The sequence below is a fragment of the Coffea arabica genome, chromosome 6c (assembly GCF_036785885.1).
Source record: "Coffea arabica cultivar ET-39 chromosome 6c, Coffea Arabica ET-39 HiFi, whole genome shotgun sequence".
NCBI lineage: Eukaryota > Viridiplantae > Streptophyta > Magnoliopsida > Gentianales > Rubiaceae > Coffea > Coffea arabica.
Window position 1 is genome coordinate 61,048,403 of NC_092320.1, and position 72,089 is coordinate 61,120,491.

The 72,089-nt window shown below is 37.2% G+C and overlaps 3 protein-coding genes, 1 long non-coding RNA gene and 1 other non-coding gene across 5 annotated transcripts in view; 2 read left to right on the forward strand and 3 right to left on the reverse strand.

The window, feature by feature from the left end:
- The first annotated feature begins 4,599 nt into the window (after positions 1-4,599).
- Positions 4,600-5,547, forward strand: LOC113693414 (uncharacterized). Its single transcript, XM_027211961.1, has 2 exons — positions 4,600-4,731; positions 4,966-5,547. Exons 1-2 carry the CDS (start codon positions 4,600-4,602, stop codon positions 5,545-5,547), a joined length of 714 nt encoding a protein of 237 aa, XP_027067762.1.
- Positions 5,548-14,482: 8,935 nt separating this feature from the next.
- LOC113694403 (U1 spliceosomal RNA) lies at positions 14,483-14,643 on the reverse strand. The gene has a single exon (XR_003449355.1). It is a non-coding gene; the product is annotated as a U1 spliceosomal RNA (small nuclear RNA).
- Positions 14,644-33,326: 18,683 nt separating this feature from the next.
- On the reverse strand, positions 33,327-33,809 carry LOC140008890 (uncharacterized). The gene is made up of 2 exons (XM_072053795.1): positions 33,524-33,809; positions 33,327-33,460 (listed from the first exon to the last, which is right to left on the reverse strand). The coding sequence occupies exons 1-2, from the start codon at positions 33,807-33,809 to the stop codon at positions 33,327-33,329; spliced, it is 420 nt and encodes a 139-aa protein (XP_071909896.1).
- Positions 33,810-57,789: 23,980 nt separating this feature from the next.
- On the reverse strand, positions 57,790-63,974 carry LOC140008158 (uncharacterized). The gene is made up of 2 exons (XR_011815559.1): positions 63,396-63,974; positions 57,790-58,010 (listed from the first exon to the last, which is right to left on the reverse strand). It is a non-coding gene; the product is annotated as an uncharacterized lncRNA (long non-coding RNA).
- Positions 63,975-68,900: 4,926 nt separating this feature from the next.
- LOC113692408 (putative disease resistance RPP13-like protein 1) overlaps positions 68,901-72,089 on the forward strand; it is a 4,128-nt gene continuing 939 nt past the window's right edge. Inside the window, exons 1-2 of the mRNA XM_072053975.1 lie at positions 68,901-68,999; positions 69,085-72,089. The exon at positions 69,085-72,089 is cut by the window's right edge and continues 939 nt beyond it. Of these exons, the coding sequence (XP_071910076.1) occupies positions 69,090-72,089 (3,000 nt within the window). The 5' untranslated portion in view covers positions 68,901-68,999; positions 69,085-69,089. The remainder of the gene's footprint in view (positions 69,000-69,084) is intronic.

Sequence of the window (72,089 nt, forward strand, 5' to 3'; positions counted from 1 at the left end):
ATTTTGGAAGCTTTGCTGTAGTTTCTCCAGGTTTTGCAGGTTGTTACTCAGACCGACAGAAACTTGTCGCTTTTGCAGGAGGAGAGCTACATACCGGGTTCCCAGTCAAGCTGTTGTACATAAAATGGATGCATTAGAAATGGGTAGAAAAGAAGGAGCCAGATTAATTTCACCTATTTTAATGGAAATCACGAAGAGAGTCTTACACTAGTGTACTGTTGAATTCTGAGTCGATAGATATAGAAGATATTCTATTGTTCCCCAAGTCAATAGATTGAATTTGATGGTTGATATTCCTATCAAAGCCTAATTTTCCATTGAATGCATTGTTCCTCAAACTCCTGCAAAAGTTTTAAAAACAAAAAAACAATGCTTTAGTACTTAAGATCCTCTTTTCTGGATTGTATTATAGGTACTCCACAGAATTGTGCATAGGATGCAGGCACTTAAAACTTACACAACTACAAGACGAGGTGAAGCAAAAAGGTTTCTTGGCACCAATCCTTTAAGTGGTCCATTGTCAATAATCCCGAGCACCACGTTTAAATTTTACGTTGATATTGATCAGAGAAGGCTTAAAACTGATAAATATTTTGTGGACAAAATAGTATACTAACAAAATTTCAAGGGATGGTAAGGTTGATAGCCAAGCTGGAGCTTCAGTTTCCTCGAAAGAGTTGTTGCTGAAGTCCCTGAGAAGAGAAAGATATGAAATAAAGTTGCCCTAGTAAATGTACGTAACCAGGAAAGCTTGATATCAGAGGAGAATGTGAAATTGTTTCGACATAAATATCTTACACTCGAAGTAAGGAATTCATTCCAGATAAGTTTGGAAGTCCGAAGTCGGCCAGTTAACTTGTTGTTTTGTATGTCCCTGCATGAACATTGTGATGAACTTCAGGTTTAACCATATATAAAAATATCAAATGAATAATACAACTTTTGTTGTCTCCGGAAGCAATACTCACAAGCCAAGAAGGTTTGTCAAATAGTTAATATTTGATGGAACACTGCCATTCAGAGAATTCCCACCCAGATGTCTGTATCAGAGGATGTGGAAAAAATGACACGCTTAACTTCAGAAACAGAATGTAGAATGAAGTCCTAGAAGGAAGATTGAATGCATGTAGGTTAAGCATTGTGCCAAAGAAAAAGGGATAAAAGTTTCACGTACAGAGATTGAAGTGTCCGAACTAGTCCTAGTGTGGAAGGGATTTCTCCAGTCAATTCATTTTCATCCAGTAATCTGTCATACAAAAGCAGAAACCATAGACTTTAGGGTTGAGGCAGCATCGGGTGAATGGATGCTACTATTGATGGGTGGATCTTGACTTACACTTGTGTTAATGCCATATTAGAACGGAAAAGCTTTTCAGGGATTTTCCCAGATAGTTTGTTTCTACTAAGAATCCTGTCAGGAAAATAAAATTAGACAATTCAAAGGAAAAACCAGAAAACAAGGAAAATGCAAGACTTCAGAGATCAATTATACTTACAACTGTTTCAAATTATGAAGAAGGTCCAATCCTGGAAGGAAGTGCGTTGATACCGGAATATATCCTGTCAATTGATTATCTGACAAGTCAAGCCATTGCAACTTGCTGAGAGCACCCAAAGAACGAGTATCCAACCGGTGAAGTTATTGCCACTCAGAGAACTGTTTAAGGAAGTAGCAGAAGAAATTTATAGGAACATAACTCCCTGTAACTTAAAATATATGTAGAAAATGCTTTGTATGGAGGTCTTACAGAAAGGACAATTCTGCAAGGTTACCCAAAGAACGTGGAATCCAACCAATGAAGCTACAATGCTGTAGGATTCTAATAACAGAAAGAAAATAATTAACAAAAAATGTAATATCTCTTTAATGTGTGGACAAGAATTGTAAGCTAAAACAAGAATGCTGTGGCACAACAGCATTCAAATCCTACTGCATCTTACAAGGTCTCTAGCTTCTTTAGATCTCCAATCTGTGGAGTGAGTAAACCTGAAAGTTTCCGATTAAAAGAAAGATGCCTGCAACACATTCAAAAACTGAGCTACATCAATGAAGTTACAAGGGTGCTGTCTACCTGATAAGTTAATGAGTATCAAGATTCAGATCTATAAAAGAAAAATAGGAAATAAAAAAGGAATTAAATTGCAATAATCAATGATATTGATGAAGGTCAAGACAAATTTTGCTTACAATCCAGTCACCCTCGAGTTGCTGCAGGTGACACCTTCCCAGGGAGCTCCACAAGGATCAGCTGACGTACTCCAGCTTGGAGGAGTATTTTGCCACTGTTCTCTAAACGAGAGAAGTACCGCAGCTGCAAGAAGCCATTTCTTTAGTTACAGTAGCCCTTGACTGTCTTGTAGTCCTGAAACTAGAACTTTTTGAACACACCTGACACTATATATTCCAGCAGCAAGCATTAACTAGAACTTGTAAAAGTTAAGTCAGTCAACTTTCATCTAGAAGGCTAAAAATTGATGTTTAATTATCACAGATTACCAAAACAAATTATCCAATTCTAGCTCCAGTCAAACACGGTGAAATGGTTCAAAAATATGAAACTAAATTTACACAGAAACAATATGTCTCACTTGATCTCGTATACGAACTTAATTGGCCTAAATCTTATACAATACTTTGAGTTAAGATAAAGGGCCCAAAATAAAAGCTACTTTACCATCAATGGGGTCTGTCTCCGAGGAAATTGAATGATATGCTACAGAGAAGATCAGATAGCAGAGTAGTAGACGGATTGCTTCCATGGCTTAAGACTTCCTTCAACAACCAATTAAGATGTTTAGGCTATCTTTGGTTGCATTCCGTGCATTATGGGCTGGTCTTATATAGGATCACCTGGGAAGTCTCGGACAAAACAACGAACCTGATCATAACATTCACTTCATGTGGACCTGATAATGAAATAGATGTGAAGTAACCAATCGAAACTAGAAAACAAATTTATTTGCAGGAATTGATATTGCTAAATTTTTTGTGTTTGTTTTGTTTAAATGTACTTTCCCAGAATTGTGTACACAAGTATACACCAAAGTAAGCCAGAAGAGTTTGTTCCTTTCATTGACAAAAGTTAAAACAAAGAGAATGTTCCACTAGAAATAAGGCCAGATTTTGGGATATCTAGTATAATTGTCAAAACTCTATATAACAGGTGATATGTACTATGGACGTTCGAATTCAAGGGCTGCACACAAGTTGAGTCGAATCATGTTTTGGCGTAATCGAGTCGAATCTCGACTCAGTTTTATTCAAACTCAACTTTGAACTCGATGAACTCTTAATGTAAAACTCGAGCTCAATCTTGACCTCAAATTCAAGCCAAGTCAAACTCGAGTTCGAGCCTAATCGACCTTGAAAAAATAAAAAATAATTATTTTATTTTTAAAAAATAAAAAACAGTAATTTTTCTTTAAAAAATAATAAAATATTATAGATATATATGCAATTTCATTATTAAAATAAAAATAAAAAATATATAATCAAGCGATTCGCAAGTTAACAAGCTTTTTTTTTTGTGCTCGATCTAGAACTCGACTTGGTTTGCTTGAGTTCGACTTGAGTGCAATGTTGATCGAGCTCGAGTCAAGATTTAATCAAATCGCTCATGAGTGATTTGACTCGTTTGCTGCCCTAATGAGAGTAGGAACCAAAATCCAATTTAAAGTTTCAAGTGCTCGGTTTTTTCCCATACAATATCACTATGATTATTATTATTTGTTTGAAAAATCACTTAGTAAATATAAGTAAAAAGAAAATTAGAATTGTTGTTATTTAAGATTGGCAAGCATCTGCCAAGAATAATTTTTTTGAAATATTTATTGAAATAATTACTGTAGCACTTTTTGTGATGTGATATATGTGAGATAAAAAGGTGGTTGAAAATTGTGTTTGTGAGTAAGTAGAACAAAATTTTAATTTTTTTTTTTGCAAATCTTGATAACTAAACATACCTATTATGTGCCTTTTTTACAGGTTAGAAACAAAAGTTTTCCTTTCGCAGAAGATTACTGTCAAGGTTGATGTCGAACTAGGCAAACCATGAGTAACAAAAGTAAAAATATCTTCTTGTTATGAAATAATGATATGATAGATACATGTATTCTCCCTAAATTTATTGGTACATTGGATGAAACCATTTATAGATGTACTTGAAGTACTAAATTCATGTATTAGTATTTAATAGGGTTCATGTACTTTTGCTCTTGGATCACCTATAAATAGGGGTGAATCCTACTTCATTTGTAACCTCGAAATACTTTGATTAGTTAATAGAATAATACTATAGTTCTTCTCTCTCTCCCCGCTTCTTACTCTACTATTCTAATCCCTACTTTTGGTAGTTAATTTTATTAGTTTCACAACGTATTATCAGCACGAGTCTCTACTTCTGAGTATAAGTAAAACATGAGACGCTGTCAAGGTTCTGCCCAAACAACTTTTGACTATTTATCGAGGTGAAATTCTTTCCTACGAATCTATTGCATATTCTTATGGCTAATCTCACAAAACAAGAGTTTGTACCCCTTGATATTTTTGGAAAAAATTATTTATCGTGGGTATTAGATGTTGAAATTCATCTTGAGGCAATGGGTTTTGGGAATACTATTGTTGAAGAGAATGATGCCTTAAACCAAGACCGGGCTAAGGCCATGATTTTCCTTCGTCATCATTTAGATGAAGGATTAAAAGTAGAGTATCTTACTGTCAAAGATCCTCCTGTCCTTTGGCAAGATTTGAAAAAAAGATTCGACCACCCGAAATTGGTCGTTCTTCCGAAAATTCGATATGATTGGCTTCATTTATGACTACAAGATTTTAAATCTGTCAACGAATATAATTCAGCCATGTTCAGAATTACTTCTTAATTATCATTGTGTGGCAAAAAAGCCACCGATGAAAATATGTTAGAGAAGACATTTTCTACTTTTCATGTATCTAACATGCTCCTGCAGCAGCAATATCGAGAGAAGGCATTTAAAAAATATTCTGAACTTATCGCATGTCTTCTGTTGGCTGAACAAAATAATGAATTATTGCTGAAAAATCATGATTCTCGACCAACTGGTGCAAGTCCATTCCCTGAAGCGAATACGACTCAATTTCAACATTCCGGTCGAAGTCGTGGACGTGGCCGTAGAGGTGGCCGTGGAAGAGGCTGTGGACGTGGCCGTGGCCATAGACGTGATCGTAATAGATTTGTGCCCCATGAAAATTATAACCATGGCAAGCACCAAAATATTTTCCAAAAGAGGAAAAATAACTACGATCCGAAAAATGGAGAAAAGAAAGTTTATGAAGAAAAATGCTACCGGTGTGGTATGGAAGGTCACTGGTCCCGTACCTATCGTACGACTGAACATCTTGTTGACCTCTATCAAGTATCATTGAAAAAGAAGGACAAAGGTGTTGAGACAAATTTCATTGATCAAAAGAATAATTATGATGATGGTGATGATGTTGATATGACACACCTCGATGTAGCTGATTTCTTTCAACATCCTGAAGATGTCAACAAATATCCCATGATTGTTTAGATATTTTTATGATGCTTTATAATTTTTTTTTCATTCAATATTTATTTTCGCATCTTTATTAATTTTTATTTTTTGTTTGAATTTTTCTTCCTGAAGAAGAAATGAATGCTAAATATTTGGGATCAAATAATGGTGATGATGACATTTGTCTCATTGATAGTGCTTTTACGCACACCATATTGAAAAATAAAAAATATTTTTCTTGTTTAAAAATGGGAGAGACAAATGTTAATACCATCAGTGGTAATGCAAAATTGATTGAGGGTTCCAGAAGAGTCACTCTATTTCTCCCTGAAGGGACTAAAATTATCGTAAATAATGCACTATTCTCTCCCAAGTTTCGGAGAAACTTATTGAGTTTTAAAGATATCCGCGATAATAGATATCACATCGAGACAATGAATGAGACAAATAGTGAATTTTTATTAATTACAAATACTATTTCTGGGGAAAATGTGTATTAGAAAAATTGCCTTCTCTTTCTTCTGGCTTATATTATGCACAAATAAGTGCTATTGAAATTCATCACCTAGCAGACCAGAAGTCTGCTCATCCCAATGATTTTATGATTTGGCATGATCGTCTCGGACATCCTGGGACGAATAATTGAGAATTCACATGACCACTCATTGAAAAATCAAAAAATCTTAAAATCAAATGAATTCTCCTGTGTTGCTTGTTCTCAAGGAAAATTAATTGTTAGACCATCACCAGCTAAAGTTGGGACTGAATCTCCCACATTTTTAGAATGAATTCATGGTGATATATGTGGACCTGTAGATCCACCATGTGGACCATTTCGATATTTTATGGTGCTAATTGATGCATCAATTAGATGGTCACATGTATGTTTGTTATCTACTCGCAATATAGCGTTTGCGAGATTGTTTGCTCAGATAATTAAATTACGAGCATAGTTTCCTGATTATCCAATTAAAAGAATTCGTCTAAATAATGTTGTGAATATTCGTCACATGCCTTTGACGTGTATTGCATGTCCATTGGAATAACTGTTGAACATCCTGTAGCCTATGTTCACACACAAAATGGTCTAGTCGAATCATTTATTAAAAGGCTTCTATTAATTGTTAGACCATTGTTGATGAGTTCTAAACTTCCCTTATCTGCTTGGGAACATGCTATATTACATGCAGCAACACTTGTGAGAATCAGGCCGACTAGTTATCATTATTATTCTCCCCTACAATTAGTATTTGGTTCTGAGCCCAATATTTTTCATTTACAAATATTTGGGTGTGTGATTTATATTCCTATTGCACTGCCCCAACGTCGTAAATTGGGCCTTCAAAAACAATTAGGAATATATGTCGGGTATGAATCACCTTCTATAGTTCAGTATATTTTGCCATTGACAGGTGATTTATTTACTGTAAGATTTGCAGATTGTCATTGTGATAAACCACTTTTCCCAACATTAGGGGGAGGAACAGTTCAACTGAAAAAGGAAATCATATGAAAAATTTCATTGAATTTCCTAGATTCTCGTACAAAAGAATGTGAACTGGAAGTTCAAAAGATCATACATTTGCAAAATATTGCAAATCAATTACCGGATACATTTAGTGACTCTAGAAGAGTCACCAAATCACATATTCCTGCTGAAAATATTTCGATAAAAATAAATGTCCCTGAAAGACAAATCACAAGTGCTAATGAATCTAAAGCACGCCTGAAGCGTGGGAGACCTCTTGGTTCTAAAGATAAAAATTCTCAAAAGAAAAAAGGATCAAATGAATCAATAACTAGTGACAAAATTCAACATCCTGAAGAGATCGCTCTTGAAGGGCCAGCTCCCGAAGAGCCAACTTCTGAAGAGAATAAAGTTATAGAAAATTCAATAAACTTTGTCACTACAAGAAAAAGTTGGAACCGAAGAGAAATAATTGTTGATAGTACTTTTGTATATAATGTAGCACTTGATATTATGATAGATGACGAGAATCATGAACCTAAATCAGTTGATGAATGTCGGCATAGAAATGATTGGCCAAAATGGAAAGATGCGATACAATCTGAATTAGATTCACTGGCTAAAAGGAATATTTTTGGACCTGTAGTCCAAACATCTAAAGATGTAAAGTCAATTGGATATAAATGGAATTTTGTGAGGAAAAGAATGAAATTGTGAGATATAAAGCAAGACTTGTAATCCAAGAATTTTCACAAAAGCTTGGATTTGATTACGATGAAACGTATTCACCTGTAATGGATACGATCACATTTAGGTATCTTGTGAGTATTGCAGTGCATGAAAAACTTGATATGCGTCTGATGGACGTTGTCACTACTTATTTGTATGGAAATTTTGAAAATGATATTTACATGAGAATCCCTGAAGTTTTCAAATACATTAACTACCGTATGGATAAATCACATACATTAACTACCTCAATAGTTTTCAAATCATTGGATCCTAATAAGGATCCCTTTGAGCCACGAGAGGAATATGAAGAGATACTTGGTCCTGAAGTACTATATCTCAGTGCAATTGGTGCACTTATGTATCTTGCTAACTGTACAAGGCCAGATATATCATTTGCTGTGAATTTATTAGCAAGATTTAGTTCATTGCCTACAAAACGACATTGGAATGGTACTAAACACATTTTTCGCTATCTCCAAGGAACAATTGATCTTGGTTTGTTTTATTCAAATAAATCTAAACCTGAGTTGCTTGGATTTACTGAACCTAGGTATTTATCTGACCCATATAAAGCACGATCTCAAATTGGCTATCTCTTTACTTGTGGCGGAACAACCATTTCTTTGCGTTCTACAAAACAATTCTTAACTGCTACTTCATCAAATCATGCTAAAATAATAGCAATTTATGAGGCCAGTCGAGAATGCGTTTGGCTAAGATCAATGACCCACTACGTCCGGAAGAATTGTGGGTTATCCTCCGAGAAGAAAAATCTTCCAACAATTTTATATGAAGATAATGCAACTTGTATAACTCAATTAAAAGGAGGATATATTAAAGGAGATAGGATGAAACACATTTCACCGAAATTCTTCTTTACTCATGATTTACAGAAGAATGGTGAAATTGATGTGCTACAAATCCGATCAGATAATAATTTGATGGATATGTTTACCAAGGCATTGCCGACTGCTACATTTGGGAAACTGATAAAGAATATTGGGATGCGTCGGCTAAAAGATCTCATATAATATTTGCATCAGGGAGAGAATTTATTACACAAGAATAGTGTACTCTTTTTCCTTCACTAGGGTTTTTGTCCCACTGGATTTTTCCCTAGTAAGATTTTAATGAGACATATTCTTTGTGTAATGGACATTCAAGGGAAAGTGTTATGAAATAATGATAAGATGTGGATGTCCGTTGATATTCTCAAGATGTGGATGTCTGTTGATATTCTCAAGATGTGGATGTCCGTTGATATTTTCAAGATGATAGATACATGTATTCTCCTTAGATTCATTGGTACATTGGATGAAGCCATTTATGGATGTACTTGAAGTACTAAATTCATGTATTAGTATTTAATAGGTTTCATGTATCTTTGATCTTGGATCACCTATAAATAGGGGTGAATCCTACTTTATTTGTAACCTCGAAATACTTTGATCAGTGAATAGAATAATACTATAGTTCTTCTCTCTCCCCCCGCTTCTTACTCTACTATTCCAATCCCTACTTTTGATAGTTAATTTTATTAGTTTCACAACACTTCTTATGAAAAAAGAATGTACATAACCCAAACGGTTTACTTAAAAGATTAATGCCTTTTATATCACGTCTAAGGAGAGATAAGAATGGATAGTCCTTAATTCGGCCTCCCATACTATTGGTGGGGTAAAAATCAATTGAGTAACAGCATTTGAAAGATAGTAAATTGTAATGAGGTTCTTTTGAAATGGGTTGTTGAATGTCTTTTGAAATTTGAAAGCGATAGTTTACATTTGGGCCGCATTAGGGCTGCTTGTGATCAAGTTAATAGCGTCTTAAAGTTACCGAGGCCCTATTTCAAAAAACCCAGAGGTAATAAATAATGGATTAATCTTTCCTACACACAATGTCAGCGTTTGATGAATGACAACTCTGCAAAATTTGAATTTAAAATTTAATTTTTGTACATGTGTCATGGATCCAACGGTGATAGTATATGCACTGTCAGTGTATATAAGATTTACTCATAAATAATACACAATTTTTATTTAGGGGGGATTTGGTAAGTATTTTTAGCGACAAATGGATTTTAAAATTGATCACACCCATACAAATGTTTTGGTTAAAGTCAATAATAATGAATCAATGGATATGAAAAGACTCATTTTATTTGGTTTCATAATTAAATATTATTCTAAATTCTAATGGAAGCCAATGTTTTAAAAACCGGACCGTTAATTGAACCAGTGAAGTGAAAGGGCCGAGGTTCAACCGGTCGGACCGGTTCAACCTCGGTTCAATGAATTTTTTAAAACATTATTTATATAAATATATATATGTACAAAATAAGACATGTAATGGATTAATTTAATACTTTATATGATGAAAGGTTTACTATTTTTTAATAACTTGGATTTTTTAAAAATAAATTTTTTAAATTATAAGTTAAAACAAATAAATTTCATCTCGATTTCAATTATGTCTAAATCCAATCCAAAAATATCACAATATTTTGAAATTATACAAAATTCACGTCTATGAGAATTTAGATATTGTGAACTTAAATTTTAATTTACGTTTTAGAGATTGTAATTTAAAAAAGGAAGTTTGGAGTTCGAAGAAAGTCAAGAAAATCGAAAATAGAAATGTAAACTTGATAAGAAACAAAAAATGAGATAAAAGTGAGTGGTTGTAGGATTAAATAATTTGGGTTAAAAAAATAATTCTTTTTTAACTTTTTTCAATTTAATGGACAAAAACCAAATTAAAAGATGGAAGAAAACATCGATAAATTAAAAATAAAGAGATTTGATTAAAAAGGGAGTGACAAAAAAAAAGAGGATAGAGAGAGAGAGAGAGAGTTGAAAATTAAAAAGAAAGAGCCATGAGAGGATGAGATTTTGTAAGAAAAATGGAAAAAAGAAATATAAGTGTTTGCTTTATATAAATAAGTTATCAAAAAAAACTAATAAAATGTGATGGTGCAACGGTTAATACATTGGTTTTCTATTACAAAGGTCTTGAGTTTGAATCTTGATAGTTACATTTTGCCAAAAAAAAAAAAAAAAAGAGGAAGGTTGAAAACCGGTTCAATAGCGGTTCAATCGCGGTTTTTACGGTTCGACCGATTCTTGACCAATTTTCTGACAAAGTCAACTATGGCATTGAACTGGACCGGTGCCATGGCCGGTTCGTGGTTTAAACGGTCAAACCGGCCGGTCCAGTCCGGTTTTCAAAACATCGATGGAAGCACAATATCTTGTAGGGAGGGGCTAAATCTGCAAAATTAATTATCCTTGCTCATAAATTGTCGCACTTTGTGTCCCATATCTGAAATATAAAAAAAAAAGATTAATAGATACTAATATTTTAGGTATTGGAGCACTAATAAATTTGGCAACCCATGTTCAGTCTGGTATTACAATAACGGCTGCTAATAATGACTATGATTTTCTTACTCAATTGATCATAGTTTGCTCGAAATGTGCTTACAAAATAGGATTTCAGACTCTAGAAGATTAGGCTACAATGGATTCTCTTCACGTATTTTGGCTAGTTTACATGAAAATAATATGGAACAACTTAAAAGGAATGAGATGGATACACTCATCAAGAAAAACCAATTCTCCACCGATTTCCAATCATGTTTGTATTTTTGGCTTATGTTTTGCTTTTTGGTCTGCTGCTGAATGTTTTTTCTTGGTCAGTTGCTTTCGTATGAGTATTATAGGCTGTAGGTTAGAATTGGTCCTAAAAGAAACTTGATTCAGTGAATCAGTCAGGTGGCTTCATTGGTATGACAAAAACATGCATCTCCTCTTGGATGTGTAATGCCTCAGATTATAAAGTGCCAAATTTTGTGTCCAAAATCAAAATTTTTTATCCCAGGCACCCATAATTTCTTTACACAATGAAGTTACCGAAAATCGGTTTGAGAATATATATATATATATATATATATATATATATATATATGCATGAGCTAAAATAATTTTCCATGAGCTTCAACATACATGCATAAATTTACGAGCACATGATTATACTGCTAGCATCTTCTGTATGATTTTTTTGTGTATTTTTTCCGCACTTTCTTCTTTTCTTCTTTTTTTTTTTTTTGTCTCTTGTTGTGGTTTGTGGTTTATCAAGTCACATGATAGACAAACACCAACATCATGACTAGTAAAAGAAATGACAGATGAAATAAAGATATAATCAATGAATTGAAAAACAATAATGCTTTTACAGTAGACAAGAATTTTGGAGGGTTTCTTTTGATGTTTGTCTATTCAACATCCTTTTCCTATGATGGCTGTTTTCTCTTATCATTTGTCAGTATTCTGCAGCAAATGATCATGTTATTAGTTTATTAGTTTTACCCAGTCATATCTCAAGGGATAAGCCATCACCAACTTCTGTTTGGAACTTATCCATGCAACAGTCACTAGCATGCTTGCTCGAATTTAGCAGCATGCTCATGTATGGTATTTGCTGCTCTGGAGTTGGTTCATTTACTTGTTTTAATGTGTATGCCAGTAATGAACTCAAAATGAAGCATGAAAAGTGACCATTAAAATTATAATGGCACTTTACCATCTCCAGGGTCGGTCTCAGAGGAGATTAAACTACATCTTGCAGACGAGTAGGCGGCAGATTAGCAGCTTAATGGCTGCCATGGCTGAAAAATTCCTGCAACTGAAACTTGAAGATGTTTGATGTGCTAGTTTTGCTTGCATTGTAATGGATATTTTACATACGTACAAGTTAAAAAAAACCGAATTACACCCGTTCACTGCAAGTATACAGGTCAACTAGTAGTTTAGAGTATATATCGAGTCGATCCCACAGAGAAGAGTGAACAATTACCGGTATTACTAAAGTTTCTCTATTATTTAGACTATCAATGAATTATAACAAATTTACCCTACTGAAATTATACAAAATAACAAATAAAAGCTCCTTAGGTTATGGTATCCCTAACTACTCATGCAAGTGCTATATTTGGATCATTGAGTACTACATCTAGACTAGTTATGGTGTAATTTCCTTAAACATGTGAAACCTACTTTCGTAGTGAATCAACTATACTCATAACTAATCCATACCTATTTTCATGGTTATGAAATTAGCTACAAGTTCTTTTCTTCAATGAAATTACATGAAATGAATCACTAAAAACCACATAGGTGCACCTCTACTTTCGTGAGTGTACTTCCTATGTTTAGCACTTCTTGTACTAGTGTTAAATCTCAATTTTCATTGCAGAAACACCTTAGATAATCACAATTAATGGTACCAGATTAATCATGATTTCAAGAGCCAAAGTGCTAAATAACTTGCTCAAATACTAGCAATCAAATAGCCAAATAATAAACACTAACAATCATAAGAAGTTCAACCAAACCCAAGGCATAAACTTTAGAAACAAATAATAAACATAAATTCCAGAACTTGCATAATAACCATAGTTAAGAATCCAATACAAAAGATAAAGAATTGGAGTAGAGATAACCCATGTCACTTGAGTTTCAACTCCTCCTTCTTCATCTCCATCTTCATCCTAACCTAGCTATCATACAAGAATGGATTAACTACACTTACTACACTATCCTACACTAAGGAAATGAAAGAACTACATTTCTGCACTTCAAGTTCTCTCCCGTATGATAATTGCTTCTCCCAAATGTCTCTGCATATAAACTACTCCAAAGCTCCATTTTTCCAAGTCAAATTCCACCTTTTGATTCCCAAATCTAAACTTTGTTAGGATAGTCAATAACAAAGGTTTTTGACTTGAAAATAAGCCACCTTTCTTGCCCTTTTGTCTTCTGAAGCATGTGCACCGAATTCCCTTGCAACTTATAGCTGGAAAGTAGTATGAACACAAGAGAAATGGCAGAGCAAATTGCAGAATTTCGGCTAGAAAACGCGCCTACAACTCGCGTTTCCTATACTCGCTTTTTCACTTTGGTCTTGCTTCAACTGCGATTTTCTCCATGATAAAGGCCGAACTGGCTTTTGTGCAAAACACAAAAGTTGTAGCCCTTTGAGTTAGCTTTCCAATGCTTCAAAATCATTCAATTCATAGTTTTGTAGCCTGAGATATGGTCGAAATACTACCACCTGGTCAAACCCCTGTTCAATTTCCGACCACAGAATGCAACTTCTGTATTCCGACTTTTTGTCCATGAAAACAGCAGAATTAGATTTCAATGTCTTCATACCAATTGTAGGTATCTTTCTTAGCTTTAAAACGGTATAAAGATCACCTCAATCCGATAAATGTAGCTCCAGATATAATCAAAATACCGAAGAGTATCAAAACTGTCTTGAGTTGCATTTCCTCACTTAAACGTTTTTCACTTCATTTCTCTTTTAACCACTTGACTTCATCACCAATTGTCTATTTTTCACCTCACTTGACATCCTTTGGTGATTAAATCATTAATCTTGCAGAGAAATGAAGTTTTTACCATTAAAATCAATAGAAATGCAATATTAGCCACTTTTACCAAAAGCTGTATATTTTTACCAAAACCTAGTTATTTTAGTTATAAAACTAAATAATCAAACCAAAATTAACTAATAAACTGCACTAAAAAATACGTAAAATAAACCCTTATCAAATACCCCCACACTTGAACCATTGCTTGTCCTCAAGTAATATGAAATTCCAACCAACAATGATCCAAAATTTGAAAATAAACATATGTAGCATTTCAACTTCATTTCCTCAAAACAAGGTAAATAACTATTATGCAATCTTTTTTTTTTTTAAGAAGGGCAGGGGCCGCGTGAACGCAGGCCCCCACTGCCACAAATTATGACGTTGGCTCTCCCACTTGGGGAGACCATACGCAGGCACCCCTCCCAAGTGCAATGGAGGTCACCAACCTAAGCCATGAGCCTTCTTGATCGCCCATCGACCTCGCCCAGGTAAGTAACTATTATGCAATCATTCAATAGCCTCAAGTACTCATAATATCAAGTAAAGGAGAACCAATTATACCATAATTATAACAAGTTTAATTCAATTTTTCATCCTTACTCAATTTCACAAGCAAGTAATTCATATGATCAATAAAATACTTCCTAAACCCATGATCATCTTCTTATTTAACTTAAAGAGGGATTTATTTATATAATATAGATAAGTATTACTTAAGTTGTGAAAGTATCTTTTTACGCGAGGATCGACATTTATAGATGAAGATCACCGGTTACTCAACACTTCACATACTCAAGTTGTTTTGCATACTCTTAATTCAAGTACCGTTTTACGCGAAAGTCGACATTTTTAGATGAAGACACCCGGTTACTAAGTACAAGAATCATTGGAGTAGAACAAATTTTATTCTATTTTTGTCTTTTTCTTTTTTTTTTCTTCATTTTTTATTATATTTTTATTGTTTTTTTATTTTTTATTTTTTAAAGTAAAGATAATAACATTCCCTCGAAAGCATAATCATGAGAAGAGTATTGCAATTATTGACCATATTTATCACTTAACTTATAAAATCCAATAAAGAGAAGAAATTTCATTAACTATGCAAAAAAAATAGGCATAATTTTTTCCACTTTACAAGATATACTTTCCTACAAATGCATAAATTATAATCACATAATAGTCATTTTCAAATTGAATGAGAAAATAAGTTTCCAAATCCACATATATTTATTTCAAAAGGATAAGTGACAAAATTTTATTTATTTATTATGATTATTATGTATAAGGTTTTGGAAAAATTTTGACATAGTCTCCCCTTAAAAGTAGACTAAACTCCCTGCCAGCAACCACAAGAAACAAATTGGAAGCACAAGAAATATAACCAACATCAAACACAACTAAAATCACAAGTGCCACACATTTCTTCCCCCACACTTAGAATACACACTGTCCTCAATGTGTAGGAAAGAAAAGAAAAGAAACAAAAGAAAGGAACAAGTGACTCCCCAAGTGAGATGGCTGCGGTCCAGTGAAGCCTTGAATCATGAGCCATCGACCGCTCACCCATCTACAGTCAACGATCTACACGTTACTGCCACAAGTTCCAATATTCAAAATAAGGAATGTAAGTTAACATTTTTCAAACAAAAGATAAAAATAACAAGCAAACAAGCAAACAAAAGAAAAGCCAGCCAAAGGGCAGCCTCAATCATCCTCTTCATCATCATCTTCACCATCATCGACGGGAGGTGGATGTAAGCCTAGATGATGTTCAATGTGGTCCAGGCGAGTATCCAGTCGGGCTAAATGATGGTCGATGTCGTCCAAGCGACCGAAAAGCCGCTGCCAATTGGTTTGTGGCGGAGGAGGAGGCGGTGCTAAAGTAGATGTTCCAGCTTCATCGCGACCATGTCTAGCCTTCTATCGCCGCTCCTGAACAGGGCATGAAACTTTCCCCGTGCCAATACCAAGCCGACGGAGAGTAGTAAAAGTCATTTCAGCTCGTGGAGGAACATTCTCCCGCCTCATGCCTTCCAACCGAACCTCAAAAAGCGGGAAGATTAAAGTCAGTAGACGAGGAAATGATAATTTGAAAGAAGTTGTCTTACGCCTCGCCGTAGAACGAATGTGGCTAATGATGATGTTCGGCAATGAAATTCGAACATACGGGGAAGTTCGGTTGTGGAACATGTAATCAAGGAAGTAAATATCGCTCTTGCGAACCTCCGTGTGCCCCGTCTTCTTTGGGATGACATTGTGAGCCATCATATAAATGATAAGACGATGGCGAGGTTCGAAGACATTCGCCACTATGGTCTCCTTCCTTGTAGAGCGAAAAGGTTGGTACTCGAGACCAAACCTAGCCATGGCCAATGAGGGATCCCACTTCCTATTCGGGGGAACAAACTCCTTCTTCAAATCTACTGGACGTCCGTCATCCATACACCCCAAAATAACGGCCAAATCTTGACGTGACAAGACGATTCGTCTTACATGCACCCAAGACTCAACCATTTCTCCACTATGGCGCGCCTTACTGTCAATGTTGGCATAAAATTCTCGCACCAAGTCGGGGTAGTAATGGTCTGGTAGGGTGAGAATCGGAGCCCATCCAAGCTGACCAAAAGCCTCCGAGATGTTATACATCATCTCCACCGTTTGGTTCACGTGCATCTCAAACAAGAACTCCAAGTTAGCATGCTCCTCATGCCATTCTTGATTCCTCCGATTAGTGAACCTTGCACTGTCAAACACAGATTTTCCCGCTCCACGAGAGGTGCCCTCACCAGGTTGTCGGCTAACTGGTGGAGGAGAAGGTGAATTCTCCTCCTCAGTCACCTCCATCTCCTCATTAACCTCCCTCTCCTCACTACTAGAGGATGAAGGTATCACACGCCTTCCCCTTGGCATGGTACCTAAAAGAAAATGTTGCAATTAACCACATGTATTTTGACACAATTCACAATTTGGCAATGAATATCCTAAAATGATCCAAATAATCTCCAATTTGTCCCTTCAAGTGATAATTTGTCCAATAACTAATGTAAAGGACCGAACAAGACGAGCTATAATTTATGCCAAAAATTGCTCAAAATCACCAATTAAAACAAGATATGGAATAATTATAACCCAATTAGTGAAAATAGCAACAATTATGATTATAACTATTTAGAATTAACAATAATAATATGCTTTTAGCTATGATCATGTTGAGGCAAAAATTAAACTAATTAACTCACCAAATCAACCAAATTATTCACTATACACAATGCACATGCTAAAATATCATCAACTAACCATTCTTAACCATAATTAAACATCACCAATGGCTCAAAAACATCCTAACTTCATTTGTCGATTTCCTTCAAATATAGCAATTATGAATTTATAAAGCAATAATGACCAACATATTGCTACATTTAAACTCATAAACATACTTAAACAATCTCAATGAGCATGAATAAATTAAAAAAAAAGTCAAATACATCATCAAATTAAAAGATGTCAGATAGCTCAGGATAAAAAATATGGCTTTCAAAAATCAAAAGATCTGATGAAGAAACTTACCTCAATCACGTAGAAGGATGTTTGGTGATGCTAAAAATGCAAAAAGCCCTATGAAACAACCTCCAATTGACCTCCAATTGAAGAAATTAGAGTTGAAGAACCCTAACCTTCAATCCTTCAAAAACTGAATTTGAGGTGTTTTTCTTGGATTTTAATCAGTTAAAAAGGTTGTATGAAGCTCAAAAGGTGTTGGGTGATGATTTCTAGCAAGATTATGGAGTAAAAATGAAGAGTTGTGAGTTGGGTAGAAAGGAAGAGGAAAAACGCGCCTGAAAAATGGAGAAGAGAAGAAGAAATGAAGCTGAAATCACGTTTCTGGAGGCTATATTCGGACACAGAAAACGCGACTATAAACGCGCCTTCAACTCGCATTTACTAAGTCGCGTTTCCTGCACAAATCCTGCAGGAATGAAAACGCGACTATGTTGGAAAATGCGACTTTTAGTCGCGTTTCTAAAGTCGCGTTTTTGAATCTTGATCCAGGCTTGAAAACGCGATGTTTCTGATAAATGCGACTTTGTGTCGCGTTTTGAAGCGCGTTTTCTTCAGTCTCGTTGCAGAATTTGAAACACGTTTTGATGAAAACGCCACTTGGAAGCGCGTTTTCATGCTAGGTGCGTTTTCTTCTGCAATTTTTTGCAAAAAATGAACTGTGAAAAATTACCATTGGTACCCCAATCACTCAAAATGCATCATAAATCATTTGTTTGTAAAATTTATCAATGTGCACACATGTAAAACATTAAAAACATGCATTTTACCTCTTTTAAACGGATCAAATAACCTTGTAACGCAAATCGAGGGTTGAGTTGCTTGATCAAAGTTCACTTTTTTTTTACCTCAAATGGTCATTTTTTGCTTCCAATTGCCAACCCTATAGCACAAAAACAACAAATTAACTAAAACACTTATTCAAACCACAAAATCACACCAAAATAACATAAGGTACTAAAACATTGGGTTGCCTCCCAACAAGCGCTTTTGTTTATAGTCGTTGGCTCGACTATATCACCTCATTTTTTTTTCAAGGAGGCTTAGTTAACGAATAATCCACCATTTTAGGTCTTGGTGGATCATTAAATGGTGACTTTATAGCAAAAGTCACATGATTTAATGGTTTGAGAAATGAAAGTGACTTACCTATCCCAAGTGTTTCATAGATATTACTTTGAATATGCACCACTTGAGAATTCACCAAAAGAATTGCCATGAGAATATCCTGGGTAGCAATACCCTTAGAACCTATACTTTCAATGCACTCCTCAAGAGGGGTGAAAAATGAGTCATTAAAACTCACCTCTTGAGGCTCAAAGTTAGTTCCAAAAATATTATCATGTGAAATGGATATTTGCTCATTAAAACACACTTGAGATTCATCATTTTCATCAAAATGCAACCCATTTTTACATACAACATTCCCACCATTCATGCTAGGATTATTTTGCAAATTATTAGAGGAAATAACTTCACACAATGCATGCAATTTCTCTTGTATTCTACTAAAGTGAGAAATCAGTTCATCTATTCTTTCTTCAACCCTATCAAAATGGTCGGAAGTTGCATTAGCTAATTTTTCTAAAGCTAACTCCCAAGATGGCTTAGAATCATTAGCTACCATTTCAATTGCCAACTCCCAAGATGGTTTTGATTCATATTGGACACATTCAGGTTGGTAATCGTAAAATTATGAAGAATTACTATAAGTAAATTGATTATCCCAACCATAAGCAGGAGAATTGCTCCAATTAGCTCTATATTGATGAAAACAAGGATTGTAATGCTCTAATTCATCATAATAATCCACATTTTGTGCTTGCATACATGTATTAGTAGCATGATAACCTCCACACAAGTCACAAATCACATGATAAGAATTAAAAGCATTAACATTCCTCCCTTGCTCAATTTCATGCATAATTGTGTCCATTTGAACTTGTAACATGATTACATCAAATTTTTCCGTTAAACACTTCAAACCATCTTCATAAGACATACCTCTAGTAATTTCTTGGTTACCTCTATTGAAGGAGTTTTGCACTTGGTAACCATCCCTTAACAATCTTCCACTTCTCAAGCATTGTCCTCCAAATTGACCTACCCTTCTTATCACCTAAAATTGCTTTTAAACAACCTCAAAAGCAAAATTAGTAAGAAAAATAGGTAATGAAACACATACACATAAAACACAAAAATAACAGAAAATAACATTCACACTATAACTAATGAAATGTCTAAACTAATAAAGTTACTCTTCACACCGATATTGCCAAATCTTCCCCGGCAACGGCGCCAAAAACTTAACGGGTATTTTGCATACGTACAAGTTAAAAAAAAACCGAATTACACCCGTTCGCTGCAAGTATACAGGTCAACTAGTAGTTTAGAGTATATATCGGGTCGATCCCACAGGGAAGAGTGAACAATTACCAGTATTACTAAAGTTTCTCTATTATTTAGACTATCAATGAATTATAACAAATTTACCCTACTGAAATTATACAAAATAACAAATAAAAGCTCCTTAGGTTATGGTATCCCTAACTACTCATGCAAGTGCTATATTTGGATCATTGAGTACTACATCTAGGCTAGTTATGGTGTAATTTCCTTAAACATGTGAAACCTACTTTCGTAGTGAATCAACTATACTCATAACTAATCCATACCTATTTTCATGGTTATGAAATTAGCTACAAGTTCTTTTCTTCAATGAAATTACATGAAATGAATCACTAAAAACCACATAGGTGCACCTCTACTTTCGTGAGTGTACTTCCTATGTTTAGCACTTCTTGTACTAGTGTTAAATCTCAATTTTCATTGCAGAAACACCTTAGATAATCACAATTAATGGTACCAGATTAATCATGATTTCAAGAGCCAAAGTGCTAAATAACTTGCTCAAATACTAGCAATCAAATAGCCAAATAATAAACACTAACAATCATAAGAAGTTCAACCAAACCCAAGGCATAAACTTTAGAAACAAATAATAAACATAAATTCCAGAACTTGCATAATAACCATAGTTAAGAATCCAATACAAAAGATAAAGAATTGGAGTAGAGATAACCCATGTCACTTGAGTTTCAACTCCTCCTTCTTCATCTCCATCTTCATCCTAATCTAGCTATCATACAAGAATGGATTAACTACACTTACTACACTATCCTACACTAAGGAAATGAAAGAACTACATTTCTGCACTTCAAGTTCTCTCCCGTATGATAATTGCTTCTCCCAAATGTCTCTGCATATAAACTACTCCAAAGCTCCATTTTTCCAAGTCAAATTCCACCTTTTGATTCCCAAATCTAAACTTTGTTAGGATAGTTAATAACAAAGGTTTTTGACTTGAAAATAAGCCACCTTTCTTGCCCTTTTGTCTTCTGAAGCATGTGCACCGAATTCCCTTGCAACTTATAGCTGGAAAGTAGTATGAACACAAGAGAAATGGCAGAGCAAATTGCAGAATTTCGGCTAGAAAACGCGCCTACAACTCGCGTTTCCTATACTCGCTTTTTCACTTTGGTCTTGCTTCAACTGCGATTTTCTCCATGATAAAGGCCGAACTGGCTTTTGTGCAAAACACAAAAGTTGTAGCCCTTTGAGTTAGCTTTCCAATGCTTCAAAATCATTGAATTCGCAGTTTTGTAACCTGAGATATGGTCGAAATACTACCACCTGGTCAAACCCCTGTTCAATTTCCGACCACAGAATGCAACTTCTGTATTCCGACTTTTTGTCCATGAAAACAGCAGAATTAGATTTCAATGTCTTCATACCAATTGTAGGTATCTTTCTTAGCTTTAAAACGGTATAAAGATCACCTCAATCCAATAAATGTAGCTCCAGATATAATCAAAATACCGAAGAGTGTCAAAACTGTCTTGAGTTGCATTTCCTCACTTAAACGTTTTTCACTTCATTTCTCTTTTAACCACTTGACTTCATCACCAATTGTCTATTTTTCACCTCACTTGACATCCTTTGGTGATTAAATCATTAATCCTGCATAGAAATGAAGTTTTTACCATTAAAATCAATAGAAATGCAATATTAGCCACTTTTACCAAAAGTTGTATATTTTTACCAAAACCTAGTTATTTTAGTTATAAAACTAAATAATCAAACCAAAATTAACTAATAAACTGCACTAAAAAATAGGTAAAATAAACCCTTATCACATTGCATGAATTTTGGTATGACCTTACATATCTAGGGTCACTTGAGAAGTGTGCCATATAGTTACTAACAGTAAGCTGACCTTATGTTGTATCAAAGAGATGTTGATAACAAATACAAACTAGAAAACAAAGTATAATCGGCATATGTATATACTTCCCCATTGGTGGTGTGCTGGAAACTGCAATCATTCTATCCGACTATCATGGATAGCTTGTTTAATCTAACTCTTGACTTTTCAGTATTCCAGAAAGAAAATTTCATAGTACTCTACAAACAAGTAAACATCATGGATGGGTTACTTTCATCGACAAATGCGAAAGAACAAACCAATGGAATTTAGAAATTGATCAGAGCTTGCTGGAACGATGATAACAAACTTTGTTACTTGATACTGCGTAAAAATGAGCCCACAAAAGGGGACAAAATCTTTTTTTGACCTAGCAACAGATTATTAAGAAACTAAATGATGATAGAAGGCGCCCATCAAGTTTGCAGGAAGTATTTAATGCAATCTGGAAGATCCGAGAGTAATACCCCGGTTGTCGTAACAAGAATTGCCCAAAGTTCAGTTGCTATGAGTACGTGAAGATTATAACAAGAATTGCCCCAAGTTCAGTTGCTATGAGTACATGCCCTGCCAACTTATGCAATTAATGTTTCATTAAGCCTCTAAGCTATATTTATATGACTAGTAATAGGTCACATGTTTTGCATGTGATTATAATATTTCTTACGCACTAAATTTTGTTTGTGAAAATTTTAAAACAAATTTAACATATTCTTTTTTATTTTTATTTTTTTAATAAACGGGAGGTCTTGAACCTAGAACCTCCTGCTTATAATCCTTCCCACTTTACCACCCAACTTAACCCTCTCCCTATTTTTTTATTTAATTTTTCATCTTCTTTAATTAATTGTCCTTATTATTTTAAAAGGAAAAAAAAGTTCACAAAAATATTGTATCTATAGATTCATATAAAATCTTCAGAGAATTTTTAAAAAATGAGGATACATTTAGTCTCTTTCAATTTATAATAACGGTTTTAAGGACAATTAATTAAAGAAGATGAAAAATTAACATTTTAAAAATAAAGATTTGATCAAATATGAAATGATTTGACAAAAGTATCAATGCTTTGAATGGAATCTATAATATCGATACTTCTAATTAGTTCTTTTGGTTTTTTCCAAGATAAATAAATTATGATAATACCACTAAATTTTTTTTATTTTTAATTAGATATATAAACATTTTTTATTTTTTTGGAGTTGAATAACATGAATTTGCATGCTAAACAAAAGTTAGTTGTTTGTGAACCATTGGGATTGGTCCAATAGTCAGAAAAGAACTCTTAGAGTTCTCTCTAATGTCAGGTTCAGAATTCGAGCCCTATGCCTAACAGGTAAGGATTGAAAGAGTGTGAAGAGGGATGGAAGGGTAAAAATAAAATAAAATAAAACAAAAAATAATTATTTTCATAAATATCAGATTCATGCTCTACCATTTTTATTTTTCATGTTACATAAGCCAAAATTTTCAGTTACTTGAAGGAATGTCTCAATGAGACCTTATATGTAGTGTTTTTTGAAAAATGAAGAGCTAGATATCCTTTGAAGTTGAACTTTTTGTATTATTTGATGTACTATTCGTTAACAATGGAATATAAATGATCCACCACATATATATTTTTTTGTGTAATTGTTCATTTTTTTGAGAATTGAAATTTCATTGGTAGAGATAATTGAGTTTTTTTTCTTTTGTTTTCTTTTATTTTTAAAATTTTTGGACATAATCTAACACAAAGTACAAGCAAAAAAGATTCTACTATTCTAAAAGTGCCTTGTTTTGGTATAAATAGTAATATTTTTGAAGATTTGAAAATTTAATTAGGCCATGACTAATCAAGAATTTTTATTGGAAATAAAAAATAGAAAATAGAATGCAAAGAGACACATTAGTTCGGAGTGTTATGTTTTGTTTATTGTCTTCATAACTCGAATTTAATAAAGGTTACATTTTTTTTCCTAACTGCTACAATTGTTGCTATTATTGAAATGCAATAAATCTAATTATTAGGGAGAAGGGTATTTTAGACAAAAAAAATAAAGACCATATCCTGCTTTGTCTCTAATGCTTAACATTTTGTCTTGTCCACAACCATTATTTTCTTTTAAATCAATAGATATGGTATAATGACTTTTTAATCATCACAATAAATTAAAAACTAACAAGAGCATCATATGAAACTTCAATCATCAATTAATAAGTGTATAATTCGAATAATAAAAACTAAGATAACAACAATGCTTACACTTACACTCCAAAGTATCAAAATAATTGGTACTTTTTATATAGCACTAATAATAATAATGAATCCTTGTTTTCTTCTAAACCAACAAATATGATATAATGAATTTTAATCATCATAATAAATCAAAAAAAGTATAATATGAAACTTCAATTATCAATTAATAAGGGTATAATTGGAATAACAAAAATTAAGATCACAGCAATGCTTACACTTACACTCCAAAGTACCAAGACTCGTGGTACTTTTTATATAGTAATGATAATGTTAATGATTTAATGCCAAATTAAGTAAGTCACTTTGGTTCTTTTATTTTTATTTTTTGGTGTTCAAAAATAACCTTTAGTCATTCCACTCTTACTTTTCTATTGGTCTAAAATATTACAATATCCACATAAAGTTATAACATTGCCCTTCTATATTGAAATCCTTTAATTGATTGCTAATTTATGAAATATCATAAAATACTAATGAGTGATAAGTAGATTGTGATTTTTGAACTTTTCTTAATGTATACTTTTGTAAAAGTAATTAAATTAATAATACTTTAGGATAAAAAAGCAACTAAAGATGATAACTTGTCATCATATAAAGTAACTTGTGCTGTTGGAAAAAAAAAGTAATACAATTAATAACAACGATGTTGGAGAAGTCTATATAACAAAATTTATTTGATTTTATTGTTGCCACTTCTCTTTTTGAACTTTAAATATGTGTGGGAGGGGGTTTAAAAAACTCTTCTTGTATGATTTGATAGCTCTGTAATCATCATGTGTCACTAGTGTCATTAGTGAAGACTGGTCAAACCATCCAACCATGATAGTGTCTAAGTGTCATTAGTGAAGACGGCGTTGTTAGGCTACAATTTCCAGCTTGAGTTTGATCACGAGTCATTACAAGCTATGATTTGCGCGATCGGGCTGTTCAAGACACAATTGGAGTACCTACCATGGGCCACAAGGGAGATTCAAGCCTTATTAATTGTTTAAGTGTCATTAGTAGGGGTGGGCACGGGTCGGGTACCCGCCCCGAATGTCAAATGGCTGACCCGACCCTAACATGTCGGGTCACTACTTTTTTGACCCTAATCCGCTCCGCTTGCCCTCGGGTACCCGATTTTCGGATACCCGAAAAATAGGGGCGGGTCATAGGGTACCCGCCCCTATTAAAGAATGCGAATTCCTGTATGAATGCAAAGACAAAGACAATAGCAAAACAAACAAATTTGCAATTTCATCTTAGAAGATGAACCTGGCTGCTACTACGGTCTTCTTTCTGGCAAAACCAAATACCTTAGTTGCCAGAATTGAGGTTAATGGAAGTCCTCTGCTGAAGTAGCCGAACAGGCGAACACACACACACACACACACGCGCGAGGATTTCTTAGCACACTGAAAAGGAATTTCAATTTCATTGAAGCATAAGAAAAGCCAAAAAAAAAAAAGGAGGGGGAACGTGCAGACTTGAGATGTTATTTCATAGACTAACAAGGTATAAGCACCAACTACTTTCCACCGTAAAAGAATTACTACAAGCACAGGAGGAAAAAACAACTCTCCAAGGAACAGGGCACTTCTGAAAAATCTTTATCCAGACAAAGCTATGCTACTGTACTTCTTCTGAAGGTCTCCATACACCACAATTCTTGTAAACCTACAAAACGCTGTATACCTCAGCCTTCCAAAGACATGTTGGTCCAGAAAAGCTAAGAGCTATTAGGCTGAGAATTCCTGCCGCAATGAGGAAATATTTTTGGAAAAGAGTTTACCTCTAAAATTACACTACGCTACCTCGAAGATTAACACAAAATTCACTTCCTTGATGATGCCTCTACCAAAATTCTAGCACTCCATGCCGAAACTACAGAAACAAAACCTATACGGATGTATTAAACAACATGGTACAATTCAAAAATTCTTTGTTATGGATTTGCAGATCGACTAGGTCGGCGTTGGCGTTGCACTTGTACAACTTGAGTGTTTGGGACTGGAGAAATTGAAGGTCCAGAAGCCCAAAACTAGGACTGAAGAGTGAAGTCTGAAGGTGAAGAAGTTGCGGCGGCGCTGAAGTGAAGACTGAAGGCTGGAGTGTCGACTGAAGTGAGGATATGTTAGGAACTTAGGGTTAATAACTTTAAAATATTATAAATTTACCCCTATATTTTTTAATATTTGTAAAATATACCCCCGGGTCGGGTACCCGCGGGTTTTAGATTTTGTGATCCGTATCCGTATCCGAATTTTATGGATACCCGACCCTATCTGCTCCGCTGATAAAAATAGGGTCGGATATCCTAATTTTCGGACCGGTCGGAACGGATCGATCGAGTTTTCGGATTTTCGAATTTTTTTGCCCACCCCTAGTCATTAGAGAAGACAGGCCTTGTTAGGCTGTATTTTCCAGCTTGAGTTTTACTAATTTAGTCATTACAAGCCATGGTTTGGGCGATCGGGTTGTTCAAGACACAATTGGAGTACCTGTCATGGGTCACGAGAGAGATTCAAACCTTAATAATTGTCTAAGCGTCATCAGTGAAGACAGGTCTTGTTAGCCCCCCAGGGCTAGACCATCTGGTCTTGGGCTTCTTCCGGAACTCCAAGGTCAAGTGGTCGAATCCCACTTAACTCCCAGTGCGCTTGGGGTGGCGGTGTACTTGGGCGCAGGGGATTAGTCGGGCCGCCTTTGGGTCTTGATCCGGACACCCCTGTGTTGACAAAAAAAAAAAGACAGGTCTTGTTAGGTTGCATTTTTCAACTTGAGTTTTATTAATTTAGTCATTATTTGGATTCGCTTTTAGTGGTGTAGAAACTGACCAGCTCAAAAAGTTTGGACCCGTCTTTATTAGTTAGGGCTTATGGGCTGGCCTAAAGGTCCACTTGGTTGTATCATTTGCTAAGTCCAGTGACAGGTCGTCAGCCTGTGTAATAATAAAATTAAACCTAATTGCCAGTTAAAATGATCAAAACCCAATTCCAAGTACTGGAGCAGGGACTCTAGGTGTGCAATGGGATACTTGATTCACCCTGTTCTCGAAGAGTTTGCTTGATCCGATATACCCGAATGGAATGGTTATTCCTTTTTACAAATGATTATGAATTTGTAGACCGGGCAAGTAGGGTTGTATCCACAGAGACTGGGTATATTTGTTTCTTAAGAAATCCAAAGTAACACAGGGGGGGTGATTTTGCAGGAACGACGATAATTAAATAAATTCAAATGAGAAAGTAAAAATAAACAGCTAACTAGAAATTAAACCACAATTTACTGAACTCAGGATAACAATAATTAAAGGCCTAAATTAATTAAAACAAGGAAACAATCAAAAATAAAATAAAGTAGGCAATTAAAAGTCAAATGGCAATCCACTACAATCAAGGAAATATTAACTAAAGATCTAGCCAAGAAATAACTTCAGCAATGGTTCACCTAATTGATCATCGATACTAAGCCAATTCCAATTATTTCCCAATAAATAGGTTATAACTGCCAAACAAGCGATGACAGTCAACTCCTCCTTACTGCGTCGGTGATCAAGGTACGCCCGTTAATCACTTCTCTAATTGGAAAACAATCTCAGGTACACCCGTAAGATTTAATTTCCCAATTGCCTTACGTATTAGAGGAGCCCTATTCTAACCACATAACGCACTACCAGGGTTATTTTAGATTAGCCCACGTATTCCCCTAGCACAAATCTAATCATGCCAGTTGCCACTATTTTGAGGTAATTAAACAATTACGGATTTAATACCCCAATTGACAATAGATTACCCAATCAATTAATTATCCGGATCCAAGACAACCAATTAATTAAATAACCATAAGTTTAGCAATCAAGGAATATGCGAATACCGATAAATAAAAGGGAAAGATTAAATTAAAATGATCTCACAATTTTAGGTGACCCAAAGCATCCGTTGCTCCTTGACTAGAAATGGGAAATTAGCTCATAATTGATGAACTAAATCCACGGGAAATTGAAAAGGAAACAGCGGCCATTGTCCGTTGAAATTTTGGAAGTTGCAATACGTCGAACAGTAAGAATGCAATTGAAAATCCCCCGCAGCAAGTGAATCTATTTAGTGTTCCAAGCATTCGTGTAGCAAAATCACTCCAGCGGTACACGGAGGAAAAGTCAGACTTTCTGCTCCTGACATGCGTGGAGCCAAGCGCAAGTGAAAACTACAGCAAGAATGAAGTGCCAGGCTAATGCTCCTCACAATCTTCCTACGTAAGAAGAAAACTAGCTAACAAGCACTAAAAAGAAAAGTCAACAATTTCGGCCCACTACCAGACGAAAAAGAACTAAGAGACAAAAGAATAAAATCCAGCCGCCCACTTCTCTCCGTTTTTTCTTCTTTTATTGCGGCCGGCCCTCCGAAGCAGAAGCCAACCCTCTAGTCCGCATTCCTTTGCGAAAATTACCAAAATGGGCTTGGCGCCTTCTGTTCCAAAAGTGCCCCTCGGACAAGCTCTCCCCTCTGGATTCCTTTTCTACTCAATTTCCACATGTTGTCCTATTTCCGTTCTACTCCCTGAAATAAGTGCAAAATACTAAAAATGAGTAGAATCCAGCAATTAATTCACATCCAGTCAGGTAATAGGGGAATTTAATTATAAAATAAAAGAGAAAATTACACCCTATCAATTCCCCCCACACCTAAACCATGCTTGTCCTCAAACATACGAAAAGTAAACGAACACCAAAATTCGATGATGGCCATTGCCCAATCTCCTATATTGCCAAGACATTCAAGAGAAAAACACATATCGAGCATTGGTGATTAGAATCCAAGAAGCATCCCCCCGGTTAGCCCCTAAACTACCAATTCCTTCAATTTCCAGGTTAACTACTCTAAGAAAAGGGAATGGCGCACAACATTTATCAGCTAACGGTCCAAATATTCACACAAGTCTCCATATTAAGTCCAAAAACCAGCAAGCCTTCCCATTATTTATTCTCTCTTTTTTCGTTTTTTTTTTCTTTTTTCTTTTTTTTTTCGCAGGTCAATAATAATTAACACAAAAAGACTTAGTCGTTAGCCGTCGGGGCATTTTGACGCGAACTCCAACATTTTTAGATGAAGGAGCCCGGTTACTCAGCTCCTACCGCTATACGACCACGTACTCATAAGAAGTACCACCTTTTGACGCGAAAATCGACACTTTCAGGTGCAGATTCCCGGTTACTCGGTAGTAGCTAATAGAGGAGTACAGTCAAGCTTATTCACAGCCAAACAACACAGAAACGCAAAATAACAGCACTAACAACTAAACATAGGGCAGCTCGCCTCATTATTGCCAAACATGGAGAACTGGAGTCAAAATTGGACCAGTTCACATCAAAATGCCAACAGTCATTCCCAATGCCTAGAAAAGTTAACAAAGTAAGCAAAAGAATCAAGCAGTCCGGTATTCACCAAGGAGACATCTCGAATCCAACCACCTTAACCCGATACCTTTGTATTTAAGAACTTGGCAAAAGTAGACTTGGAGTCAATAAGTCCACATCTCAATTTGGCATTCACATGAAAGGTAAGCACCAAGAAGAAAGAACGGAAAATAAGCAACTAGAAATAAAACTACGAAAAACTACTAAGAACTAAAAACGCACTTTTTTTTTCTTTTTCTTTTTTTTTTATTTATTTTAAACATTAACTACTAAAAACTAAAAACTAAAACTACTAAAAACTAAAAACACTAAAAACTACTAAAATGAAAAGCTGCAAACTGAAAACTACTAAAAACGGAGCACACTAGCATAACTTTAGATCCCCCCCACACCTATAGGACACATTGTCCTCAATGTGACAAATAAGAACCAAAAGTGAAACACAAGTGAGAGGGGAATAAGCCAAACTTCCCTGAAATCGGGTCATAGCGGAGGGCGAGGTGGAAATGGAGGTGCAAAGCCTGTATGCATCAGAAACTGCGCCAAATTCTGGGCTATGCCGGCGACATTGGCGTCGACGTTGGTCATCCGGGCCTGCAAATCCTGAACCTGCTCCCTGAGTTGCTGCCATTCAGAAGTCCCACGGCGTGGAGGTGGTGCAGAAGATGACGGCCCAGCCGTGTCCTCGGCCGACTCATGAAAGGAAGAAGGTCCTGGTCGGGGCGTAGGGTGTGCACCCGGAGCTCGAGGTGGTCCTGGAGGGGTAAACTGGTAGGAACCATCGGGCAAATGCTCGACGACTCCCCATCCTCTCTAAGCAATCCACATTCAAGAGCTCCATCTCGAATGCCAAATGTAGGTCATGGTCTTCCAGGTTAAGAACCCCTAGCTCGGTCGCCAAGTGGGTGATAAAGGACCCAAGGATCAGAGGTTTGTTCTTCTTGGTCAAAACCGTCTTGAACTGCGCCGCCAACCAACACCCCAAGTTGACCTTAATGTTATTCTTCATACTCCAGAAGAAGAAAAACTCGGGGCGGGAGAGTATACCGGAGCTGTCCTTGCGCCCTGAGTAGCTGTAGGCTAAGAATCGCTGAACATAGCGGGCACTAGGGTCCTTAAGAAAGGAACTCCTAGACCGGGAAGGATCGTAGCGCTCCCTATCGACGGACATGTCCTCCCATACATCATGGTAGCGGGAGAGGAATGGCTCTACGTAGTCACAGGCACTCTCACCATACTCTCTCGTCGCAGCATACTCTCGAGTAATCAACCCAAACGCCAAATTAAATTCGGTAATCGAAAAATTAAATTCCTGACCCATCAGACGGAAGCGAATGACATTAGGTGTCGCTGCGGTGAACCTCGAGGGCAACTCAAACTCGAAGGTAGCATAAAACTCACGAGTTAGCTCGACAAATGCGGGGCAGAAGATATCGAGATATGGGCGCCACCCGATGGCAGTGAACATCTGCTCTACCTCCTCACGTATGCCTAGGCCCATCATGGCTAATTTGTCACTAGTCTTACAAGGTATGATACGCCGCTCACAGACTTTGGCATACCTCTGCTGATCCGCAGGTCTAGTGAAGGTCAAGTGCCCTCCAAAGTGAGCTGGGGTATCTACCTGAGCACCCCTACCCCTACCTAAACGGGTTCGGACATTAGAAGAGTATGGTAGGTTGGTAGGTGTATTCACAGAAATAGATGCCTGTGGAGGAGGCTGAGAACGAGGGGTCCTAGACCTAGAGGATGATTTCGGCCTCACCATGATTCGGAGCAATCAGCTTAATCAACAAAAGTCCCAACAAATATAACAACTCGCCTGTGCCAACAAGAAATAAAGAAATGCCAACAAACCAGAGGCCCAGCGAACGCAACACAATAGGTAACAGTGATCTTGCAGCTCACTGTTTAAAAAAAAAAACTAAATAAATTGGATTCACCCAAAACTTGAACAATTTCCCCAAGCAACTGCTAGATCCAGCAATACCAGTTTCAGAATTTCCACAAGGCAACACAGTCACAAGGCCACGACAGTCAACCAAACACTCACCCCCATAGAGGTTTCAGATTATAGGGAGAAGAATCCAATAACAGCACCTAACTCAATAAATGGCTCCAGTGGCCAGTTTAAGTGAACCAGTCAAGCAATTAAAAACAGCAACCAGGATGACCCCAACAATCGATTAAAGCTAATAGTCAAACAACTCGCACGGCTGAGCCAAAGTAATAACAACCCTAAATCTCAGTCAAAAGCAAACCCAGTTTAACAAGAATATCAACAAAAGTCCCCAGAAATTATGCACCAATATTCAGAGCCAAACAGGAGTCAGCACTGGACTCAATAGACAAAACACCCACAACGGTGGATAAAATTTTCCAAATTGCACGAAGCAGATAGACTGGCACAAATGCGACCCAATTCAGCAAATGCAGGGAACTCCTCCAAATAATGCAAATAAATTTAAGCAGATAATGCAGCCACAGAGTTTTCCAATCCAGTCAAGCAATTAAGTCCAAGAAATAGTGCCGGAAATAATTGGGTATAAGTGTTCTAGGGGTGAATACCTCCACCTGTTAGGGAAGAGGGAGAGCGCAGCATCAGAGGAAGGACGTGCAGTTGGCGGCGGGTCAACTGGAGTTGAGTTGGCGGCGGACAAAACAGGAGGCAGCGGCAGTGTGGGCTGGTCGGCGGCGGGACAGAGGTAGGCGGCTAGTGGGTGGCGTAGGTCTGCTGGTTGGCAGCAGTGGCGGGTGCTGCCTCTGGTTGGGGCGGCGTCTGAAGTGGGTATGCCGCGACTGGACAAGGGGAAACCAGACAGCGGCGGCGCGCAGAGCGTCAGGCGCTGGGAGGGAGACGCGGCGCGCGCTAGGGGCTTGCTGCGGCAGGGGAGAAGGAGGCGGCGCGCGGCTGGAACTTCAGCAGCGGCGGCGATGGAGCTTCAACAACCAGATCTGGCGCTGGGGTCGCGGGCGGCTCGCAGTGTCGGCGTGCTAGGGTGCACGGGCGGCGGACAGCAACGGACGGCGAGCTGGGTGGCAGCAGTGGAGGCGCGCGGACAGAGGCGCGGCGGGCGGCGATGGCGCGCGGCTTCGGCTGGTCGAGCGTGCGCAGAGAGTAGGGGAGAAAGAAAGAAAAGAGAAAGAAAGAAAGAAGAAGAAAGAAAGAAAAGAGGGAAAAATTGGTTTTTTTTTTTTTTAATCTGAATTTTTGGAAAGAAAATAAAAACCTACGGTTTAAAAGAAATTTTTTTTTTCAATAATCTGTCTTCTTCTTTTAATGAAAGGCATAATAATAATAATAATAATAATAATAATAACAATAATAATAGTAATAATAAAATATTTTTTCAAATCCTTATCTTTCCCGCGAACGTGACGCGGGCACGTCAAGAGGTCAAGAGAGCTCCCAGAAGTTTCAGAAATTTCTGATCACGAGCGCCCTGCACATCACCACGCGGGCACGTCATGAGGGCAAGAGAGCTCCCAGAAGTTTCAGAAATTCCTGATCGTGAGCGTCCTGCACGTCCTCACGCGGGCGCGTCAAGACTGAAGGACACCTAAAAATCAGCAAAAACGAAAACTGAAACCCAAAATCAGTCAAATTAAAGGGAAAACAGATTTAAACTATGGCCCGAAACCAACAAGCAATTGACAGAAACAATTGGGTTGCCTCCCAATTAGCGCCTTTCTTTAATGTCTTTGGCTAGACATGGTAAAGTGTCATTGATTAGGACACGGTGGTGCGTCTAGCTTTATTGTCTCCACCTCTCCACCTGAAAATCCTTCGTAATAATACTTGAGACGGTGTCCATTCACCACAAATTTGTTGTCTGTCTTAGCACTCTGGATTTCAACTGCACCATAGGGAAAAACATGAGTTACAATAAAAGGTCCAATCCAACGGGAACGTAGCTTACCTGGGAATAGCTTGAGCCTTGATTGGTATAGGAGGACCTTCTGACCAACTTCAAATGTTTTTCTTGAAATTTGTTGGTCATGAAATGCCCGGCTTTTCTCCTTATAAATCAAGACGTTTTCGTATGCTTCATTCCGGATCTCCTCCAATTCTTGCAAATCCAGCTTCCGTTGAGCACCGGCCTCCTCTAAATTCATATTACATTGCTTTATCGCCCAAAAATCCTTGTGCTCGAACTCCACTGGAAGGTGACACGGCTTCCCAAATACCAACCTGTACGGTGACATCCCTATAGGAGTCTTGTACGCCGTCCGATAGGCCCAGATGCGTCCTCCAACCTTTGGCTCCAGTCTTTCCTATCAGGGCGCACCATTTTCTCTAAAATGGACTTAATCTCCCGATTCGACACCTCCGCTTGACCATTGGTCTGCGGGTGGTATGACGTTGAGACCCTGTGGAGTACACCATACTTGCGAAACAACGCAGCTATGGTTTTGTTGCAAAAGTGCGTTCCCCTATCACTGACAATAGCTCTAGGCATTCCAAATCGCACAAAAATATTAGACCTGATAAAATCTGTAACTACTTTCGAGTCATTAGTTCGAGTGACCTTAGCCTCCACCCATTTAGACACATAATCAACTGCCAGCAAAATATATAAGAAACCAAATGAAGTAGGAAAAGGCCCCATGAAATCTATACCCCAGACATCAAAAATTTCAACAAAAATCAACGGGACCTGGGGCATTTGATCTCTATGGGCTATATTACCTACCCTTTGACAGCGATCACATAACTTACAAAACACATAGGCATCCTTAAACAACGAAGGCCAATAAAATCCACTTTCTAAAACCTTATGAGCAGTTCTCTTGGGTCCAAAATGACCTCCACAGGCAAAAGTATGACAAAATGCTAAAATTGATTGAAACTCCACTTCACTTACACATCTCCTCATGATTTGGTCTGCACATCTCTTCCATAGGTACGGGTCGTCCCAGATGAAATACTTGGCGTCACTCTTCAATTTATCCTTCTTCGATTTTGGCCAACCTGCAGGAAAATCACCAGTTACCAGATAATTGACCAAATCAGCATACCAAGACAATTGAGAATTTAAGGAAAACAAATGCTCTTCAGGGAATGCATCCTTCAATGGCTCATTATCCTCCCCAATTGGTATGCGACTTAAATGGTCTGCTACTAAATTTTCTAAGCCTTTTTTGTCTCTTATCTCCAGGTCAAATTCCTGTAGTAGCAATATCCACCTGATGAGTCTCGGCTTTGCATCTTTCTTGGTCATTAGGTACCTTAATGCTGCATGGTCAGAAAATACAATTACTTTAGCACCTAGCAAATATGACCTGAATTTTTCTAAAGCAAAAATAACTGCAAGAAGCTCCTTCTCAGTGGTGGAGTAATTCAACTGGGCTCCATTCAATGCTCGGGATGCATAATAGATGACGTGAGCTGCCTTCCCTACTCTTTGCCCCAATACAGCCCCTACAGCATGATCACTGGCATCGCACATAATCTCAAATGGTAGACTCCAGTCAGGGGGCTGGATGATTGGGGGTGAAGTCAACAATTCTTTCAACTTGTCGAAGGCCTTCTCACATTTGTCATTGAACTCGAAGGTCACATCCTTTTGTAGGAGTTGGAACAACGGGGCTCCAACCTTTGAAAAGTCCCTGATGAATCTTCGATAAAAACCTGCATGTCCAAGAAAAGAACGCACCTCCCGCATACTCGCGGGGTAAGGTAATGCAGAAATAATGTCTATTTTAGCCTTGTCAACTTCTATGCCCTTAGACGATACAATATGACCCAGGACTATCCCGTGCTCAACCATAAAATGACATTTTTCCCAATTAAGCACAAGATTAGTCTCTATACACCTTATCAAGATTAATTTCAGATTATCTAGACATGTATCAAAACTATCACCATATACACTGAAATCATCCATGAAAACTTCAATAATTTTCTCCACGTATTCAGAAAAAATACTCACCATACACCTCTGGAATGTTGCAGGTGCATTGCACAACCCAAATGGCATTCGTCTATAAGCAAAGGTCCCGAACGGGCACGTGAAGGTTGTCTTCTCTTGATCCTCCGGGGCAATTGCTATCTGAAAGTATCCTGAAAATTCATCCAAAAAGCAATAATAAGCCCTACAAGCTAAACGTTCAACCATCTGATCAATAAAAGGAAGAGGGAAGTGGTCCTTTTTAGTGACGGCGTTCAGCCTACGGTAGTCTATACATTGCCTCCATCCAATGGGTTTGCGCACTGGCACGAGCTCACCCGTTTGGTTAGTTTCTACCGTTACTCCTGCCTTCTTTGGGACTACCTGGACCGGACTCACCCAAGGGCTATCAGATATTGCAAAGATGATCCCCACATCTAGCAATTTTAGAATCTCTTTCTTTACAACTTCCATCATGAGGGGATTGAGCCTTCTTTGAGCCTGCCTAACAAGTTTGGCATCGTCTTCTAGCCTAATCCGGTGCATACAGATGGCCGGGCTAATCCCCTTAATGTCTGCAATTGTCCAACCTATCGCCGCCTCTTTATGCTCCCGAAGGACCCGGATCAATTTCTCTTCCTGGATTTTTGACAGTGCCGATGAGATAATCACCGGAAGTGTCTCATTTTCACCCAGATATGCATATTTCAGGTGCTCTGGTAGAGGTTTCATCTCCAGTACAGGTGCCTGCACCACAAATGGCAATACCCTCTGGTGAGGCTCGGGAGTAAAAATAGGTAAGATTTCATACCTTTTCGTGGTGGTCTGCAATGAGTGTAATGCACCTATTGTGCATTTTCGATCCTCGCTCCAATCCACCTCAGGAGTTGTCTCCAACTCGAGGTGCCGGGTCAAAACCACCTCCAGCTCATCCCTGCCATCAGTTTCAAACACTTTCTGCACTACAGGGTCAATAGCACTCACAGAAAAAACTGAGCTGAAGTTGGAGTTCGAGGGGTACTTCATAGTATCAAAAATGTTAAAATGCACAATTTCCCCATCAAACTTCATGGACAAGGTACCCTTATTAACATCAATTTTCGTCTGTGCTGTGCTCATAAAAGGTCTACCCAATAACAAAGGTGAGGGATCAGGGGAGTGATCATCATCCATATCAAGTACATAAAAATCAGTTGGAAACACCAAATCATTAACCTTTACCAACACATCTTCAATCAACCCATCAGGATATGCATTAGTTTGGTCAGCTAATTGAATAATTATTCCAGTTTCTTTTAATGGACCTAGTTTCAAAGAAGCATAGATAGATTTAGGCATGACATTAATCGATGCTCCCAGATCCAACATGGCCCTTCTGATCACGGTATTACCTATCCTACAGGGAATAGTAAACATACCTGGGTCCCCGCACTTTGGTGGGAGCTTTCTCTGCAGGACCGCAGACATATTTTCCCCAACAATAATCCTTTCATCCCCCCTCAATCGCCTTCGGTTGACACACAAGTCCCTTAGGAACTTGGCATATTTTGGTACTTGTTTGATGGCGTCTAAGAGGGGGATATTTATCTCAACCTTGCGAAAAATCTTCAAAATCTCCTTCTCCTTATCCTGTTTCTTCGATTTCTCCAACCTGCTAGGAAAAGGAGGCGGGTTAGTTTTAACTGTAATTATTGGGTCAGGAATTACCTTTGGATCTGCACCATTGCTGTCCTCCCTTTCGAGCTCATTTTCGATCTTCTCTTCATCCTTGTCCTTAGGAATCACAGGTTCAGGCCCCTGAATTTCTTTCCCACTCCTTAGGGTCATTGCGCTCACGTTCTTCGGATTCAACTCCGGTTGAGATGGCAGCTTCCCTTGGTTCTGGGACTCCAAACGGTTAATTCTGGTGGCCAATTGACCTATCTGATTCCTTATGTCCTGCATTTCGGAGTCCGTCTTTTGCTGATTTTGCATAATAGCTGCCTCCGTCCTTTGCTGATTTTGCGCCATGGTTGTCATCATTTGTTTCAACATCTCATCCGTAGATGAACCAGATTGAGGGGGCGGGGGTGGTCTGGGTTGGTATTGCTGCTGGTACCCTGGTGGCTTATTTGGCACAAAGTTAGACTGCCTGTTCGGCGTGAAGTTGGGTTGCCTATTCCCACCATAACTGAGGTTGGGATGATCCCTCCACCCGGGGTTGTAGGTGCTTGAGTAAGGGTCGTACTGCTTCCTTGGCGCGGGCGCGTGGTCAGCCATGTTCACCTGTTCCGCAGTTTCTTCCTGAATCATTGGGCACATGTCTGCAGAGTGGCCTATACCAGTGCAAATCCCGCATACCCTGACTTGTGATGCATTTCTCACAGCCTGTTGCCTAACGAACGCAGTTAACTCATTTAGCTGCTGCTGCACAGAGGGTGTCTCTATCTCATTCACCCTACGTATTGGGACATCCTCTCTTGTACTGAATTGCTGTGAATTCTCTGCCATCCCCTCTATTAACTCCCGTGCTTCCTGAGGGGTTTTGTTCACCAGTGCCCCCTCCACTTGCAGCATCAATGATGCTCCTGTCTCTAAAAATGAGCCCCTCATAAAAATATTGTATGATCAACTGCTCACTTATTTGGTGTTGGGGGCACCTGCGCAACAAGTTCTTATACCGTTCCCAATACTCGTAAAGTGACTCCCCTGGATGCTGCTTTATCCCACAAATTTCTTTCCTTAGACTTGCAGCCCTGGATGCAGGAAAGTATTTATCTAAGAATTTTTTCTTCAATTGGCCCCACGTGGTGATGCTACCTGGTGACAGGTAGTACAGCCAGTCCTTCGCAGAATCTTTCAAGGAGAAGGGGAATGCCCTCATTTTTATCTGCTCTTCTGTGATTCCCGGGGGTTTCATACTATTGCACACGACATCAAACTCCTGCAGATGCTTATACGGCTCTTCACCTGGTAAACCATGAAAAGAGGGTAAAAGCTGAATCAGACCAGATTTTAGTTCAAATGGAATGTTGTCATTTAAAGCGGGGAAAGTAATGCATAAAGGCTGCTAAGTCAAATCAGGAGCAGCCAACTCCCTCAATGTTTGTGCATTAGCCATGGTTCCTTCCTCCTGGTCAGAGTCACTTGAAGTGTCACCAAACGAATCTGTTGGATCAACACCTGGCTCAGAGCTCTGAGATGCAGCACTGGAGTGCTCCTCTCTGAGCTGTCTGGTTTCCTTTCTCGTTCTACGCGCGGTCTTCTCTACCTCAGGATCAAAAACCAAATTACCTGTTCGAGAAGATCGAGGCATACACTAGAAGAAAACCAGAAGATTAGGATAAAAAAAATGAATTTAAAAAGAAACAAATAATAACGCCAGTCCCCGGCAACGGCGCCAAGAATTGACAGGTCGTCAGCCTGTGCAATAATAAAATTAAACCTAATTGCCAGTTAAAATGACCAAAACCCAATTCCAAGTACTGGAGCAGGGACTCTAGGTGTGCAATGGAATACTTGATTCACCCTGTTCCCGAAGAGTTTCCTTGATCCGATATACCCGAATGGAATGGTTATTCCTTTTTACAAATGATTATGAATTTGTAGACCGAGCAAGTAGGGTCGTATCCACAGAGATTGGGTATATTTGTTTCTTAAGAAATCCAAAGTAACACAGGGGGGTGATTTTGCAGGAACGACGATAATTAAATAAATTCAAATGAGAAAGTAAAAATAAACAGTTAACTAGAAATTAAACCACAATTTACTGAACTCAGGATAACAATAATTAAAGGCCTAAATTAATTAAAACAAGGAAACAATCAAAAATAAAATAAAGTAGGCAATTAAAAGTCAAATGGCAATCCACTACAATCAAGGAAATATTAACTAAAGATCTAGCCAAGAAATAACTTCAGCAATGGTTCACCTAATTGATCATCGATACTAAGCCAATTCCAATTATTTCCCAATAAATAGGTTATAACTGCCAAACAAGCGATGACAGTCAACTCCTCCTTACTGCGTCGGTGATCAAGGTACGCCCGTTAATCACTTCTCTAATTGGAAAACAATCTCAGGTACACCCGTAAGATTTAATTTCCCAATTGCCTTACGTATTAGAGGAGCCCTATTCTAACCAAATAACGCACTACCAGGGTTATTTTAGATTAGCCCACGTATTCCCCTAGCACAAATCTAATCATGCCAGTTGCCACTATTTTGAGGTAATTAAACAATTACGGATTTAATACCCCAATTGACAATAGATTACCCAATCAATTAATTATCCGGATCCAAGACAACCAATTAATTAAATAACCATAAGTTTAACAATCAAGGAATATGCGAATACCGATAAATAAAAGGGAAAGATTAAATTAAAATGATCTCACAATTTTAGGTGACCCAAAGCATCCGTTGCTCCTTGACTAGAAATGGGAAATTAGCTCATAATTGATGAACTAAATCCACGGTAAATTGAAAAGGAAACAGCGGCCATTGTCCGTTGAAATTTTGGAAGTTGCAATACGTCGAACAGTAAGAATGCAATTGAAAATCCCCCGCAGCAAGTGAATCTATTTAGTGTTCCAAGCATTCGTGTAGCAAAATCACTCCAGCGGTACACGGAGGAAAAGTCAGACTTTCTGCTCCTGACATGCGTGGAGCCAAGCGCAAGTGAAAAACTACAGCAAGAATGAAGTGCCAGGCTAATGCTCCTTACAATCTTCCTACGTAAGAAGAAAACTAGCTAACAAGTACTAAAAAGAAAAGTCAACAATTTCGGCCCACTACCAGACGAAAAAGAACTAAGAGACAAAAGAATAAAATCTAGCCGCCCACTTCTCTCCGTTTTTTCTTCTTTTATTGCGGCCGGCCCTCCGAAGCAGAAGCCAACCCTCCAGTCCGCATTCCTTTGCGAAAATTACCAAAATGGGCTTGGCGCCTTCTGTTCCAAAAGTGCCCCTCGGACAAGCTCTCCCCTCTGGATTCCTTTTCTACTCAATTTCCACATGTTGTCCTATTTCCGTTCTACTCCCTGAAATAAGTGCAAAATACTAAAAATGAGTAGAATTCAGCAATTAATTCACATCCAGTCAGGTAATAGGGGAATTTAATTATAAAATAAAAGAGAAAATTACACCCTATCATCCAGTTTAGTCAAGCGTATTGTATCAAGATACATAAAACATCACTCTTCATTTGTTAATGGCAGATTACGAATTTTAGAACAATTGTTCTTGAGAGATTTCTCTCTTGGCTCTACGAGCTTTTCCTGAACACCTAGAATCATCTAATATTTTTTCGTCTTATCAATCAAGAATATCATCCTTGATTGTGGCGCCTTTAACATTCCTAGGGTTCGTTAATTCATAAGATTGAGGGTCGAGATAGTTTCGAATTTCCAATTACGGAGATTAGAGGAGTCCAAAGTAAGAAATTCCATCAATTCCAAGTCTGTACCAATCGCCATTGATCCAGGGTTCATTGTCACGAATTTCGTCATCAACGGGATTTGTATCATTCATTTTGTAGTATATATACCTTAGTATAGTTTTATATGGGCAAGAAAAATGTATAGACTTGGCCAATCATCTAAAACTCAGCTCCTTTGAGCTTTTGCTCTGGAATCTGGCTCGTCCAATAATTTTTACAAATATTGCACCAGAATTCAATATATGGTTTAACATTGTTATTGAAGATTGAATATATTCATAATTTAGTTCACTACTGGTTCAATGATAAAGGGTGGATTATCAATACTATTGAAGAGTTACCTAATGAAAACTGAACCAAAATGAGGTATTATAATGATTAAATTGAGCGTCGGTTATATATCCATTTGCAGACAAAAGAAAAAAAAAAATCTGAAGTTGACCAAAGTATGAAGATGATAATTGCCAAATCACAGATGTTCAACACGTGCTCCTTCCTAGTGGATATAGACGTAGAAAAGAAGAGTTATTGATAGTGTACATTCCAATGAGAACTAAATGTTTTACAATTTCTGCTTGGTAGGGGTGGGAATCGGAATGATAGTTGAGATGATTTCTTGTCATTGCTAATTTGGCTGTAATTGTGAATGCATGCATGATCCTGTCGTAATCTAATATGTGGCTGCTTTATTTCCTCTTTGTTGATTAAGATGTAATTGGCGCCTTTTAGCGCTTGTAGTTTTTGAAGTAGCTAATTTGATGGTTTTGCTTCCATAAAGAAACAGTAGCAAACATATTAATTAAAATTGTCATCTAAAAACAGAGAAGAGCAAGATTTTTAGAAGCTGATACATTTTATTCCACTTCCATAAATTAATACCAAGTAGACATTGATAAAAACCAAGAATTACTTCAGAATCATACTAGATCTACTGATCCAACACATGTTGAAGTGCCTTTTAAAGAGTTGCATTGAAAATGTAAGGTCAACATTTTTGGTAGGAGGTTTTTCTGCTGGGAGCTAGCCTCATTATTCATTACTCAAGGCTCAGTCGATGGTGCTTGACAGAACGTTGTGAAATTGGCCTGAGCAGAACTGCAAACTGGATTTCCAGACAAGCTGTTGAGCATAAAAATGAAGAGATCATGAATGCCAATAGAAAAGGAAAACAGAGTAAAATCGAGGGAACTCAAGAACAGGTATCTATCTTACCTAAATGTCTGCTTGAATGTTGAATCAACTGTTATAGAGGATATGCCATTGTTCTCCAAACGGACGAGTTAAAGTCCACGGTTGATGTTGCTACTGAGATGTAACGTGCCACTAAATGCATTGCTCCTCAGACTCCTGTAAAAGTTTGACATAAGGAAACCCGACAATTTGGAGTTAAGAATCCATTTGATTTCATTGAATTGATTTTCAGAATTTCACACATATGAGGGATTGTTCTTGCTTACACTACAACAATCCGTGGCAAGTTGAAGATGTCTGTGGGAACCAATCCATAAAATGGTCCGTTGTCAATAATCCTGAGCACCAAACAAGTTAAACTAGGATGAATACAGAAGGCCAAAAAACTGTAGAATTTGTCCTTGAACTCCCGAATCTTACAGTATATTAAGAGAAGGTGTTGAGATGTCTTGAATCAGGTTTTCGACCTTCGCCGAGCTGTTCGGGGGTCTCGTTGCCCGGTTAGCGAGTCGGGGGTCCAGGGGCGACACGCCCCAGCTGGGGTGCCCGGGGGGCAGCGTTGCCCCCGGTAGGGGTTCAGGGGCAACGCCTCCGAAGTTTACGGTACATATTAGCTACCGTGTCTGTTTTATTTTGGATCTTGTTTTTGGACCTATTTTTGGGTCCAGTCCGTTTTGGTTGTATATATATATATATATACACCGTATATTTGGTCTGTAAACTATTCTGATTAGAACCCTAATAAAATCTGATTTCCCCCAAAGTTGTTCTTGCTTGTTCTTGTTTGTTCTTCTGTTCCGCTGCATCTGGTATAACAGAAGGTAAGGCTGAAAGCCAGGCTGGAGCTTCGGATTTTTGAAAAGAGTTGTTGCTGAAGTCCCTGTGAAGAGAATTTGTGAATAAGTTTAACAAAATCTCAATGTTGTGACGGTATGAAGAATTGGATTGCAGAAAATCTCTGTTTGTTCCTTACAGGCGAAAAAGGTTATTCAATCTAGCTAAGTTTGGCAATGGACCAGATAGCTTATTGTTTTGTAATTCCTGCAAGTTTTGTAAGAGGTAGGACCTTTAGTGCCAGCTCTCATCATTGTCAAATAGATGATTAATTGAATTTAAACATGAGATTCTTCAGTTCGTTAACGTTTGAAGGGATGTTGCCAACGAGGGAATTTCCATCTAGACGTCTGTAATACGTCTCAAAAAACGAATTAAGAAACTAACAGAACCTAAATATTCTCAAAAAGAAAATGGTCAGTTTTTACAGTGTGAGAATTGTTTGTACTAGTCCAATACTAGAAGGAATTTCTCCACTGAATTGATTTTTATCAAACATTCTGCCATCCAATGGCACAAACTATCAGGAATAGTTCCTGGAGGATGGTATGATTGGAGAATGGCTAGTAACCTACACTTGTGTTAGGACCATGTCAGAGCTGAAAAGTTCGGGAGGGATTGGACAAGATAGCTGGTTTTGGCTAAAAATGCTGTAAAGCCATAATAATCAGACAATTGTCGAAACAAGGAGAATTAGCAAAACGAAGTGATTTGAGGTTCAGAATTTACTCACAGTTGTTTAGCATTTTTAAGATGGTCCAATCCTGGAGATGTAGATGTTGAAACAGGGATAGATCCTGTCAACTGATTATCAGCTAGGTCGAGCCATTGCAATTTGGTGATATTTCCCAAAGTAAATGGTATCTCACCAGTGAAGTTATTTCCTCTCAACGATCTATTATCAGTGCAAGATCAGAAGTGGAAGAGGATAGTTATATAGCAAGACTATCAATGCAAGAAAATATCATTGAAAAGGATTGTGACAGATCATACAGAAAGGACAACTCTCCAAGGTTTCCCAACTCAGGAGGTAAAGTGCCAGTGAAGCTATATCCTTGCAAGATTCTAGGAAATAGAGAAGACAGTAAGTAAAATTATCAAGAATTTTCTAGTTATGAAAGGGGTGCCACAGAAACAAGGAGCACATCTTGTAGGAGGTTACAATGTTTCCAACTTTTGTAGATCTCCTATACGAGGAGTGAGGGAACCGGAAAGTCCTCGGTTGAATGACAGATCCCTGAAAATAATCCAGAATAACTTGAGAAAGATGAATCAAGTGGCATAAAGAAGTGCTTATAATTGGGCATCGTTGAAAACTTAATTCCAGGTCGAAATTAGTGTACGAAACAAGATATTATTCTGATCTTCATTTTGCATGAGGAAAGATGGAAAGCTCACAAGGATGTCAATTCAGTGAGTCCACCAATGTCAGCACTCAGCTCCCCAGCTAGTCCTTTCGATGACAATTTCCTGGTGAGTAAAACATTAGTTGGTAAATAAATAGTTATGGAATCAAAATATACAAAATGATGAAAAAATTGTTTACATTCTTTCCATACTTTTAATTTACTTTTGGTCAATTGGAAGTCATAAAGATTCAATTTGCTTACAATGAAGTCACCCTTGTGTTGCAGGAGGTAACTCCATCCCACTTTGCTCCACAAGGATCATCCCCATTGCTCCAACTCGGTGGAGTGTTTTGCAACTTTTCTTTGAAAGATTGAAGTGCTGCAACTGCAATAAGGCATTTCTACTTGTAAAAATTAATACATTTGCCAAGTTTTTCAGTCCTATACACCTAATTAGCAACAATTCTCGTATCACACAGAAGTATAATTTATATATTACCTGCTCTAGTACTTCAAGTCCAGTTGTGCATGGATTAACTCGTTTAGATTATACCTTTCATGATTAACACTAGCCAAAAAGGCCATAACACGAGACATGTATATGTGCATAAGAGACATTTCTCAAAGTCATTATTCACAGAAGTCAAAAGAGGGAAATATTTGGAAAATGGGTATTAAGGAACTATAACGTCAGAATTCTTTCATTGCACCTGTTTTCCAGTTTGAAAAAAAATAGAAATGAGCTATTGTACATATATTTGTTTAATTAGATAACCATGCGTGAAAATTTCATGGAGCACTTAATTACCATCACTGGGGTTAGTCTCGGATGTGATTGCATGAAATCCTGCAGACAAGACCAGGAAGCAAAGTAGCATCCGAACGGAAGCCATGACTCCAAACTTTTTCAGACTAATAGCAAAGGAGAGATGTTTACTACAATGTTTTGTGCATGGTTGCATGGTGGCATGGCCTTATATAGGAAAATTCAGGATACATGTTCGCATTTTTTATATATGCAGGTACACCAGGCATTAGCATTTCTTTAGCCGAATAAACCATGTTAACACAAAAAAGAAGGGCTAATTACCTCAAGATAAAAACGAAGATTTCATGGTCGGCTTGCTGGATTTTACCAGTGGTGTTTTCTCGATTCAATCTGCAGCTGAAAATCGTTTATTGTTACTTTTCTGAAGCCAAAGAAATACTAAAGCCACGGTAACACTTACTAGCATACAAACAACCGATTCCTACACAAAAATACAGGAAAATGATCCGGTGGTTTTCTGGAATTATGTACAATGTCTGGACTTGACAAAGAGACCATCTTACCGGCCCAAGGGAACAAAATAGAAAAAAAGGATACGGAAAGAAGAATCATGGCGTTATAAGGAAAAGGGAAACGAAAGAGGTATTCGAAATACGAAATTTGCTAGCTAAATTGAATCAAATATTGTTTTGGGAAAAGAATTTGAGTGGAGGTATTTTACTTGCAAAAACGAAATGGATTGAACCTATTAACAACAATTCTCATGAAATGAGACACATGTCAGTTGTCCAAAATGAATCAATTAAACAAGGAACATAAGTTCCGTAAATTGAGCAACAAAACATCTTTCAACACTTGGATTTGGTGTTTAGATAAGTGCATATCAATGTACAACTAAATCAAATGATCATAAAATTTAAGTGACAAAATGATAATGACTCTCACTAGTATTTTCTTTAAGATTTTATTGAATAGAAAAAACAAAATGCAGAAATAGCTATTATGAGATATTAAAAGAGTAGACATCCGTCCAACCACCAATGATTCCAGTAAAAGATCTTCTCAAGTTGGAATGATTCTTGTTTGAACATTTACTTGTAGGAAGGTTTTCAAAGGTTTCCAGAACTCAAGAAATCTATGACCAGGCAACAAAGATGGTTGAGTTCCTCGGTTGTTTTATACTACGTATAGACAGCGGCACTTGAACTATATTGTGTTCAACATACGATGAAAGTGATTGCCATGCTCAAGCTTTATCATTGATCTTTCTCCAATTTTCGTCCTATGTGGCTTGTTGATCAGTTCATTTTATCAAGGGAAAATGACTTTCATAATGCCTTAACTTTTACCCATAATCCTATTCTGTCTCTCAACTTTTTAAAGTGTCTTTACATCCCTCTAGTTATAGATTTGGTTCTAAATGATCCCTGCAAACCAAATATAGGTATGGTGAATTTTCACTTCGCCTCCTGAAGTTTCATTTCATGTTTATTTTCCCCTCTAAATATGAAAATAAGACATGTTAGACTTATTTTGTAGTTTTGAATAAGTTTTTAATAGTTGACTAATTTGACTAATGAAAAATGATAACATTGCCTTCTATCAACTTGCATAAAAAATACAAAGTTACTTTTTAAAATCAACAAGCTTAATATTATCTTATGTTTACAAAATTTTGCTAACCTTATTTATTTTTTATTACTGTCATTATCATCATTGTTGTATAGTTTCAACTGTAATCAACCTCCATGAATGGTTAGAGGAGAAGTTAGAGTCGATAGATTAGATTTTCCATCTTTGCGAAAGAAGTCCTAGTTCATTTGAGTTTTTCCTTTCATTTTGATAAATTATTCATGTACCTCTGGAGGTCAGGTTTATGTTTTCTTTCTTTTGATTTTAATTTATTAATAAAATTTAGAATTGACATTCCTCCTCTTTGTTCAGGGTTTTAACATTAAAAAAATGTAATCTATTGAAAATAATATATACATTATAAACCATAATCAAACATGAGTAAAAAAAATTTAAGGAAAAAAATAAGAGAAACTTTTTTCCTTTATTATATAATATATTTGTGTTGACATTAAAATGATGAGAAAAAGTAAAGATAAATATGTATTCTCATATTTCATGCTAGTAAAAAGTAAACAAACAAAATATGGGAATATTTTTTTTCCAATTGATAAAAAAATAGGTATTGTTGATTGTACAAGTATATTTAATAATAAAAGCATGAAAAACTCTCTTTTTATTTTTTTTAAAAAAATTTTCTTATTCCTATTGGATTATTGTTTACTTTTATACATTTTTTTAGTTTATTAAACATGACGGATTCTTGACACAAGTACAAATTTAATTCCAAAATATATCCATTTGACTACAAGTATACATGTCAAATAGTAATTTAGAACATATTAGATCGATCCCACAAGAAGTGACTATTGCAAGTACTAGGTCTTTACTTAGTCTATTATTTAGACTTTTTTTTTTTTTTTTTTTTAGGTGTGTCCCGCAGGGAGTGGACCCCGCAGACTATTCACCACCCTCAGCAACTTGCTGGCAGCAAGGTTCGAACCCCGCAGTCTATTATTTAGACTTATTATATCAAATAAAACAATAGAAATCACAATACTTACTATTTAACTAACTTAACTATATAACTTGCAAGATAACAATGAAAAAATATCACTAAATATTTGAGTATAGGGATGTAGAAACTACTTATGACACAAAAGATACAAGTAAGTAGATTTACTTCTTGTTACTATCATCATTTCCATATCTATCAAAACTCATTCTCATGATGTGGGGGTTGAGACTTGTCTAGTTTTCCCTATTCTCATGGCGAATAACTAAATCTACTCTCAAGTTCTTCATGAAATGCAAAGATAATCCACTAAGGTGCATCTCTATTCTTATGAGTCTACTCTTTAAATTCCATTTATGTTGTTCCATCATTATTACCAATTTTTATTGAATAATAACAACTAAAAACTTGCTATTGGTGATCAAGTAACAACAAGTGATAAGCATGCATGAATGGACATGTTAATACAAGAGGTAACAAGTGTCAATCATATTCAACCCATATCAAGTAGGCATAAGGTTCATCTACTCTCTATATTTAGAAATTTAGCTACTCATATGATATAAAGCAAGAAAGAACATAACTTCATTGCATGCATACATAATGAATCACAAGTAAAGAGAAAGATAAAGAAAACTTAGCCAAGGTGATGAACAAGCTCCCAAATCTTTTTTTTTTCAACAACATGAGTGGCACAGTGAAATCTCCAATAGTTTCTTACAAGTTTTCAGCTAGAGATAATAAGAAAAGACTAAAACTAAACTCTTTTACTAAAATCTAATAATAACTCTCTCAAATGACTAACTCCCTCTTTCTTCAATGATTCTTATATATATATATATATATATATATATATATATATATATATATATATATATATATATTGTTAGGAGAGTCAAAAAGTGGTAAATGGTATGACATAGAACTCCTTTCCTCTTCCCTAAGGAATCTTGAGTATGTGCAATCTAAATTCTAAGCTAGAATTGAGCTGAAAAGCAGTGTGAAAATAGAATAAGTTGTAGAAAAACAGAGCACAATACATGGGTTCAGAATACATGACCTAAGCCCGAGTGTTCAAGGACGCATTTTCTTTCTTGTTGCATTTTCTTACTTCTTTTCTGCTCCAATTCAATTCTAAGATTCAAGACAAGATGTCACATTTGTGTTCATGTATTGCTCCATAAAATTTGAAATGAATAACCTATTTCCTTTCCAAATCATCGTTGAATCAAGCTCTAATGGAGTTGAAGTATATCTGTCTCAATCCAATGTTGATAACTCTTTTCAATTTCTATAAATATAATCAAATTTGCACTTTAAATTGCTTAAGCGAAACTTGCAAACTTTAGAAGCTCAGAGAGCAAGTTACACCATAAAACTCCTACTTTATACTAAAAATACACATAAATGCCACTTAAAAACACACATAATAAACACTTATCACAGACCTAATAAATTGGTATCAGAACTTTAGACTTTGGATTTGTGATGATGAAAATAGGATAAGCGCTACAAAGAGAGAAGAAAATTTTCTGTTGGAGTTCAGTTGGATTTTGAAGAAGAGGTATTTGGCCCATTGAAACTTGTTAAGAGTTTTGTGAAGAAGGTAGAACAAGATTACTATGCTCGTGTTTTTAACCCATTGGGATCTGTTGAATATTTTGTGAGTTTTGACCCATTGGGAACCATTGAGTCTTTTGTATCTTGATTTGTTGGTGGCTCGTTAGTGTCTGTTAGAACTTTGTGGTTCGTTGGATTTGTTGGGACTTTTATGGAGAAGGCGGAGCACATGTGCTATTTGCTATTTATTGATTTTGGATATGTGACAGCCCCACTTTCCCCTAAGGCGAACCAAAGGGGTGAGCGGACTGCCTGCCCAACTCTCGCCAGGACTAACGATGCAGACCAGAACTATCTATAGCGATCCGGAACTTATAAACGAGCGTAAACACGTCAAAACGGTAAAATAACCCAAAATAACAAAATGAAATCCGGAGTCGGCCATGACTAGTAACCGACCCGTCAGAACCCAACCGAAATAGCTAACAACCATTCACATCTGAACTTTAGCGTTTACAAATCAAAATGACATACAAAAGTTTTCAAAAGTTAATATATACACATGGTTTGCCAAATCAAAAGAGAAAACGCCCCCAAAAGTACACTTAGGGTTTTAATACATGAACTATACAAAAGATATGTTCGACTAGCTCAATTTGGCAGCCATTTGTCAAATCCAGACCAAAAGGGGTTTATTTTCCTGTAAGGAAAACAAAAGGAACAGAAAGGGGTGAGCTTGCGCTCAATGAGGTACCAAACATATAGCAGAAATATCATGGCATTTCACATTTTACAAAATCAGATACACATGCTAGATGTAAAGCAAAGGAACCAAGGATTCAAATCAGAAGGATACGGGTGGCTCTCAGGAGCCAAATTTCCAGCGCCGTGCTTGATCCAAATCGGTTGACTCTCCGTCAACGTATATAGAACCAATGCGTCCGTAGACCCCTCTTTACACCGAATTCCGTCCACCAAACACCCCTTTACCGGGCCCGCTCACCGTAACCGAATAGAAATGGTAATACTCGAGTATACCCGGAATCAAGGGTCTCAATACCCAAAATCCCCGAACAGACTACCGTGGTTCGTTATCTAATCGTCCAGGCCCTTGCCGGCCCGACTCGAATAACTTAGCCACAGGATTGAGCTCATAGGTCATAGAAATCCGAACAGATGCAGACACAGATAACAGATTCAGATACAGATACAGAATAGCAGATTCAGATAGCAGATTCAGATAGGCACTCAAAATTGGCATATGGACAGACAAGAGAACGAGTGTGATAAAGTACACCCTCGTCTCCAACAATTAAACAGATTGTAGAGCAAAAATCAAGTTAAACAGCAATGGAGGGGAGTGGTACACTCACCGGCTCAACTTCAAAAGTTTTCACATTCTGATCAAAACAGAACAGCTACAGTAAAAACGACATAGCTCACTCTGCACTCATCCAAATGACCTGAAATTTTACAGGCACCTCAAACACATCAATACCTACAACTTTCATGTTTTGAGTAAAGTCTAATTCGGCCTCTAACCCAGTGATCTAAAACCGGACAGAATTGGGATTTTATGAACCCTAACTTTCCATTTTTCACACCAAATCCAACATTGATTGCATTTAACCACAATTCACACTCACTAGAGTCACTTCCAACCATTACAATTCATCATACAAGCCCCAAACATCAAGATCATATTAAACCAGAAAAATTCCCAATAAAATAAAAACTTCACCACAACAAGCCAAATCAAGAGATAAATCACATTTTCAAACACTCAAGCCACTTCTAAGCATCATATAACCATTATTAGAGGTAGTAGGGTGTTCAAGCAACACTTACCAAGAAATCAAGAGAGAGAGGGATTGTGGACACCTTTGCTCTTCAAACAAACTTCACTACAACCCTTACTAGCACTAGAAGATAGGATTTTATGGAGTAGAAACTAGTTTAAGTAATTTTCTTGGAAGATTTGAGCTATATGGAGGCTAGAATTTGGAAGAGTTTTCCTTCTTTTGAGCTTCAAGGTGGCCGGCCAAGAGGGAAGGGAGAAGAGTGAATTTTTTTGTAATTTTTGAGATATTTAACTCAAGTGGTAAAAGTCAAAAAAAATTGTCAAAAGGTGAATAGTATTTCTTAAGTCACAACCAACCATATTGTGACACTTGTCACACTCATTAATGCATTCTTATCTTTCTTTTTCCCTCTCGCATCAATCACTTCACACATTCTACTTATCTCTTAACACCCGATAAATTTCACACAGTATCCGAAACTTAACCTTATTGGCCGAATTTTTCCGAACTTTTCGCACTAGTGGGTCCCACGTCCACTATTTACTCTTAATTTTCTAAAATTTCTCCAATGCTAGGAAAATCATCTTAAAACTATAATTGCTCATAAAATCCACTAAGAAAATATTTCTAAGCCAGAAAATGCAGAAAACATGCAATTAAGGGGAAATAAACCCTAGGAAAATAATTAGGGTTTTACGGGTTCTCACACTCTCCCCCCCTTAAAAGAATTTCGTCCTCGAAATTCCTTATCAGCGGAATCCATCAAATCTAAGGTACCCAACGGATCGTACCTTCTGTGTCCTCAGACGAGTCAGGCACCTGATGCTGCTCTAGAGAATATACTCGAGCTGGTGCCTTCGATCCCGTCCCTTCTCCTTTCGTCTGTCCAGGGTTGCTCTTGGCGGGTTGCTGAGAATTGGGCTTGGTTGGTGGCAGAGTCCCTCTCCGCTCGCGCAGGCGAGCTGGACAGTTATCAATCCGATGTTCAGCGCTTCCACAGCGCAAGCATTTTCCTTCTTTCTTCCAGCAATTTGTTTCCGTATGACTTGGCCCTCCGCAATATCCACAGGGACCACGAGCAGCAGAGACCGTTCCTCCTTGAGGAACATCACGCGACACCCCTGGTTGTCGTACTCCTCCGTTTCCCTTTCCAATCTTAGGGGGTGTATTTGTACCTTCTTGTTCAGAGCTACTCCCAGGAAAGCCCCTTTTCTTGGTTTGGAAGTTTCTAACTTGTAGCCTCGCATCTTCAACCCGTTGAGCTTTCTCCACAGCGTCACTAAAGGTACTAAGTTGAGCTACAGCCAAATCCTTTTGAATCTCAACATTTAGCCCCTGAATAAAACGCCTTATCCGTCTTTGTTCGGTTATGATCAGTTCAGGCGCAAACTTAGACAACCGAGTGAATTGACTCTCATACTCGGCTACGGTTTGTGTTCCCTGGCGAAGCCGAATAAATTCATCTTCCTTCTTTTCTTGGATGAGAGGAGGGAAAAACTTGGCATTAAATTCTCTCATAAAGTTCGCCCACGTCATCGGGGTTTGTTCTCTTTCCCATTTCATTCGAATGACATTCCACCAGGAACGGGCGGCTCCCTCTAGTTGAAAGACAGCAAATGTCACCTGTCTCTCCTCGGTATAGTGTAAGGCAGCGAAAATATCGATCATCTTCTCCAGCCACTTCTCAGCTACGTCAGGATCAGGGCCTCCAAGAAATTTGGGTGGGGAGAACTTCTGAAATCTCTCAAGGGCTCTATCCTCGCCCTCCATGTGATTACCAGGATTCCCAGGGTTAGGGTTAGGGTTTTGACCTTGTTGGTGCACCACTTGGGCTAGCAAAGTAGTCATTTGCTGCATGGCAGCAGCTATTTGGACATTGGGATCAACCCTCAGTTCAGGGTTTGGTCCAGATGAGGTTTCTCCAGTACCCCTTTCAGGTGTAGGTTGCCTATTTCCACGCCCACGGCCCCGTCCACTCCGTGTACCTTCCATGAGTTTTACTTGGTCTAGGCAATAATACTAAACCAAAATAAGCACGATGCATGTAAGTAACACTCAAAACTTTTATGATAACACACATTTATACATTCCAAACAAGATCAAAGCATATATATACAAGCCAGTCAAAATTAGGCCGCACACATACATACAGTTAGTTAAGTCAAGTACAAACATAGACGATCCACCGAGGAAAGGCCTTTCTAGTTCACCAAATCCTTTCTAACCTAGGCCCTCACATCTTTCGTATCCGGGCGCAAGAATCCCATCTAAGATAATTCACAACTCGAGCCGGCCGGTCCCAAGAGTAAACCATCTTTATTAAGGATTCCTACCCGACATACATACCTAGTTTCCTCGAGTCCCATGATAATGATTCGTACACTTATCACATGCCCGGTTCATAACTTACGCTCAAACGAGCACTTAGACATATTCATGAAACTAGGACCACAACACCACTTGGCCCAGTCTCACTCCGCGCAGAGACCACGCGAAATGGCTCTGATACCACTTGTGACAGCCCCACTTTCCCCTAAGGCGAACCAAAGGGGTGAGCGGACTGCCTGCCCAACTCTCGCCAGGACTAACGATGCAGACCAGAACTATCTATAGCGATCCGGAACTTACAAACGAGCGTAAACACGTCAAAACGGTAAAATAACCCAAAATAACAAAATGAAATCCGGAGTCGGCCATGACTAGTAACCGACCCGTCAGAACCCAACCGAAATAGCTAACAACCATTCACATCTGAACTTTAGCGTTTACAAATCAAAATGACATACAAAAGTTTTCAAAAGTTAATATATACACATGGTTTGCCAAATCAAAAGAGAAAACGCCCCCAAAAGTACACTTAGGGTTTTAATACATGAACTATACAAAAGATATGTTCGACTAGCTCAATTTGGCAGCCATTTGTCAAATCCAGACCAAAAGGGGTTTATTTTCCTGTAAGGAAAACAAAAGGAACAGAAAGGGGTGAGCTTGCGCTCAATGAGGTACCAAACATATAGCAGAAATATCATGGCATTTCACATTTTACAAAATCAGATACACATGCTAGATGTAAAGCAAAGGAACCAAGGATTCAAATCAGAAGGATACGGGTGGCTCTCAGGAGCCAAATTTCCAGCGCCGTGCTTGATCCAAATCGGTTGACTCTCCGTCAACGTATATAGAACCAATGCGTCCGTAGACCCCTCTTTACACCGAATTCCGTCCACCAAACACCCCTTTACCGGGCCCGCTCACCGTAACCGAATAGAAATGGTAATACTCGAGTATACCCGGAATCAAGGGTCTCAATACCCAAAATCCCCGAACAGACTACCGTGGTTCGTTATCTAATCGTCCAGGCCCTTGCCGGCCCGACTCGAATAACTTAGCCACAGGATTGAGCTCATAGGTCATAGAAATCCGAACAGATGCAGACACAGATAACAGATTCAGATACAGATACAGAATAGCAGATTCAGATAGCAGATTCAGATAGGCACTCAAAATTGGCATATGGACAGACAAGAGAACGAGTGTGATAAAGTACACCCTCGTCTCCAACAATTAAACAGATTGTAGAGCAAAAATCAAGTTAAACAGCAATGGAGGGGAGTGGTACACTCACCGGCTCAACTTCAAAAGTTTTCACATTCTGATCAAAACAGAACAGCTACAGTAAAAACGACATAGCTCACTCTGCACTCATCCAAATGACCTGAAATTTTACAGGCACCTCAAACACATCAATACCTACAACTTTCATGTTTTGAGTAAAGTCTAATTCGGCCTCTAACCCAGTGATCTAAAACCGGACAGAATTGGGATTTTATGAACCCTAACTTTCCATTTTTCACACCAAATCCAACATTGATTGCATTTAACCACAATTCACACTCACTAGAGTCACTTCCAACCATTACAATTCATCATACAAGCCCCAAACATCAAGATCATATTAAACCAGAAAAATTCCCAATAAAATAAAAACTTCACCACAACAAGCCAAATCAAGAGATAAATCACATTTTCAAACACTCAAGCCACTTCTAAGCATCATATAACCATTATTAGAGGTAGTAGGGTGTTCAAGCAACACTTACCAAGAAATCAAGAGAGAGAGGGATTGTGGACACCTTTGCTCTTCAAACAAACTTCACTACAACCCTTACTAGCACTAGAAGATAGGATTTTATGGAGTAGAAACTAGTTTAAGTAATTTTCTTGGAAGATTTGAGCTATATGGAGGCTAGAATTTGGAAGAGTTTTCCTTCTTTTGAGCTTCAAGGTGGCCGGCCAAGAGGGAAGGGAGAAGAGTGAATTTTTTTGTAATTTTTGAGATATTTAACTCAAGTGGTAAAAGTCAAAAAAAATTGTCAAAAGGTGAATAGTATTTCTTAAGTCACAACCAACCATATTGTGACACTTGTCACACTCATTAATGCATTCTTATCTTTCTTTTTCCCTCTCGCATCAATCACTTCACACATTCTACTTATCTCTTAACACCCGATAAATTTCACACAGTATCCGAAACTTAACCTTATTGGCCGAATTTTTCCGAACTTTTCGCACTAGTGGGTCCCACGTCCACTATTTACTCTTAATTTTCTAAAATTTCTCCAATGCTAGGAAAATCATCTTAAAACTATAATTGCTCATAAAATCCACTAAGAAAATATTTCTAAGCCAGAAAATGCAGAAAACATGCAATTAAGGGGAAATAAACCCTAGGAAAATAATTAGGGTTTTACGGGTTCTCACACTCTCCCCCCCTTAAAAGAATTTCGTCCTCGAAATTCCTTATCAGCGGAATCCATCAAATCTAAGGTACCCAACGGATCGTACCTTCTGTGTCCTCAGACGAGTCAGGCACCTGATGCTGCTCTAGAGAATATACTCGAGCTGGTGCCTTCGATCCCGTCCCTTCTCCTTTCGTCTGTCCAGGGTTGCTCTTGGCGGGTTGCTGAGAATTGGGCTTGGTTGGTGGCAGAGTCCCTCTCCGCTCGCGCAGGCGAGCTGGACAGTTATCAATCCGATGTTCAGCGCTTCCACAGCGCAAGCATTTTCCTTCTTTCTTCCAGCAATTTGTTTCCGTATGACTTGGCCCTCCGCAATATCCACAGGGACCACGAGCAGCAGAGACCGTTCCTCCCTGAGGAACATCACGCGACACCCCTGGTTGTCGTACTCCTCCGTTTCCCTTTCCAATCTTAGGGGGTGTATTTGTACCTTCTTGTTCAGAGCTACTCCCAGGAAAGCCCCTTTTCTTGGTTTGGAAGTTTCTAACTTGTAGCCTCGCATCTTCAACCCGTTGAGCTTTCTCCACAGCGTCACTAAAGGTACTAAGTTGAGCTACAGCCAAATCCTTTTGAATCTCAACATTTAGCCCCTGAATAAAACGCCTTATCCGTCTTTGTTCGGTTATGATCAGTTCAGGCGCAAACTTAGACAACCGAGTGAATTGACTCTCATACTCGGCTACGGTTTGTGTTCCCTGGCGAAGCCGAATAAATTCATCTTCCTTCTTTTCTTGGATGAGAGGAAGGAAAAACTTGGCATTAAATTCTCTCATAAAGTTCGCCCACGTCATCGGGGTTTGTTCTCTTTCCCATTTCATTCGAATGACATTCCACCAGGAACGGGCGGCTCCCTCTAGTTGAAAGACAGCAAATGTCACCTGTCTCTCCTCGGTATAGTGTAAGGCAGCGAAAATATCGATCATCTTCTCCAGCCACTTCTCAGCTACGTCAGGATCAGGGCCTCCAAGAAATTTGGGTGGGGAGAACTTCTGAAATCTCTCAAGGGCTCTATCCTCGCCCTCCATGTGATTACCAGGATTCCCAGGGTTAGGGTTAGGGTTTTGACCTTGTTGGTGCACCACTTGGGCTAGCAAAGTAGTCATTTGCTGCATGGCAGCAGCTATTTGGACATTGGGATCAACCCTCAGTTCAGGGTTTGGTCCAGATGAGGTTTCTCCAGTACCCCTTTCAGGTGTAGGTTGCCTATTTCCACGCCCACGGCCCCGTCCACTCCGTGTACCTTCCATGAGTTTTACTTGGTCTAGGCAATAATACTAAACCAAAATAAGCACGATGCATGTAAGTAACACTCAAAACTTTTATGATAACACACATTTATACATTCCAAACAAGATCAAAGCATATATATACAAGCCAGTCAAAATTAGGCCGCACACATACATACAGCTAGTTAAGTCAAGTACAAACATAGACGATCCACCGAGGAAAGGCCTTTCTAGTTCACCAAATCCTTTCTAACCTAGGCCCTCACATCTTTCGTATCCGGGCGCAAGAATCCCATCTAAGATAATTCACAACTCGAGCCGGCCGGTCCCAAGAGTAAACCATCTTTATTAAGGATTCCTACCCGACATACATACCTAGTTTCCTCGAGTCCCATGATAATGATTCGTACACTTATCACATGCCCGGTTCATAACTTACGCTCAAACGAGCACTTAGACATATTCATGAAACTAGGACCACAACACCACTTGGCCCAGTCTCACTCCGCGCAGAGACCACGCGAAATGGCTCTGATACCACTTGTGACAGCCCCACTTTCCCCTAAGGCGAACCAAAGGGGTGAGCGGACTGCCTGCCCAACTCTCGCCAGGACTAACGATGCAGACCAGAACTATCTATAGCGATCCGGAACTTACAAACGAGCGTAAACACGTCAAAACGGTAAAATAACCCAAAATAACAAAATGAAATCCGGAGTCGGCCATGACTAGTAACCGACCCGTCAGAACCCAACCGAAATAGCTAACAACCATTCACATCTGAACTTTAGCGTTTACAAATCAAAATGACATACAAAAGTTTTCAAAAGTTAATATATACACATGGTTTGCCAAATCAAAAGAGAAAACGCCCCCAAAAGTACACTTAGGGTTTTAATACATGAACTATACAAAAGATATGTTCGACTAGCTCAATTTGGCAGCCATTTGTCAAATCCAGACCAAAAGGGGTTTATTTTCCTGTAAGGAAAACAAAAGGAACAGAAAGGGGTGAGCTTGCGCTCAATGAGGTACCAAACATATAGCAGAAATATCATGGCATTTCACATTTTACAAAATCAGATACACATGCTAGATGTAAAGCAAAGGAACCAAGGATTCAAATCAGAAGGATACGGGTGGCTCTCAGGAGCCAAATTTCCAGCGCCGTGCTTGATCCAAATCGGTTGACTCTCCGTCAACGTATATAGAACCAATGCGTCCGTAGACCCCTCTTTACACCGAATTCCGTCCACCAAACACCCCTTTACCGGGCCCGCTCACCGTAACCGAATAGAAATGGTAATACTCGAGTATACCCGGAATCAAGGGTTTCAATACCCAAAATCCCCGAACAGACTACCGTGGTTCGTTATCTAATCGTCCAGGCCCTTGCCGGCCCGACTCGAATAACTTAGCCACAGGATTGAGCTCATAGGTCATAGAAATCCGAACAGATGCAGACACAGATAACAGATTCAGATACAGATACAGAATAGCAGATTCAGATAGCAGATTCAGATAGGCACTCAAAATTGGCATATGGACAGACAAGAGAACGAGTGTGATAAAGTACACCCTCGTCTCCAACAATTAAACAGATTGTAGAGCAAAAATCAAGTTAAACAGCAATGGAGGGGAGTGGTACACTCACCGGCTCAACTTCAAAAGTTTTCACATTCTGATCAAAACAGAACAGCTACAGTAAAAACGACATAACTCACTCTGCATTCATCCAAATGACCTGAAATTTTACAGGCACCTCAAACACATCAATACCTACAACTTTCATGTTTTGAGTAAAGTCTAATTCGGCCTCTAACCCAGTGATCTAAAACCGGACAGAATTGGGATTTTATGAACCCTAACTTTCCATTTTTCACACCAAATCCAACATTGATTGCATTTAACCACAATTCACACTCACTAGAGTCACTTCCAACCATTACAATTCATCATACAAGCCCCAAACATCAAGATCATATTAAACCAGAAAAATTCCCAATAAAATAAAAACTTCACCACAACAAGCCAAATCAAGAGATAAATCACATTTTCAAACACTCAAGCCACTTCTAAGCATCATATAACTATTATTAGAGGTAGTAGGGTGTTCAAGCAACACTTACCAAGAAATCAAGAGAGAGAGGGATTGTGGACACCTTTGCTCTTCAAACAAACTTCACTACAACCCTTACTAGCACTAGAAGATAGGATTTTATGGAGTAGAAACTAGTTTAAGTAATTTTCTTGGAAGATTTGAGCTATATGGAGGCTAGAATTTGGAAGAGTTTTCCTTCTTTTGAGCTTCAAGGTGGCCGGCCAAGAGGGAAGGGAGAAGAGTGAATTTTTTTGTAATTTTTGAGATATTTAACTCAAGTGGTAAAAGTCAAAAAAAATTGTCAAAAGGTGAATAGTGTTTCTTAAGTCACAACCAACCATATTGTGACACTTGTCACACTCATTAATGCATTCTTATCTTTCTTTTTCCCTCTCACATCAATCACTTCACACATTCTACTTATCTCTTAACACCCGATAAATTTCACACAGTATCCGAAACTTAACCTTATTGGCCGAATTTTTCCGAACTTTTCGCACTAGTGGGTCCCACGTCCACTATTTACTCTTAATTTTCTAAAATTTCTCCAATGCTAGGAAAATCATCTTAAAACTATAATTGCTCATAAAATCCACTAAGAAAATATTTCTAAGCCAGAAAATGCAGAAAACATGCAATTAAGGGGAAATAAACCCTAGGAAAATAATTAGGGTTTTACGGGTTCTCACAGGATACACGCCAAGATGGAAATTTGTTGAGTTTGTCTTTGTATCCTACATCGGATATTTTACGAAAGAAGTCTCCTCTTTCACTAGTTATAAATATAGTGGACTTAAATGAGTTAATGTGTGCTAAGGGCACTAGCAAAAGTGTCATATGCACCAGTTCAAGAGAATTTTAGGAGACCCATGCCCTAATTTGAGAGGAGTTTTGGTTAGACATCAAACCAAAAGAGCAACTTATGGGCCTTTTGGATCGCTAAGCATTCTGTGTTATTTAGGCTATTTTGTATTTTCAGTTTTAGGTGGTTTTGAGTCTTGGAATTATTTCCTAGGGTCTTGTACTCTATTTCTGTTATAGTAAATTGGCTACCCCTTTGCTATGACTGATTTATTTGTTTTGTTATTGTTTTTATTGGATTGCCAAGAACCCTTTTATTCTCATTAGTTAATTTCATGGGACCAGATCTAACAACTTTCAGAGTGCCTTAACTTTTACCCATAATCCTATTCTGTCTCTCAACTTTTTAAAGCGTCTTTACATCCCTCTAGTTTTAGTTTTTGTACTAAATAATCTCTCCAAACCAAATACAGGTATGGTGAATGTTCACTTTGCCTCCTAAAGTCTCATTTCACGCTTATTTTGCCCTCTAAATATGAAAATAAGACATGTTATACCTATTCTGTAGTTTTCAATAAGTTTTTACTAGTTGACTAATTTGACTAATGAAAAATGATAACATTAACTTCTATCAACTTGCATAAGAAAATACAAATTTATTTTTTAACAATCAACAAGCTTAATATTATGTTATGTTTACAAAATTTTTCTAATCTTATTTATTTTTTATTATCATCATTATCATCATTGTTATATAGCTTCAACTGTAATTGTCGCACCCCATTTTTGAAAATAAAAATGAAAGTGTGTTAAAAATGGGGTTTTGATTTTATTTTAGAAAATAAAGAAAAGGGGCCTAAAATGGGACATAGAAAGTGCAACGTTTTGGTCCCAAAATAATAGTCTAAAAAGGGTTTTTAGAAAAAAAAGTAGAATCGTCACTTGGTATTGAGTTTAGGTGTACCAAATCATCCAAAATGTTTGAAAAAAAATAAGTAAATAAAACCCTTTTAGACGACTCCATATCTTCGAAAACGAGAGAAAAGATTTCGGAAGTCATGATTGAAAAAAGAGAAGACAAAAATTTTGATCTACGACACCCTTTCAACCTAGTCGAAACTAGTTGCAAGATTTAGTCAAAAGTTTTCCTAATCTAACTTATAAAATTTATTACATTTGGATGTTTCTATATGGATGCAAACTTAGACCTAGGGGGTATCGAGAGGAATGAAATGTCTCTTCAAAATTTAATTAGTACAAATGACATTAATTCTGAAACCCAAAAATGATCCCTTGAAGAGTTACGAATATGCAAAAGGATGAGACTTAGAGAAAAGAAAATTATGCTATATAGATAAATATACGTAACTTAAAAGAGAGGAATGCAACATAACGGCAATAGGATGCTAAAATTTGTGATACAATTTTTCTTCTTATAGAGGGGATAAGAGCGAGCTACGACTAAAAAGCCATACTCGCCTAATTTTCATATTTGAAGGATGACACTCCTAAAACAAGCAAATGGACTAAATGATCTACATGAAATGCAAGTCTAAATGATATAATCTAAACATATAGAGGGTAAAGAAATAGTAATAGGAAAATATCATGCAAATGAAAAGAACCTAAAAATAGGAAAAAAATGCATAAGATGCAATAAAATCACACCAAAGTATGAATATAGTGCATCGATGGCCTAAAGAGTCTAGCATTGGATTAACCCATTTCTACAAGTCCTTACTAGCGTTGGACTAGAGAGAAATTGAGGAAGAAGGCCACAACTAGTATTGGACTAGTGTGGCGACGTCATGCACTCATTATAAATAAAGAAAACATATAAAACATAATTAAAGTTAATAAACACATAAAACATATAGAGTATATAGAGCACATAGCACATAGGCATAATATATAAATGCAAAACTCTAGAAAAATCGAATAAACACATAAGCATGCAAGCAAATAAAAACCAATTATTACATTGGGAACCCTAACTACAATCTAGAAGGGGAATTTTTGAAAATAATAAACCTATTTATTACATTTGTCTATCTAAATAAATTTTTCTTGAGCAAAAGAGGAAAACCTATATATTACAATTTGGCATTTAAATGCCTCCCAAATAAACATCAAAATTAAATAAATGAACACTTAAAATGAATAAAATGAGTGAATAAAAGAAAAAGTACTTAAAATATGCAATCACACATAAAATATATAGGAGCATATAAAAAGATTAAAATAATAGTGGGGTACCACCCTTGAAATAGTGGCTAAATGAGGTGGAGTTTGTCCTATTTATACTCCAAAATCAACAAAATGGTCAAGACACTTATTTAATTAACAATTTAAAGGAAAATGTAAACATACAACAAATTTACTTTATTTTTATAAAGAAATATGAATAAATACAAGATTCCTAAATTTTACTAATTAAATGCATTCAAATAAATTATGATTAACAATTAAAGAAGATGAACAATTGTAATTAAGAAATCAAAACCATTAGGGACTCAATTGCAAACATCAAAAAGTTTTTAGGGTTAATTATAATTTTTAAAAGATTAGGGGTCAAAATCAAGGATAAATAAAGTTTAGAGACCAAAATATAATTAAATTAAAGACCTAAATGTAAGAAATTCAAAATTTCAAGACCATAATAAAATTATTCAAAAGATCAGGGCCAAATTGCAAAGCTCGTTTCTGATTCCACACTAAAAACTATGTTGGGGCATTTAGCTTTGATCCAAAAGGAAATAAGCAGATCTGCCCTATTAAAAGAAAGGGCCCAACAGGATCATTTGACAAACATACATTCAACAAGAAATGTTGGGCTTTAGCTTCAAAACATGTCATAAGCCCAAAGAAAATAAAAGCAAGCCCATGTGTTAAAAACCTAACGATCGACCATAATACATCAGCCCAGTTCTTAAATCATTTTCATAAATCCCAAAAAAAAAAAAAAAATATCTAATCAGTAATTTAAATCCAACAAAATTATTTAAACCCTAATTATATTCTAAACGCCAGAAATAATTCACTCAAAGCATACATGAAACATATAAAAGAAAACCAAGACTTGAAAAGGAAGGAATTGATTCATTTTTCACAAATATTTGGGCCTCAGTACAATTATACCAAAATTGAGGGGGCAAGATGCAAACATTCCTTATCAAACCATGTAATGTCCACGAACTCTAAAGAAATTTGAAGATTCGGCAAACTCAGGAAACTTACAAAAATGACTACAACAGATTCACATCATGTTCCAAATACACAAGATCATACAACCCAAACATCAATGCAAGATTTAAAACAAGATTATGTGATAAGAATCTAAACTAATGGACTGCAACAAGAAGAAGAAAACAGCAGAATAAAGAAAACAAACAAGTGCAGCAGAGTTTAATAGATCTGGTGTGGATCTAAACTTATATGCAAAGGAAAGAAATGAAATAAGCTACCTTGGATGTTTTATGGAGTTGAATAAATGCGGTAAATCTCAAGAAAAGCGGATCCGAATGCTGAAAGATGAAGCTGACAGCTTCTTGGGTCAGATTTCAAGAGTTGGCAAAAGCAAGGAATTTAAGCCCAAATTCAAAGAATCTAGATACATTTTTTCTAAAATTTCTCCAATGAAAGTTGTTCCTTGATGAATGTAGATGATGCAGAAACAAAAATGTCACCTAAAGGACTACAATTGAAATTGGATTTTGATTAGAAATTAGGCTGAATCATCAGCCCTACTCACGAATTTTCCAGAAAAATTCTACCTTTTCTCTCTCCCCATTTTCTTTCTTTTTTTTCTCTCTTTTTGTTGTTTTTGCAGACTTTTCTCCCCTCTCCCCTTCTAAAAGTCGTGTTCTTTGCTATTTAAATGAGACCAAAAGACCCTTAAAACCTAAAATGAATGGTTGGGATCAAAAAGAGAAAAAAATGGGTTCATGTGGCCTGTTTTGATCCATTTTGATGATTTTTGACAGCTGTCTCTTGCTAGATTTTTAATGATTAGGTGTTAAAAATTTGGTGGGAAAGAGAGAAGAAGAAACGAATTTTGGCCAAACTTGGAGTGAAAGAGCGAAGAAGAAAAAACGAATTTTGGCTGCCTCAAAAACCAAATGTCCGTGGCCTTATAGTGAGTTTGTTTGGATAGGGTATTATTTGAAATATTATTTGGAATAATTACTGTAGCACTTTTTGTGATGTGATGTATGTGAGATAAAAAGTTGATTGGGAATATAAAAAAGTGGATTGGAAAATGTGTTTATGATGCAAGTGAAATATTATTTGGAATAATGTGTGTATCCAAACACTCCCACTGTTTTCTGCGTTGCTGCAAAGTGGAGAAGAAGCGCGCGAAATTGCAGCAAAAAAATTTTTTATTAAGAAAACCAAAGAAATGGGCTGATGGGCCTTTCTTGTTTTCTTTTCTTCCAGGCTTTTTGATGGATTTTTCTTTGGGCTTTGGAGAAAATTTTTGATTGGGTTTTTACTTGTGCATTGGGCTAAAAATGAATAATAGTTTAAAATTCCTTTTCTTCTTCTTTTTCCTACAAAAATAACACAAAAAATGAAAAAAATATTACTTAACCAATAATATAAAGATACAATAAAAAAATCTACAAAATTTTTAAGGAAAATTTGGTGTTTAAAGTAATCAACCTCCACTACTGGTTAGAGGAGAAGTTAGAGTCGATAGATTAGATTTTCTATCTTTGGGAAAGAAGCCCAAGTACATTTAAGTTTTTCCTTTCATTTGGATAAATTATTCATGTACCTCTAGAGGTCAGGTTTATGTTTCTTTTTTTTTTAAATTTTAATATATTAATAAAATTTAGGACTAACATTCCTCCCTTGTGTACAGGGTTTTAACATTAAAAAAATGTAATCAATCGAAAGTAGTATATAGATTATAAACCTTAATCCAACATGAGTCAAAAAAATTTTATGGAAAAATAAAAGAGACTTTTTTCCCTTTATTATATAATATATTAGTGTTCACATTAAAAAGATGTCAAAAAGTAACAAATAATATGTATTCCCATATTTCATACTAGTAAAAAGTAAACAAACAAAATATGGCAATTTTTTTTCCAATTGATAAAAAATAGGTATTGTTGACTGTGCAAGTATATTTAATAATAAAAGCATGAAAAACTCCCTTTTTATTTTTTAAAATTTTTTCTTAGTCCTATTGGACTAATGTGTACTTTTATACATTTTGTTTTTAGTTTATTAAACTTTAAATCGACTAATAATGATGAGGACAGCAATAATTACAATAAATAAAGTTAGCAAAATTTGTAAATAATATGTAATTCTTAACAAATAAAGTTAGTAAACTATTGTTGGTTTATGTAAATTGTTAGAATGATAGCGTTGCTAATCTTTGTTATGAAATTAGTTAACTATTTGATGCTTAACCAAAACTATTCGAAGGGGCTAATATGCCTTGTTTTTTTAACTTGAAGAGCACTCCAAACTATTGTCTTTCACTTGGTTTTGGAATATTTTCTTAGATATCAAAGAAGCAACAAAACATGGTACGATCATTTGTTAAAATTAGATATGTGTCTGCAAGTTTGACAACATCGCTAGTCATTTGGCTTAATGAGGAGAATTCTTGAAAACATTTATGAGAAGCAAAAGGAAGCTACGGTGATGTTTTGTGATGCCAAAAATCTAGTTTATCATAGTAGAATTCTCCACATTGCCATCAAGCACCATTTTATTCAAGATGCAATTGAAAATGATGAAGTTGAGTTGAAATTTTACAAGAATAAAGATGAAGTTGCAGACATCTTTACCAAAGCACTTCCACAAGACAAATATTTTTGAGAGAGGTTCAAAGTTAAAAAAAAAGCTCAATAAGGGGGGAATATGTTGATCGAGTAATGCATTTAATTAATTAGTTAATTAGTTAGTTGGCAAGTGAAGTCAATGAATTGGTCGAGAAGTAACTTGTCTAGAATTATCTTTATGTATTTCAATGAATTTAGAATGATGTATTCACAATTATAAATGAGTCTTGTAAGTTGTAAGATAAACAGGAGAGAAAGAAATGAATAAATAAGCCTTGATTCCAAATATTCTTCTTAATTCTTGACCTAATACCTAACAGAGTGTCATAATTCTCAATTCATTCTGCTGGGAAAAAGGATACTTTACAAGGACATCAACCCTGTTAGTCCATAACTGTCAGCGTCAAGAACCCCTCCTATTAGTCCTCTTGATGATAATTTCCTGGAAATGCAACGCAGAGCATTGACAGGCATCACTAGTTGAATAAAAATCCAAGCAAAAATAAAGAGTAACTTCTGAACATAACTTTACGAGGAAAATAAGCCGTTTCTAAGAATAATTAGATGATTTGACACTATGAAGAAACTTATGGTCCGGTCACCCTTAAGTTATTTGAATCTTTATAGCGTAACAGTAAGTTTTGCCGTTTTCTTTGAAAAATTGAAGCACCGCATCTCTACTTGTAAACCAATTTCAGTCGTTATTATTACAATTAAAGCTTAAACGAGTTCAAATGTAAGTTATTAAAAAAAAAAAAAAAAAAAACATTGCGTTGCATTGCAAACACGGGGGGAGGTAAGGTTGGGGTGTCGTGCAGTTATGCAGTTGTTTCACTTCTTAAATGATTTGGCATGCGCTTTAAAACTTTGTTCCATGCGTTGATTTAGTTCATGAGCACCAAATTTGAAATATGAAGACTCAATTGTACATAAATAACGTAAACCAAATACTAAAAGAAATAGAACAAGTTCTCCAGTCAATTGCATCAAACCGTAATCCTATATGTCCAATTCCACTTGTAGCAAGCAAAGAAGAAAAAGATAACGCTGAATGATAAATGTAATTGAAGATATAAATTATTGTAGAAGACTTTGTACTAGTGAATTTAAGAAAAAATTTTATGTGAATGAATGTAGCTATTCATGTGATTTTGAGTCTTGTGTCCTCAGTTTTATATAAGGCATGACGGCGTTGTGTTCCAATTGTGAGACGTGACAGCCATAGCTTAAAACCACCGGCCTCTAGGCTGGTGGCTACCAACGGGAGGCAAGAGTTCGAACCTTACCTTCCACCAATTGTCACAATTAAATGTGGTCTTATTTAAAAATTCAAGCGGGTGCGTAGTACACTCGTCCGATCCGGTGGTGATTCAGTCCCCTCGAATTATCCCAAATCCTTTTCAAGCCCTCCCTTTTTTCATAGTGTAGGAAGCTATCGTATGAAAAAAAAAAAAAAGAAAAAAGACAGCCATAGGTTAAGACATCAGGATCATGGACTTTTGCAGTTAGCAATGCAACCCGCAGGATAGACTTCCTGTTAACCAGCTAAACTCTCAAGAGCAAGGCACTTTCCTTGCTTTTGCATGGAACTTCTAAGGGCCTATTATGTTGTGCCATGTCGATTGAACAGGCCCATGGTCTCAAGTTAGTTAGTTAACTAGTTAGTGTTGCTATTAGAATATTTTAGGAGATGGACCAGTTTAGAAATTTCTTGAGAGAGGAGGCTGTGCTCCACTGAAAGATGAGTGGTAGCAAAATTTCGGGTGTAAAACATTTAAAAATATGATTTTAGGGACTCAAGTGATAAATGAGAAAACCATAAATCTGACATTTTAAGTTAATTTAATCATCTTCTAGTAGCAGCAGTAATGAGTTTTTTTGCGCCGAACCAAAGATCCATTTTATTCGTGCTTCCTATTATTCTCCATATAGCTTTCAACTTTCAACTACGTATGCAAAGACAAACGACAACTTTCCATAACAAAAGCAAAAGCTTTAACTCATTGGAAAAAAAAAGGGTAAAAACTAGCGTTATTTTTGTCAAGGAAGTCAGAAGGTGAACTTCCAACGCTTTTGAGCGAAACTTCGGAGCACTTGCAGTTTAAAATAGTCAAATCATGCAACATCTTATGAAGAAGAAAAGTAGTTGTATGCCTGTATTGCTTAATGCATTATATTTGTAAGATAGGTGGCCAGTACTTTTCATGCATTAGAATCATATTACTGGATGGTATATTCTGGCATTTTGGATTATCATTTTCATTTTGATTCCGACAAACAACAGTGACAGCTTCGTTTGGTATTTGACTTCCAGCGTATTTTAGTTTTCTTGATCATCTACAATATATTATCGGGTTTACTTTGGCTTCATTATTGCAAGTCCAAGTCTTCTAAGGTTAAAAGTATGCTCATTGCCGGCCATAGGACTTTCTTTATAACTCTTGATATCTTTGTAAACTCCACTGCAACTTCTAAATAAAAGACACTTGTATATGGTTTAACACTTATGGCCCTCCTACAAATGGAATCTAAAGTTTTATTATTATTATTATTATTTGAGCAAGAATCAAAAGTTTTACATAAAAAAAATCAAAAGTTTACTTGGTCAGTTTTTTGGGTAAATTACATTAACCCTTTGTCATTTTGCGTCATGTCAGATGACTTCTAAAGTTTCAAAATTTCCATATAATCTCCTTATGATTTTATATAAATTAGAAAATGGACGGATTGCACAATCAATTACGGCAATTATACGAGACGCGCTCCAAAAGTGCATGTGATAAAATCACAATATCTACTTAATCCCTTATGGTTTGCATAAATATTAATTTTACTTTCTATGATTTTTGCATTTATTCATGTAATTCTCCCCGTAATTTTATATAAGATGATTAAGTCGTGGTTTGATTTAACATTTAGTTAGAGACACTACTGGTATTTCAACTAATAATGTCACATAGACTGTTCCATCAAATTCAAATTTCAATTTTACATGAAACCATAAAGGATGAAGTGGATATTTTAAAACGTTATTAGGGTTATGTGATAGTAAATGAAACTACAAGGGGTAATTTATAATTAAACCTTTTTTTGTTCTTGGCCCGGTTGCCAAGTCGTTTAAATTTTCAATGGCTTTCGTCTTACCAAAAACTACTGTATTCCTTTCTTCTTTTTGGTTAGTAAGAACTTGTTAACACTGAGGACAAAGTACAACCTACAAGAGAAGGCTCAAGAACAACTCTAAAAGCACAAAACCAACAAATTAAGGTAATACCATCTAGAATCTGCTCAATTCTTCTCGCTTTACTCTGTTCATTTTCTTCTTACGAATGTTTTCCGTTCCTTCTTTCAGGAGAAATGGATGCTGCTGTTATATCATTTGGAAGTTCTGCTTTTTCTGCTCTCCTTCAAGTGGGGCTTGACAGAGTGGCTTCACGTGAGTTCCTGAATCTGTTTGGGGAACGAAAGCACGATGATACAATTTTGAACAAGCTAAAGAGGAACCTGTGGTTGGCCCAGGCAGTGCTGAATGATGCTGAAAGTAAGCAGGCTGGATATGATGAGAAGTGGATGGATGAGCTTCAAGATGCAGTTTATGACGCAGATGACTTGCTGGATCAGATAAGCACGGAAGCTTTAAAAGTAAGAGTGGAGCATGAGCAACAAAGTATGATCAACCAGGTTAGCACTTGCACATCATATTTGAGTAATGAGTTCCTTCAGCATATTACGCCTAAGGTAACAGAACTAGTTGATTTACTAGAGGAACTTGTACAAAAATTAAAAATCCTAGGCCCAGGAAAGATTGAGGTGAATAAACAGTCTCGTAGAGATTGTTCAGTTTCTTTAGTTGATGAAAGTGGTGTATATGGTAGAGATGATGATAAAGAGAAGATGATTAAGATGCTACTGTGTGATGATAGACGTGGAAAAGGTAATACTGTGATCCCAATTGTTGGGATGGGTGGGGTTGGGAAGACCACTGTTGCACAGCTGGTTTGCAATGATAAGCGTGTGAAGGCACATTTTGACGTTATAGCTTGGGTCTGCGTGTCTGAGGAGCACGATGTTATTAAGATAACAAAATCACTGCTTGAGGGATTAGGATCACTGTGTGAATCTATGGAAACCTTAAGCTCCCTTCAGGTAAAGTTGCAGCAAAGTCTAATCGGGAAGAAGTTCCTTTTCGTTCTGGATGATGTATGGAACAGTAGCTACAATGACTGGGAGATGCTGAAGAGTCCTTTCAGTAGTGGGAAACAAGGGAGCAAGATCATAGTGACAACACGTGATGAAAGAGTTGCACGAATGATTCGTAATGGACCCATTCATTTTTTGGATTTGATATCAGACGAAGATTGCTGGTCTTTGTTTGAGACGCATGCATTCAGGAATGAAGATTCCATGAGAAATCAAGAACTTGAGGTGATAGGTAAGGAGATAGTAAAGAAGTGCAAAGGGCTGCCTTTGGCTGCTAAAGTTGCTGGAGGACTCTTGGGATCAAAAGGGACACTCAAAGAGTGGGAGGACATCTTCAATAGTGATGAATGGTGTCAGTCCAATAGCAGAGATGGCATCCTACCTGCCTTAAGGTTGAGCTACATTCATATGCCCTCGCATTTGAAAAGGTGCTTTGCTTACTGTGCATTGTTTCACAAAGATTACAAATTCAAAAAGGAAGAACTAATTCTACTGTGGATGGCCAACGATCTTTTGGAGCACCCTGGAAATACTAAAAGGATTGAAGATGTAGGTGATGAGTACTTCTGTGAATTAAGGCAGAGAGCATTTTTTCAAACGTCAAGTGATGATAGTTTCTACATGCATGATCTCATCAATGATTTGGCAAACTCTGTTTCAGGGAAGTATTATGTCAGGCTAGAAGATCATCACCAGCAACATAGCCTAGTAAATAAAGTAAGGCATTTCTCGTACACTTGCAGTTTTTGGGATGTGTACGAGAAATTCAAGCAGTTAAGTCAGGCCACACATTTGAGAACATTCCTTCCAATACGGAAGGATAAGCTATACATCCGTCCTATTAGTAAAAAATTTTTGCATGAAATACTGCCCAATTTGACATCTTTAAGGGTGCTGTCTTTGGCTGGTTATTCACTCCCTTATTTGCCTGATTCAATTCAGCGTTTGAAACAACTGCGACTCCTAAATCTCTCTCTCTCAAATATAGAAAATCTACCTGATTGGGTATGTACCTTCTATAATCTGCAGACCTTGTTGCTTTCAGACTGTAAGAATCTGGAGGAGTTGCCTGATGATATGGGAAAATTACTCAACTTGCGCCACCTTGACATTACAGGAACTCCATTGAAAAAATTGCCAGCACAAATTGGTGAACTGAAATGTCTTCAAGTCCTGACGACTTTTGTTTGTAACAAGGATCCTGGCCTAATGATTGAAGATCTAGGCAAACTTTGTAATCTTCGTGGGAAATTAACTGTTTCTGGGCTAGAAAATGCTGGTAATGGGCTTGATGCTACATTGGCCAATATGAAAGGAAAAAAGCATCTTGAAGATCTGTCGCTAGAATGGAATGGCACTGCTGACGATTCTCAAGAGGCAATAGATATTCTTCAAAAGCTACAACCCAGTTCAAGAATAAAACGTCTTGAAGTCAAAGGATATGGAGGGTCAAGATTTCCGGACTGGCTTGCAGACCAGTCATTCCACAACGTCGTATCAGTGATCCTCTCCAGATGTTCAAATTGCTTTTGCTTACCAGCTCTCGGGCAGCTGCCTTCTTTGAAGTTTCTCACAATTGCGGATATGGGTAAAATTTCAATAATCGACATGCAGTTTTATGGGAATGGTTCTGTCTTTGAAATATTTCAATCTCTCCAAATATTGAGAATTGAAGAAATGCCTGAATGGAAGGACTGGCTTGTGCCCAGAAAGGGTGTGTTTTGTGGCCTTCAAGAGCTCCACATAATTAATTGCCCTAAGTTGGTTGGTGATCTTCCCAAGCAGCTTTTGTCGTTGACAGAATTTGAGCTTTCTGGATGCCCGGGTCTTGTACTTTCAGATGGTCGATTCAGTATGTTTAATTCCTTGGATCTCTATTCTCTCAAGAAATTGAAAATCTCCAATATGCCCAGTTTGGAGGACTTCACATCTGAGCTCAAAAAGTTAACTGGCCTTGAAGACTTTGAGATTGGGAATTGTCCAAAACTGATATCTATCTTTGACATGGGGCGCCTGCCAGCTAGCTTAAAAACCCTTAAAATATCTGGATGTCCACAAATGCAGTTCCTTCCAAAGGATTGCCTCTTTGGGTCCCTTGAGCAATTAAGGATAAGAGAGGCTGGTGACGCGCCGAAGGACCTCTCACTTGGTTTGCTA

What these genes read in the sequence shown, in the direction of transcription:
- LOC113693414 (XM_027211961.1), top strand. Translation starts at nt 4,600, where the DNA reads ATGGGTTTTGGGAATACTATTGTTGAAGAGAATGATGCCTTAAACCAA. An exon ending in TTACTGTCAAAGATCCTCCT is followed by an intron (nt 4,732 to 4,965) that starts GTCCTTTGGCAA and finishes ATGCTCCTGCAG; the next exon opens with CAGCAATATCGAGAGAAGGC.
- LOC140008890 (XM_072053795.1), bottom strand. Translation starts at nt 33,809, where the DNA reads ATGTCACCGTACAGGTTGGTATTTGGGAAGCCGTGTCACCTTCCAGTG. An exon ending in AAGGCTCAAGCTATTCCCAG is followed by an intron (nt 33,461 to 33,523) that starts GTAAGCTACGTT and finishes CCTATGGTGCAG; the next exon opens with TTGAAATCCAGAGTGCTAAG.